The 72,089-nt window shown below is 42.0% G+C and overlaps 2 protein-coding genes across 2 annotated transcripts; one reads left to right on the forward strand and one right to left on the reverse strand.

The window, feature by feature from the left end:
- Nucleotides 1-24,092: 24,092 nt before the first annotated feature.
- Nucleotides 24,093-35,750, reverse strand: LOC134206255 (transcription factor grauzone-like). Its single transcript, XM_062681951.1, has 4 exons — nt 35,485-35,750; nt 34,244-35,424; nt 25,003-25,176; nt 24,093-24,916 (listed from the first exon to the last, which is right to left on the reverse strand). The coding sequence occupies exons 1-4, from the start codon at nt 35,620-35,622 to the stop codon at nt 24,520-24,522; spliced, it is 1,890 nt and encodes a 629-aa protein (XP_062537935.1). The 5' UTR covers nt 35,623-35,750; the 3' UTR covers nt 24,093-24,519.
- A 13,933-nt stretch (nt 35,751-49,683) lies between these two features.
- On the forward strand, nt 49,684-51,390 carry LOC134212275 (zinc finger protein 26-like). The gene is made up of 4 exons (XM_062689983.1): nt 49,684-49,789; nt 49,828-50,705; nt 50,782-50,980; nt 51,043-51,390. Exons 2-4 carry the CDS (start codon nt 49,829-49,831, stop codon nt 51,356-51,358), a joined length of 1,392 nt encoding a protein of 463 aa, XP_062545967.1. The 5' UTR covers nt 49,684-49,789; nt 49,828; the 3' UTR covers nt 51,359-51,390.
- Nucleotides 51,391-72,089: the final 20,699 nt, after the last annotated feature.

Raw genomic sequence — 72,089 nt, forward strand, 5'->3', positions numbered from 1 at the left:
TTGGTTCCATTTGCTTGATCTCGAGTTATGATGAAATTGGTATTTTATTTGTATAGGAGCCAGGTTTCAAAGAGGAGAGGGGGTCTCGAACCATCTTAAAAACCTTCCCCGGCCCCAAAAACCTCTGCATTCAAATTTTAACGCCGCTCGATTCAGTAGAAGAAGAAGAAGATTACCCCCTTCCCCTTGACTTTGCGGAGAGCATAATTTTTCATAAATATGTGTAACGGCCTTATTAGTTTTCAGTTTGCAAAAAAATGCTTAACATTTTTCCAAAGTCGTTTTTTTAATATAAACATGTTTGTGCAATTACATTGCGATGATTGCATTACTAGCAAGGGCATTGGCATTGATAACAATTGATCGTCTCATGCCTAGGCTGACCATACGTACCGTATTTAACGGGACAGTCCCGTTTTTTAGACCTTATTTTGCTGTCCCGTCGTAATCTAAAAAATCCTCAATTTGTCCCGTTTTTTCATTGATTCTTCCAAAGTGGTCCAAAATATTATTTAAACAAATTCATTATTTTAGGCAGGAATCTAAAATCAATTTAGGTACATAGAAAATGATTTTTTTGTGTCTTTTAGCGAGATTTGCAGCCCTCGGCTGGCTCATCCCTCAACAAAGAAAGTGGACGAAACCCATCAAAAAAGTGTGGGATGTCATGTTATTTAGTGTAGCTTTTAAAAGAATGCTATCTGTGCCGTTTTGCATTTTCCATTGATCGACTTCTCTTAAGGTTTTTAATGGTCAATGATTTTTTTCTGCTTATTTTGGAAGCATTTAAATATGGCCAATTTCATCAGTGGATTGAACGGAATGAATCGCCTGCTTTGAGCGTACTTACAGCGGCACACTAGGAGTTAACTTTCTGAAATCAGTATGGCGAAAGGCATCTAAGGTTCAATTTCTCAAAATTAAACACCTTCATCAAAAAAATATTTGGTAGGCGTAGTAGCGGACACCTTCCTACACAACTGGTACCAAATAGTTTTTCGTAAAAAGTTTCTGATTTTGAGAAAACCCGCGTTAGATGACTTTCGCCATACAAATTTCTGGCGGATAACTCTTGCTGGCTATTTTGCGCATATACTATAGCGCCTGGATGTGACAGCGGCGGGTAGAAAATCAACCTCTGCCAATAATTCATTAGTAACTTGGTAAGCAAGTATTTCCTGAAATTCAGATCACGCCTCAACATCAATAAAATGAAGCGCAGGGACAAACATTCTAATTTTTAGATTAAGTTCATTTTCAATTCTTTTAAAATTTCCTACTATTCATTTCTTTTTCAAATTTGCTTTACCACATATTTTTCAATCATTTGAATCTTTTCGAAAGATTATGAATCATTAAAAGTCTTTCTGAATAATTCTGAATATTTTGAAATCATCCACTGTAAAAAAACGACGGCATGAAAAAATAATTTAAAAATCAACTGAACAAAATCGAGTTTAAGGCAGATTCGAACCGAGAGAAAATTTGGTCTGATTAAAGGCTAGATTTAAGGTCCTCACGTACTTTAAGGCTACTTTACACATCAGGAGCTTGTCTGCAATTTTCGCTCACATGTCCGAGCTGTAAACCAGTCTATAAATTGGCCAGGGGTGAAACACATGGTAACAAAATCAATGGACAAGATTCCCAAGGTGTAAGGCTATTTTTAGCGTCATTTAAATCAATTTCGATCAAATAGGACTGTGAATTGATTAGATTTGACCTATTTCCGCATGCGCCAACCATATTCTTATGTCCTTTCCTTGTCTAGATTTTTATTATTCTTATCTGCAGATTTATTCATACTTATATTCATGAAAAAGCAATTTTCCAAAAACCTGCCTTAGGCAGGGTACTTTGACTATTGTTTGTTGTTTTTAAATGTTCAGAATTGGAAAAGTTTTTGATATTGGTCAATAGTAAAATTCTTAATGCATATTTAAGAATAAATTAAAATAAAATTTCAAAATTCTACTTTTTTTTAATATTGAGAGATTTGTTATTTTCTGTTCCGTTGTATTTTTTTCCGCATCCCTTTGAAGAGTGAAACATTTGTAGTTTAATATTTTTCCACAACTAACTTAATACAATAGAATGTTATGGTGGTGAATTATTCACTATGAAATATTTCCAACTTCTTATACGGAAACTAAAAATAAAGTCCATAAATTTTGAAATTTCCACTGCGCTTAAATTTTATCACAAGGGTTTTGACATGTCCCTGTGATAGTAGCAGATTGCATTAGAATAATAAACGAAAATACTGAATAAAAGCATGAATTCTAGAGTGCTTTGAGAATAGGTCGTATGTGCAAAAGAGAGCCTCTCTTCGGTTACATTCTCTTTCGATTATTACAAAGCTATACACAAATTTATGTTGGATTTTTTGGCAGATATCTAAAGACAATAACTTTGTCTAGCGTGCTAAAGTGAAAATGTAGCAGAAAATGCTAAACTTGCCGAACTATTAGCGAAAGAGAGCGTGAACAAAGAGAATCTCTCTTTTGCACATACGACCTATTCTCAAAGCAATCTAGAATTATTTGAATAAATTTTGAACTTTTAATCATAGCAATCGACTTTCAAATACTAGACTGTCACACAAAAAATCTCGATTGACAGAACGAAACGAAGCCAAGGAGACAACTAAACCGAATGTTTGGTGCATCGCCTATGTATCACTAGAGTTACTGGTTCTGTCGGGACATGCTTGTGAGTATACACCCCATCAGATTTTACATATTCGACTGATTTCCTAAGACATTCGCTCGGCCATGACAGTCCCGTTTTTCAAGCGCGTTTGTCCCGTTTTTTCACCGAATTGATCTGGTCAGCCTACTCATGCCTGCACAAACATGCCCCTATAGACTAACGCAAAATGAACTCCCCCAAGAAATTATGACGTTTGAGCGGGTCGCATAATGAACGCAAAATGAACTTTTGTTCGAGAAAACGACCCGCTCAAATGTCAAAATCCGTCGGGTGAGTGAATTCGATGAACTCCTGCATAAGTCTATCTGCATAACTTTTTATAGAGCATGCACTACCTACATTACGCATTTTTGTTACATTTGTTTCGACCGCGGTCACTGGTCCGGCTCCATTGTTCTACTTTTTGTGCGAAACACCGCACAAAAAGCAGAGTACAAAAGCCAACCGCACTGAACGGCGACGGCCGAAACGAGACTCTAGCGGACAAGAAAAGAGGGTGCTGCCAAATTGATCCGATACCCTATTTTAACGTTCATAACCGAAGTTTCAATACAATTGACAAATTGGTAGAGAATTTCCGAGTCGATTGATATATAAATCTCAAAAATCCATCGGAAGATAATGGCGCTATTAACGTTCAAAATCTTACATGATTTCGTGACGGTCTCGAATTTGGAAATTTTCATGTGTCACCCTGTATCCGAGTCTTCCCCTTAGACGTAGTTTACGTCAAAACAATCCCTCAAATCATTACTAAGGATATTCTGATTCTATAGTATAAAACATGAGAGCTGGCGTTTACGTCACTTATGAAATTGTTGAAATAAAAACTGTTATCATACCACATTATCATATCACATTTTTTTCGTAAAAAGATCCTGGTTCTTCGAGGCATATCGTAAAATCTGGCGTTTACGGCATTTATACCATTATCTGTTCAACATAGGTCAATTACGCAAAAAGTAGTTTTTATCATAAGTGACAATTTTTCTAAAATGATCTCGATTATACGAAGCGTATTATATGTTATGAAATTTGGCGTTTACGCCACTAATGCAATTATCAATTTAACATAGGTCAATAATGCAAATAGTAGGAAAACTAGTTTACAATCATTTTCCCAAAGACACCATTGAGTTAAAACGTGTAGAATGTAAGTTATGATTTTTGTCCCGTAGTTTCATACGTTCGAAGCACTGTGCGACGCTGGGACTGGGGAATTGTTGTTGAGCGGGATGAACCAGGTTAGCGGAACCCGTAACGACCCATCCAAACACGCTGTCCACCAAAATTGGTAGATTATTGGCTAATTGCAAGCGAGCGGTACTAGGGAAAAAGGAATGAAAATGCTTTGCGCCAAGAACCATGTCGACTTGCTGCTTTTTGTTGAATAAGGGATCCGCTAACGACAAGTCCTGGGGGATCTGCCAAGTTTGTACCGGTACATCCTGAGCTGGGAGGTCCGCTGTAACGGTATCCATCAACAGAAATTCTGCACCGCACTCGAAGTCTCCATTTCGTGATTTAAGACGAGCATATATGGACTCTCGAACCCTTTTAGACAAGTTACCAGCCCCTTGGATGGTAACATTCACTGCATCTCTCTTCAATTGTAGTCTACGTGCAAGGCGATCAGTTATGAGGTTTGGCTGGGAAGCGCTATCAAGCAAGGCACGATCTAAATGGTCCTGACCGTACGCGTCGACGACTTTCACCAAAACTGTTTAAAGGAACACATCTTCACGAGGCCCGGGGGTGGATGCGCTGGCAACGACTCGAGGAACACATTCAGTAGCTGCAACTGTCGATTGAGGAACTGATTCGATGGTAGAACGAGCATTAGATTGAGTTGTTTGTGTTGGCATGGAAATGCGAGCAGAAGAAGATTCGTTGGTTGGTCTCGATGTATCGCTGGAATGCAATATACTGTGGTGGCGCTTGTTGCAATGCTTGCAGTTGAAGTTCGTCGGACAATTTCGAGCAATGTGATCACCCTTCAGGCAATTGTGGCAAAGACGTTTGTTAGAAACAAGCTGTTGTCGTTCGGAAAAAGAAAGGCGATTGAATTTCGCACATTTCATCAGCGGATGTTCTTGGTTGCAGGATGGACATCTGTTACTGGAGCTCGTAGTGGAGGCGCACGATGAAAGACGAAAGTAAGATGGCCTTTTGGCAGCATGAACAGAACCAGTCGATGATGAGGAGTGTTGATGATGATTCACCAGAATGGATTCCAAAACTCGCATCCGACGTTGAAGGAAATCGATTAAGCACTCATAATTCGGATCATTATTGGTTGACGCATAGTCCTCCCATGCTTTGAGTGTTTCATCGGGAAGATTATTACACAGAAGATGTTCGAGAATACTGCTCCAGGAGCCCGTTGGTTCACCAAGTTGGCATAGAGTTTTAGTGTGTCGTTGAAACTCATCCACCAGGGTGTGAAGTTATGTAGCAGTTTCCTTTCTTGCCGATGGAATGTCGAAAAGTGCCTGGAGGTGCCGCTTTTTCAACAAGTAATCGTTGGCATAACGATCGACCAATGCTTGCCATGCTAGGTTGTAATTGGCTGAACTAATTCCGATGGACTCTATCAGCTGCGCAGCTTCGCCCTTTAAAGCTGCCCTCAGGTAGTGGAACTTTTGAATCGCCGGTACGTCGGCATTAGAGTGGATCAACGCCAAGAACGTATCATGAAAGCCCAGCCACTGCATATAGTCCCCGTCGAACTCAGGAAGCGATATCGTCGGCAATTTTAACCCAGACAGAGCGGAAACATTTGGACCAGAATCAGGGATACGAGCGTTTTGAATAAGAACAGGAAGTTTTGCGATAAGATCGGCTTTAATTTTGAAGAGTCGAGGCTCAAAGGAAGCACGGACGTCACGATGGGTTTGCCTACCTTCCTCAGCTTCTTCGGAATCCTCCAGCTGAACCTGCACCTCTTCCAGAGTGGCCCACATGCTATTTAGGTATTCCAGGCGAATGGGCACCTGCGCCTGGTCACGTTGCTCGTCGTAGGTTTGAATGAACGCCTCTGCCCGACCCAGTGCATCGAGCATGGTAGTCGTCCTCGAAATCAACGTTGCATGTTGCCGCGGAAGCGTCATCTTCGCGGGAACAATCGATGAGCACGACCCGTAGAACGTCGAAGAAGGATCTGTCGGACAAAAGCCCACGATAGACCCGACGAGAGTAGCGTTAAACACTTGGAACGGTACTCACCAATTCCAAGGCAATAGAATGTATTTTTTAAAAATCTGCTATCAGGAACCAGATGGCGCACGCTCTGTGCGAGCAGATGTCGATATTGATGACGTCGCAACAAAAAATCCACCAATTTCCGATTAAAATCCACTCATCATGCGTTGATCGGCGTATACAGATGCCTATGAGGAAAAACGGGCCGAAAAAGCGCGTCTTTGCGTCAATGCTTGCAGCTTTGGTGCGATAGGGTGGCTTCGTCCTTCTCTTCAATGGCGGAAGCGCGATGGCGTACTCCACTGGACCAGTACGTTGCGGCGTCGGCCTATTGATGTGTTCCAAACGGCTTGGCAGCAATCCTGGGAGCCAGATCGACGAAAAATGTGTACATGCAACAAATAAACGGAAATCTAAAGGATACCTGCGAAACCCAGTATAATTAATCGGACTGGTAATTACCTGCGATCCGATAAAATCGAGCCTTGTATTCAATGACAACGAATTGTCTCTCCTTCAGAACAATGGCGGGACCAAAATGGCGGCGCCCAGTGGTCGTTCCACGTGCAACGGACGGATGCGGGATCCGGGACGGTGTCGATGTATCCTGGTCACGGCACCAGTTTTATGTTGGCGCTTACCGTCAATTCCTACGTTATGTTTCCTTAGTCGTTTGTTCTCCAGCGAACTATACCGGAGGAGCAGCAGTACAGCGCAGGTAAGTGGATTCCGGTTTCTTTTGCAGGTTCTACCCAGAAGCGATGGCCGACTTCTCGAGGCAGAAGATGATCAACGAGATCCAGAAACAACTGATCTTAAGGCTTGACTAATATTTTATTTTTCTGAACTGTTTTACTGCACTGCTAATTATGGACTGACTTTATAAAATTTTCGTACTATAATTTGCTCTTCGTGCCTACATCTGGGTTGCCAGTATTACCCGGCGAAATACAAATTTTTCGCACTCAGCTCTTTTATTGAGGAAGTGAAACACGCATTGATGAAATTGCATGCAAGTTATCTCTAACGAATGAGTCAAATCGATGAATGTTCAAACAAACAGTGATAGCTGATAACTAAATAATAACTAAATTACCTAGTTATTTGAGTAAATAAAATATATACCAAAATGTGTTATAAATTTGATATCATTCTTCTTCTTCTTTTTGGCATTACATCCCCACACTGGGACAGAGCCGCCTCGCAGCTTAGTGTTCATTAAGCACTTCCACAGTTATTAACTGCGAGGTTTCTAAGCCAGGTTACCATTTTTGCATTCGTATATCATGAGGCTAGCACGATTATACTTTTATGCCCAGGGAAGTCGAAACAATTTCCAATCCGAAAATTGCCTAGACCGGCACCGGGAATCGAACCCAGCCACCCTCAGCATGGTCTTGCTTTCTAGCCGCGCGTCTTACCGCACGGCTAAGGAGGGCCGTGCTATCAGTGATAACCTAATTTGTTTTCATTGAGTTATTTCAAGATCAAATTTCTGGTATCATTTTTCTTATGTTGCTTGTTAACTAACCCCAACAGCTAATAAGTTCAATTATCAATATGTTCGATAACCGGATAATAGAATTTGTTATCAATTAGTTATTCATTTTTGCTCGGGCTAGCATCACTTTTATTTGTTACCACTTATATTGATTTGGGACTAATTAATATCTCTTAGATGTAGACAAAACACTCCCCAAAACAGTCAAGATCTGTCTAAAGAAGGGAAAAGTTGTTTTTTTGTTGGTTCTACGTCCCAACCGCATCCATTGAGTTAAACTTTTGTGGTAAAAAAAGATGGTTATTTGGATACCTAGTTACGAAAGATGCAGATAACTCAACAACCTCTCATTGGTGTCACGGGAGATATTGGAATTGTTAATGTAAAAGGAATAACAGTAGGAATCGTTTTGGGTCAAACAATGAAACCCAGCCTGGAATTGAACCCACGGACTCCGACTTATAAGACAGAAGCGATAGCCACTAGACCACCGAGCTCGTTTTGTCCATTGCAAATTATTTATAACCGTCTATAACCGCAAAATAACCGCAAATCTGTTAATGATTTCACCTGGCTGATCACCATTGCTGATTATATTAGGAATGATTAAATGCTACCGGTAGATGAGATTTCAATTTGATATGCCATACACTTTATCTTAGCTTTTCAATCAGCTGTGAACAACCCGTTTCCTAGCAATCTCTATCCCGTATTACGAATCGCCCCTTCAGATCATCATTTCTTCAACATTTCAAACTCTGTTAATGCCATAAAGAAATGCAATAATGTAAAACTAGGTAATAGCAACACATTGAGTCCAACTTCACGTAACGAACTGCTGATGCCCGACCGTTGCCGCCGGTTAGACAAAGCTTAATCTTTATGACCACAATCAACCCTATTCGCGCTTAAGTTAACCGCGCCGCGGTGACTTCAATTTTGCATGTGTGTTGTAATCGATTCTGTTTTGTCCACAGTTGAGCTGCCTCACGCGTATGAATGGAGATGATTGAGATTTTTCCAATAATTAACGTTCGTTGCTTGGGGCCGTTGAAGTCTTCTGTTGTAGGGAAAAAAGTGACTGTCATCCAAAGCCCAAATGCCCTTCTGTCAATGGGCAAGCATATTGGCATCGGCTTTTGCAGCTGAATGGGCTTCCTTTGATGGATGTAGGTTTGATGAATCGAATTCATTTGTCATGGTGAGATGCTACTTGAATTTGCTGTTTAATAAAATGTATTTATTTGGCGTTGCGTTCTTGCTGTCACAGGGATATTACTCAATTCCACTCGATTAATTGATATGTCTCTGAAAGTGATGTAAGCAAAGTGAGTTTATCGACGCGAACAAATGATTCCTTTTGGAATGAATAGTGAACAGGCTTTGTATAATTAAAACACATAATTAGAACCACAATCTCATTGTGTTATGCTATTTTACAGAATCCATTTAATGCGACCCTTAAGACTCTAAAACTTGAAAGGAAGCTAAGCTAAAATGAAGGTCAGTTTACAATAACCGTCCTAACGATCTTTCTTGGAAAATATATAATTATTTTCTCTCGGTAATTGTCAAAAACTTACCTGGGATACTTCAGTCACAATGTTGTCCGCAATTGGTGAAAATCTACTTTTAACCATAGGGAGTACAATGAATGTGTCTGTGTTCCCAATTCGTTGTTGAATCCCACGATAACTAATTAAATCAAAAACATTTAGTTTCGTTAAACACGGTGATTAATTGGCTATTTCCAATTCGCTGATCTAACCGCCGTCGACCGTATTGACACCTTCATTACGACGCTGCACCATCTCGACCAGTAAGCGCGCGGTCATCGACATGACTGTGATTCGCTCCACCACCAATCGAACGCCGTCAAAATACCGCACCAGTATCGATTTGTGTGTACTACACTACGCAAGTACTGTGGTTATTGAAAATCACTGCGATTAAGTCATACAATTTGCCCCATTTCGCCTAGCGAATTATAGCGTATCGTAACGATCTACATCTACGGGTTTCTACCCTCTTGGGTACGATGCATTCGATCGCGCACATGGCTTCCAATCAATCAGGCTTTAGGCTTCAATGGTAATTCATAAAGTGCCAATGCAAGTTGTGGCCGATGACTGGCTAAACACGGCGTATTAGGACCAATGGTGGACCATATCCTGATGACCACACGTTGGCGATAATGCCAACGGCTTATTAGGTTAATGTGTCAAATGTGCTGTTAATGATGATGTTGTACGTACCAGTCTTGTGCTTGTTGGTCATGCGGTATTAAGCACGGTTTGCCCTTAACATGCATCGGATAGGCTTCGATTTCAAACTTATTTACATTAGCTTAAGCATGATAAAAAATTAGACGAGTTCTATTGTATTGTTTGCTGGAAGCACATTAATTATATGATGTTATTTTGGAGAGTTTTTTTCTGGGAATTTGTTGCATCTAAAAATGGTACGATATGACTTTATCATCAGTTATTACAATGATCGCCAAAATGCGGCCATTAATGGCCTTCCCTGTGGCCCTCGAAGGATTTTAGAAAATAAATTACAGGTGGCCAATGCACCACGAAGTCTGTGGAGGGTCTGCAAATCGTCCTCCACTTGGTCGATCCACCTTGCTCTCTGTGCACCTCACCTTTATGTTCCCGTCGAATCGTTATCGAGAACCATTTTAACCGGATTACTATCCAATATTCTGGCTACGTGCCTGGCCCACCACAATCGTCCGATTTTCGCAGTGTGAACGATGGATGGCTCTCCCAACAGCTGATGCAACTCGTGTTTCATTCGTTCATTCCTCTACGTACCGTCCGTCATCTGCACCCTAGATGGCATGTAGCACTTTCCTTTCGAAAACTCCAAGCATCAAGTTCGCGCTCTCGCCATGAAACGCCTCGCTTCAGATGACATTCAAGCGATTCGACTGGTCGCTAAAGGAAGGGATATAAATACTTTGTCATCGTTCAAAGTCGGTATGAACCTGGACCTGAAGTCCAAGGCTCTATCGACTTCTACGTGGCCGTGAGGAGCAGTTTATCGGGAGTTCACTGACAACAGATCGGGAGCAAATTTTTGGCGACCAGGACCTGCTGCAGTATCCGACGATCCATTGAGCACATCAATGGACGAAGTTATATTGATGGAATAAGTGATATGATAGATGACGTCAGCTCTGCTCCGGGACGCACACTTGCCTCTACCCTTAAGGAAGTCCCTATCCCTCTCATCGTAGTCGCGCCTTTCCCGCCAGCGGCCAGCAGTCGTCCCGGCCCTACGCTTGAGATGGGAGACGGGATCTTCCGAACTCCTTCTACAGGCAAGCATAGTTCATCGCCGAGCATTTTGCACCCTGATTTTTCCAACGTCTCCAGTGTTTCTCCAGCTAAATTCCAGCCTTTGCATTCAGTCAACAAGATACTACAAAACGATCTACGCCATAAGCAACCGCCAGGACGCCATACAGCCGTCAGCCCTGAGGAAGACCTCTATCCGCTCGTTGCAGTCGCGCCATTGCTGCCAACGATCAACAGCCGTCCTGGTCCTGCGACTGAGTTTGGAGACGGGGTCTTCCGAGATTCAATAATCGGCAAGTATGATCAACGAACCAACATTGCTTCGCCTGAAAGTATTTCGGTTTTTAGCTCGACCACTTGTTCACAACTGCGACCAAACAATAACGCTTGTTCAACAATCCTGCCATATCATAATGTCTCCAGCCGTCTCCCGGGACGCAACACTTCCGCTTGCCTCAAGGAAGGCCCCGAACCACTCATCGCAGTCGAGCCCTTCCCGCCAGCGACCAGCAGTCTTCCGGTCCTGCGAATGAAGAGAAGAAGTCTTCCGAATTCCTGTTACCGGCAAGTACAACCAACGAAGGTCTATTTCATCGTCTAAAAGTGTCTCGGCTTTCAGCACATCGAACCTACAACTAACACCACTGCAAAGTATATATCCGTCGTGTCCTGTTTCTATCAATGAACTCCATTCAGAACCATGTCAAGCGCCTGTTGTTCATCGATTCAGCCATCCACTGGGACGCACAACTGCTGCCTGCAAGAACCTCCTTATCCACACAGCACAGTCGAGCTATTGCTACCAGCGACCAACAGCCGTCCCGGTCCTGTGTTTGAGACTGGAAACGGGAGCTTCCGATCTCCATCTGTCGGCAAGTATGGTTACCCAGTAAATCTTCCAGCATCTGATAGTGCTACGCTTTCCAGTGCATCTGTCGTCCTGCCAGCATCATCCGTCATCACAATCTACTATCAGAACGTTGGCGGAATGAACGGGCTTCTGGACGACTATCACTTAGCCGTTATCGATCTATGTTACGATATAATCGTTCTGACTGAGACCTGGCTGGATTCTAGAACCATCTCAAGTTATGTTTTTGGCCATGGTTACCAAATATTTCGCTGCGACCGCAATTTGAACAACAGTAGGAAATCCACAGGAGGAGGCGTTCTTATCGCTGTAAGCTCCAGACTAAAAGTGACTGCTATCGAGGACAATAGGGGAGACTGGGTAGACTTGATCCCCTTTTCTGATTTCTGATGTATCACAGCCAAAAATGAATAAACATTCGCAATTTCCACACAGCTCTCTAAGAAATATAGTATTTAACTTTACTGATGCATGACAGTCCTTAAATTATTGTTGTTATTGATACACAATCGATTTTTTGGAGTGCTGTCAAAAATCGACTTTTAAAATATTCGGGGGAAATTGATCCCTCTCCAAGAACTTGCTTTGATAAAATTAGAAAGGTGCCCTCAGATTTTTTAAATATTTTTCTTTCAAAATACGCGGAATTTTCGAATTGCTGTGCGTATACGTGAACGATTTTTGTTATTGAATTTGACAGCGCATGCAATTTTAAAATTTGGGGAGACTTGATCCCCTTTTTATGATATCTACGTAATAAATATTTTTTCCTACCAACCCTTCATCAAATCTGTCAAATTTACAAAAAAAAATAGAAGCCTGAGAATAGATTTATATTTTTTTGAATTTTTTCGCCAAATTTTTGTATGGGTGACTAATGGGGGATCAAGTGTCCCCATATTGAGGCAATAACTTCAAATCCAAATATCCTAAAACTTTGAAGGAATGTTAACATTTTCATCAGTACAGATCATTAAGCATATTTATGGCTTTGTGCTGTGAAAAAATGAAAGCATTTGGTCATTGTTAAGAAAAGTTGTTCAAATTTTGCTTGGCCAATAAAAAAATCTTTAGGAAGGTCAAAACATACAAACCGCTTTGCAGAATAAATAAGGTTGTCAATTCAAAAAATAACTCACCACATAAAGGTCATTTGTCTAGAGGATCAATACTAAAAAATACGCTAGAAGAAAACTACTTCAGTCTTCGATAAAACAGGGGGTAATCAAGTCTCCCCGGGGATCAAGTCTACCCACCTTCCCCTACCTGGAAGGCCGTGGAGCAAGTCTGGGTCGCTATTCAACTCGTCGATCGTCGATTGTTTATCTGCGCACTTTACATTCCTTCAGACCGGACGCGTGATTTGGAGTTTATCGACACACACTGTCAGTCTCTCTCATTTGTGTCGAACGATGCCGCTCCGTGCGACGAATTGATGATACTTGGTGACTTCAACTTCGCGGGAATCGCATGGAAACGAATTCACAGCGGTTTTTACGGCTTCGACCTTGAAAGATCATCTTTTCACGTTGGTGCCACGAAGCTTTTGGATAATTATAGTATGGCTACCTTATCTCAAATCAATGGAATTGTAAACGAGAACGGTCGTTCGCTTGATCTCTGTTTTACTAGCGCTCGTGAAACCGCTCCAGTTATCTCCAAGGCACCGGTCCCTTTGGTTAAATTTGTCGCTCATCACCCAGCTCTCGTAATTACCGTCGAGGAAACCGCTGGCCGTGATTTTTCTAGCACTGTGGCTGCAGTGACCTACGATTTTCGAAGGGCTGACTATCGCAGTGTTGTCGAAGTTCTTTCAGAGCTGGATTGGGATCGAATTTTGGATCCGATCGATGTCAACACAGCTGCACAAACTTTCTCTCATGTCTTGGCATACATCATCGATAGGCATGTCCCGAAAAGAATTGTCCAGTCTGACAGTCGCACTCCGTGGATGACTAACGAACTTCGCTCGTTAAGAAGGAATAAAAAGGCTGCTCTAAAAAGGTTTACTATATTCCGCTCACTTTCTTTGAAACGATACTATGTCAGCATAAATTATCATACAAGCGCTTAAGTCGGTTCCTTTTCCGACGCTATCAAAGAAGGATCCAACAACGCCTAAAAACTCACCCGAAATCTAATATCGAAATCGAAACATAAATGAACAGCACAAGGAAAGCGGATTGCCTTCATCCATGTTTCTCAATGATGAAACTGCTGACACGCAAAAGGACATTTGCAACCTTTTTTTTCGGAAAAATTTTCCAGTATGTTCGAAGAAGAGCTACTGTAGGCCGACTCCATCACCTCCGCAGCCGAGAACGTCCGCTTGGCTAATCAATAGCTTGTTAGCATTGACGTGAGTGCTGAACTTCACTAAAGCCGCATCTCGACTCAAGGGTTCATATAAGCCCGGTCCTGATGGGGTACCATCATCTTTTATTAAACGAAGTATCGAATGGCTCCAGCGGAGTATTCCCTTCCTGTTGGAAAATAGCCGAAATGTTTCCTGTATATAAAAAGGGTAACAAGCGCGATGTTAATAACTACAGGGGAATTACATCGTTATGCGCCGTATCGAAGCTATTTGAACTTGTTATCATTGATTACGTCAGTGCACACTGCAAGCAACACATCAACACAGACCAGCATGGCTTTGTAACTGGGCGCTCCACAACTACGAATTTACTGTGTCTAACCTCGTACTAGATCGCAAAACTGAACCGATTAGGTATCGGTGGGGATCTTTTGAAATGGTTTCGCTCGTATCTTACTGACCGCCAATTAACGGTCGCATTAGGCGACAACCGATCAACGTACTTTCGTGCAACGTCGGGTATACCACAAGGCACCCATTTAGGACCGCTGATTTTTATCATGTACTTCAATGATGTCCATCACGCTGTTAAGGGTCCACGATTATCATTTGCCGATGATCTCAAGATATTCCTACGTATCTGTTCGGTTACTGATTGCCATACTCTCCAAGGTCAAATCAATGCTTTCGCTGATTGGTGCACTACGAACCGGATGGTTGTTAATCCGACAAAATGTTCCGTTATCACATTTTCACGCAAAAAAGAGCCGATTATCTTCAATTACCATTTGCTGGGAATTACACTCGAACGGGTGAATCACGTGAAGGATTTGGGTGTGGTTTTAGACTCAAACTGACATTTTCACACCACCTTTCATACGTTGTCGACAAAGCGTCTAGAACCCTGAGCTTTGTCATGAAAACGGCGAAAAATTTTACGAACGTCTATTGTCTGAAATCGCTGTTCTGTTCTTTGGTGCGCTTTACACTAGAGTATTGTTCGTCAGTATGGAGCCCGTATTACAACAACGGCGTAGAACGTATTGAATCTATTCAACGGCGTTTCCTGCGGTTTTCGCATCAAAGACTAAACTGGAGAGACTCGCTGCATCTTCCTAGTTACGAAGAGTGCTGTCGCTTGATTGCCTTAGAGCCACTGCGTATCCGCCGGGATGTGGGCAGAGCCCTATGTGTAGCTGATGTACTTCAAGGAAGAATAGATTGCGAAAGAATTGTACAACAAGTCAACATGAACGTTCAACCAAGACCGCTACGGACCAATTCGATGCTGAGGCTCCCCTTTCGTCGCACTAACTACGGTGCAGAAACTGCAATCTACGGCCTCCAGAGAACGTTTAATAGAGTTTCTTCCATGTTCGACTTCAACTTGACGCGGAATGTTCTTCGTCGTAGATTTTCTGAATTTTTTCGTTGATTGTATGTGATAAGGCTGCATTTTATTTGTTTTAATTTTTTTATCTTGACAATGCTACTATGTTATATTTTTTTTGACTATGTGCGTTTTTTAGTATTAATTAGTATTTACATACATCATTAGGGCCAATTGTAGTCTGTTGATGAAATCACACAATAAACAATAAACTAAATCCGAGCATCGTCGCAGAGGACTATCGGTCTAATGAGCGTTTTGTAGATATGTAGTCAGTTTGGTAAGGCGGCGAACTCTATTCGATCGGAGTGTCTTACTGAGTCCAAAGCATGTACGGTTTCCAGCCACGATGTGTCTTCGAATTTCTCTGCTGGTATCATTTTCGGCAGTCACCAGTGAGCCCAAGTACACGAACTCTTCGACCACCTCGATTTCATCACCACCGATACGAACTCGCCGAACTATACGGACCATAATTCGAACACGATGCTACCCCACGCCATTTACGACGTTAAATACCCGGATGTGCAGCTGAAATAACCTAAACCTGCATCCCCGCCCCTTCCGTCCTGTTATTAGTAAAGCTATTTCTAATCTTGTGTCACAACGAGTAAGTTCCCAGCTCTAAATGTCAATGATAAGATGATATACATTGTATTTATATCATACTTGAGAATTGCGGCTCCGCACAGTGTCACACACGCACCAAATATTTGGAATTGTTGAAGAAAAAAAAAGATTTCAATCGGGGAACGCTCCATTGGAGTAGGGGAAGAAGGGGCAATATGCCCTAGCTAAGCAAAGACTGCTTTAATTTCTTAGTTGTTACGATTTTCATGGGTATTTTTAAACAACATAGCTAGCCATTTAAAATTTGTAGAAAATATTAATCATATTGATAATATTCACATTTCAATAAAGTGGTAATATTTCGCTGCCGGAAAACTCATGAAGCAAAATGCTTTCTAGCTGGCAGCTCTTTGGGAACAACGCACCACGCGTCGGCAAATCAGCATTCTAGTATGGCTAGTGCGTGGAGACGCGTAGTACATTGTAGGGCGTTTTGCCTCGCTAAAATATTAGATGTTTCATCAAAATGTGGAAAATTTCGGATTTTCCAAACTTCCTATCTTTTATTATGACACTTTTTGTCTGACCTACATAATTTTAGGTCTAGTTTCAATACGGCCATACCAAAAGGCGTTTTGCCCCAGGGGGCGTTTTGAGGCCTAGGGGAAGACAATTCGTGTTCAAGAAGTAAACAGTTTTCCTCGAAGAGAATGAGAGAAGCAAGTGACAAATGTTCAAAAGTTTTGGGAAATCATTGAGGTAGTGATGATTCACTAGTTAGGGTTCGTTCACAAATTACGTTACTCTAAATTTGGCGATTTTGGACCGTCACCCTTCCCTACGTAACACTTTTTGATTTTTTGTACACTCTATCTGGCCCCCTTCCTCTCCCTATAGCGTCACATAATTTGTGAACAGCTTCTTAGGACTTGTAATTAATGGGTAAGTACCCTTGAACACTATACTGAGACTCCCTGAATCAAACGGCCTCAAACGACACGCTCACCTCTAATAACTTGGAGACAGGTAATTCTCGCACTCGAAATAGAACAACCACAGTATTAAAACAGGACAGTTCACCTTATTCGGCCTATTTCTTCCCTCTCTCTTCCTCTTACTTTCACTTCCGTCCTTTCTCTTCCCACTTCCTTATCTACTAATCTGACCTTCTTTTCGGGGCCCCTTCTTCCTTCCACAGCTCCACCACACCTTCCCTTTTTTCCTGCTTCCTCTCCTTCAATGGCGTCTTGTTTCAGAACGCCGGCAATTAGCGATGGCGTCTCACTATCTTTCGGGGTGGCTTGGGTATCCTTCGTAGCTTCCGAGTCGAAAACGCGCACTCTCGACCTGCCAATATGGTGACGGATTGGGCTTCGGCGGGTACGATGCCGGTTTTAGTCGAGGATGGTGCACGACGGCTTACGTAGGGCCTCCAAATCCGGAACAGCTTGCTTCGGGATTCTAATTCCGAAAAAAACGGCGGGGTTCTGATGTCCACTACACCTTCTCTACGACCACTGTCCACTTTATCTTTCACTTATAATATCTTTACTAGCTGCTAGCTATGGATTTCCACCTTTCTCGATCAAATACTTTTTGTTTAGTCGAGAATTGTGGACAGGGAAATGTTTGTATAGCTTAATTAGGTTCAGGACTCGGTCAGTGACCTTCCATGTAACCCAATGGCTACATTACGCCACCCCTTAATGGCCGTCAAAAGGGCTTTTAATCGATCCTCTAGTGGTGGGACGTAGTTCAGTGGGAGGTTGGCTGCGTAGGGTGGTGGTGGAGCTCAATTTAAGACCTAGCCTACTACAGGGGGCTGACTGGGAAAAATCTACACTGAGAAACGAGCATTACCTGCATTTATTCCACAATTTATTCCACATTTATTACACTAAACACGGATTTCTCGGAAACACTTTGGACATAACATAACCAATACTTACAGACTAGCCGAGTCCACATGCTAGAAGACGTTAATATACTGGTTTGACGCTTCAGGACAAGTTATTTTTTGCGAAAGAAACAACCTAGGAAGTCGAAGCTCCAATCTGACATCTGGAAAAAGTTTAAAATATGAGTGGTGGTGATGGAAATTTAATACGGAATATAGGAAATAAAGTTTCAAATGCATTTTAAAAATTCAGAACAATATTTAGCATGCGGGTTTAGACTTTTAACAAGCTTTACAAAAAAAAATTAATTTATTTTTTTGTTGTAAATGTTTTTTTCAATACCAAATTTTTAAAACGTCTTATCTGCTTTTGTAAGCAAAGATTCAAACGTCGATTTGACGAATATGAGAGCACTCCCACTCAAATCAGCACCATCAATACGTACAAGAATGATGTTTTGGATTGTGCTTTCGCTAATTTCTATACAATTGGACGTGTGAGCATTTGTTTTGGTACTTCGACCAATTTACACGGTAGTCTATTCTTCGGTGAGAAAAGCAATAAACCACTACCTTTTATTTCACATTGAAACGTTTCATGTTTTCATATACATATTCGCGAAGTCGAAGCAAATTCTGCTCTTCCCTCCCATTGTTATCTGTTAGAGTTTGAGTGAAACATGGCCGCCATCTCCTCCTCTCTGTTGCTCTACTGTAAAAACCCATAAAGAACTGTAATTGTTTGTGTGAAGAATTTTGCTTCGACTTCGCGAATATAAACAATGCTGATCCCAGGAAGAATTAATCCGTGAAAAAATGTTAATATTCGGTGAATCCAGGGCCGAACTTTACCGGCCCGGGGCCGACAATTTTCAGGAGTCCCTAAATGTACGAAAAATGTTTATTTTGGTACGTAAGGTTATGTGGGGGACTAACGATCCCGCCGGGCCCCCCTCAAATCAGGCGCTGGATGAATTTCGAATTCGCACACATCCTTTCGTTAGTCAAATCGAGACAACAGAAACCTCAACTAATTTTCATTCATATACAGTCAAACCTATCAGCACCGACAAACCAACGTGCCGTCCCATATACAGTTCTTCAAATTTCTTGGCAATTACTCTCCTTTCATTCCCTAGCTCCAACTGTGCGATGGTTTACACAACAGCTCTCGCAAATGTGCGGGCAAACTTAGTCATGCACTCTTTAATTTATTTCATCAGCTTCCACATAATAATCAATATTCGATATTATAAATATCAAGAGATTTATGATATGATTCGTTAGCCAAATGAAAAACATTCGATTTTCAAAAATGTGAGTAATGATCGTAAAGACTTAAATATCGATTTAATGGTATCGTGCCAGCGCATTGCCGGCTTTCCAGGTGGCCTTACCACGCCCTATGTCCTCGGAAGGTGGGCAGGGTCGACTTCGCGCCTGCTTCCCTCTGCACGACTGGTATCAAGAATGATGATGCCGCGTGCACCCCAAATTGACCTTTCTGCGATAGGGCCTATTCGCCAGCACACAGAGGGACTTGCCGACGCGAGGCCTACGCCTGCCCCAGCCTTGACGAGGACCCTTTCCGTCCTCGGCTCGGAACCCGCCTGGTTGACCGACGCCGCGAAAGCGACGATACCATGTTGTTCTTCGCGCGGCCACTTGTTCGATAAAAGGATCGAGTTCGACCACAGAGCATGACCACCGGTATGACCCATGAAGCCGACTCCGATCCCTTGGACCACCTCTTATTTGCGCCTGAACTAGCCATCCTTGAGTCCACGCGCCACCTTCTGTGTAGCTCCGAGACGATTTGGGCGATAGCCGATAAAACGGCGTTCCAGCCAACTTCGTCTTTACACATCCTCCGAACTAGGTTGTCCGGAGTAGTGTCCAGACCACATGTGGCAAGCATGTGGTCACGCATTGCGCGAAAACGTGAGCACACGAACAACACGTGTTCCGCCGTTTCCTTTAAACCTGCGCACACCAAACACTCGGGCGAAACCGAGCAAGTCAGCTGCGTTACCTGCACTTTGATTTTGCAGCACGCTTAAACGACGGGCACATCGAACCCCCCATGGGGTGCTCGCTGTTCACAGCTTTGCTGGAACAAATCAAACTATTGGGAGGGTTCGTGCAGCATTGTGCCTTATGTCCCTCCAATCCGCAGCGTCGGCAGAGATTGCTTCTGTCAGGGCCTTTGCAGTCCCATTGCTTGTGCCCCGGTTCCAGGCACTTGAAGCAAACTTCAGGTTGCTCGTATATGCGCACAGGGCATACCGACCATCCCACCTTGACGCTCCCTAACTTGACTACCTTGGAGGCGTCCGCTGCAGATAGCCGAACCAATGCTACCTGCGTCCCTGCCGGACCTTTCCGTAGCCGAACGGCTGCGGTGGGCGTCTCCACTTCACACTGTCGCCGCAGTGCCGTGACGAGCTCTTCGACTTCAGTGATCTCGTCCATTTCTTTAACCCTTAGATTCACCTCCGTCATGAGTGCCCTCACCGTATCATCTCGCCCATCCGGGTACGTCTTATTCGACGTACGTCGGCGCCGAGTTCACCGAGCTTGACGTCACTCCCCATCGCCTTCAAAACATCCGAGTACTTAGCCTCGTCCGCCGTGATGACTAGGGCATCCAGGTCCTTCCTCCCCCGGTTTTGGAGGTACCTGACCGGGGTTCAGCTTCCCAGCCCCACTACCCTTGTTCGGGGTAGTAACCCTCCGCGTTTTGGAGCGGCCCCCAGGGAGCTCATCCCCTGGAGACTGTCTCCCCCGTTTTTGTGTCTGCTCCGTTGGAGTAGTCATCCCCGACGTACCCGCAAATACTTGAGCCTCAGTCTGGGTAGACTTTGGCACCACCGTCTTAGCTGGCACGCCTTCGGTCGACTCGACCTTGCCCGAGTCCGCGAATCCTTGGGCCTCAGTCTGGGTAGACCTCGACTCCACCGATTTCACGGGTTTACACTTGGCCGTCCCGACCGCCCTCTCCAGCTTGGCGTCCAGCATCGACTTTCGAAGTTTCTGCAAGCTCCTCTTGAGGTCCTTGCTGATATTATGCTTCGATGACGCAAAGTCGATGATGGCGTCCAGCTGTTCCGTCGCCACCTCGAAGGCCGAAAGCCCATCGCGTTTGCGGTTCATCGCCTTCACAAGCCATGGGCCGTCAATAACCCCTTCCGGCGTTTTTATAGCCGAGAGGAAGGTTGAGTGACCCACGCTGGCGCTGCGCACTGAGCTGCCGACTATTGCCTCTGGCCTCCTAGGCGGAGACCTGAACAACCCACCTCTTGCGAAGGGGTTGTCGCCTACACTACTACCACTAGTTGAAGAATTGCCTTGGTTTTCCATTTTGGTCCCACGAGTTGCTCGGGAAAAGAGGTCCACCACGCCAGAGCCCAGCATGACGCGGTAGGGGACAATTACTGTGGAGGGTGCCCAGGTACCCCACTGGCTCCGTTAAAGGCCTAGCTTATTATTTCACCCCCCTGGCCATGCATCCCCTCGGCACGGGTCGCTTGACGCCTTGGGATAAGGGGTTAGGGACGATGGTCCCGGTCTAACTCGCAGTGGCCATGGGGAGAGGTCGTCAAGCCCTTGGACAAAGTCTCTGCTGCCCCCAAACTGGCCGCTGTGTGGATTGTTTGAAACGTGCATATAATGTTTACGTCGACCAGCTGGTGGATTGCGCGCATTTTGTTTTTTCTTTTTCTTGACTTTTTCTATATCAAAAGAACGTTAATGTCAGTAGAGTAGAGTGGGGCAAGAGTACGCACTATAGACACTATAGGTTCCATAGACGAGCGCAGGAACGGTTGGGCAATTTTGATTAAGTGTGTTTTTCCTCTTTTTCACAGTGTACTACGTGAATTTGACGTCACACGCTCCGTTGCTTGGATTGCAATCGTGACGTCATGCTCGTTTGGCTACACTAACTGACAGTTCGTTTGGCTACACTCGCCTTCGCCTCAGCTCGTCTATGGAACCTATAGTGTCTATAGTACGCACTTAGTTTTCAATCGATCATGTGACCCTTATGAAGCAAGCTTCTGCATATCAAATCAGTGTCGGTGATTCATATACTCTTCCTTTATGTTACCCAGTAGAAAAAATATTGAAATTATTGAGATTCGTTTTAGTAGAACCCTTATTGCAAGACAAGTGAAAAACGCACTCTTACCCCACCGGTGGGGTAAAAGTGCGCATCGGGTGGGGTAAGAGTACGCATTTATCCAATCATGTGCTTTTAGTATATATTAACACAAATAAGAGTTAATAACATTTAATTGATGTTTAATGAGCATATATTAGGGAATGTTTAAAGATTACGTAACTCTTAAAGGGGGAGGGGGTCCTTTAAATGTGCACTTTCCTACGAAAAACCATTGTTTTTTATATATACAAAAAACTACAGAGGTAAAAATATATATCAGGTTTCGCGTGGCGTATACAAAGGCATTTTCCTTAAAGAAAGTCCACCAATCACGTAACGTAAAATTTGGCTATTTCATCCCCCCCCCCCCCCCCCCCCTATTTTACACTATTTGTATGAATCCTCTAAAAATTATATGGATCGTCACATATCTCGCAACCCCTCCCAGCTAAACGTTGCGTAATTTATTAATGTTTCTTTTGATTAAATGAAATTATCATTTAGATGAAATTGTGTTTTCGTACTATGTTTAGGTGTACAACAAGTCCTAATACAATTTCATTATTTCACTTCAGTGCTTTGTTCGCTAATTCCTTTCTAACACCGAATTACTTCAACTTATCCTAAAAACTTGTGATAAATTCGGATTCTGTCCCTTTTTTCTTAGTTGTGGATCTTTACGCTTTGGAAGAAGTCTTATTTCGGCCGGAGATACGGGTTTGACATCATAACTTGAAGATTCATATGCGTACTCTTGCCCCACCGGTTCCTGCGTACTTTTACCCCACAGTCCCAAAAATTATTCAAGTAATGGTTTTGACTTCTTGGAAAACTAACCGGATTGGTGTTCTGTACCATAAAGTACTCTATACAATAGGTTATTGAAATGGTATAATGTTCACCTGATTGAACGTATATATGGTAATGAAATACTAGTTGCGGAAATCAAATTATTTTTAGCAAAATGACCAAAAAGTTATCTAACTCCATATCTCCCTTGTTGTTTATTCAAATTGTTTAGAATTACACATGATAATAGTTGGCCAGAATACCTGTCAAACTAATGCAGTGCTGCTAGTTTATCTTTTTTTATTACTTCAAAAAATCGAAAACGTACTCTTACCCCACGCGCACTCTTGCCCCACTCTACTCTAATGACAGAACGAGTTTCTACACTCGAAGTAAAACGATTGTAATTTTTTTTGCCAATTTTTGAATTAGAGAGGCCCATCGGTTTGTCGGTGCTATCAGTTCAAACTTCATTCCTTCTGCAGATATGTTGCTATCGTTTCCAAATCGACCACGTTCTAATCGACGGTAAATTCTTCTCCGACATCACGAACGTACTCACTTACCGCAGTGCGAATATTGAATCCGACCACTACCCCGATGCAATATGTCTGCGCTCAAAAACTCTCGACGGTGTATAACACGCGTCGGAGTCGTCCGCCGCGGCTAAACATTGGGCGACTACAAGACTAGACTAGCCCAAGACTATGCGCAACAGCTGGAAGGGGCACTCCCAACGGAAGAGCAGCTAGGCGCAGCGTCTCTTGAAGATGACTGGAGAGATAATAAAACAAACACTAAGTATAAGAATTGAGAAATGTATTATTAAACTTGATTTCGGCTCCGTAACGCCTCACGGCAAATGAGCCTTCCTAATAAACGAAAGATTAAAAAAACTACATTATTGATAAAAATAATCGACGAAGAGAAACCGATCAATGCAGTTACGCCCCTATGATACTAAGCGTCAGAAGTGTCCTTATCATCAAGTCATGTCTGTAGATCAATATCGTCGATCGCAAAATTTCTCAAGTTTAAAGTGACTCAACGCTGACACAACACTTGACTGACCATTTGACATTTGGACTATCGCATCTTCATGCGAGGAAAGTGTGACATTGCATTTGCGGTTTCATGCGCCGCTTGTATGAATATGAAACTGGTTTCGATTGGATTGTCTTTAGTATAAGATGTGAAGCTGACCGGTGGAATGCGGTTTCGCAGCGCTGCCGTAAACCGTAAATTAGATTCGAGCAGCCTTGAGTGCCCTTTTCGCGAATCGATTCTTCATAACTTAGACGTGAATTATTGCTACCAAAGAGCTTCCAATTGCATTTATTTCATTCTTACCTTAACAAGATTCTATCGCGAAACACGTCGAGTTCAAACATCACAGCATGCGGATAAACGCTTCATAATAAAGAAGAAATTTTTCAAATTTTTTCAAACTTGTTTTAAATGTATATTTGAATTTTTTTTCTCTGGAGTTACAGGTTTTAAAGATAGTTTTGCCTATTAATTGATATTTTTTAAAGAAAATTTTCACTCTATTGTGAAGCGTCCACATTTTAGTCACACATCACTAAAACTCTCCAAATCTAAACAGACATCTCGTTTGTAACATTTCTTGAACACGAAAACATTCGCATCATCTTTTAATTCCACCGTCGTCGGTGGAAAACTGGACACCAGAGGGCTCTAGCGAGCAACTACAAAGATCGCCGCTTGATCCTCTAAACACTGCATATCTGCACTAGAGGATAAAAGCCCTCGTCTTACTCTGTTGTGTCTGTTTATCTGCGCCTTAAGTATTGGGCGATTCCTCGTCAGTTTCCACCTCTTTGGGCCCTTCTGGCCCGGCCGCCATCGCCTTGTTATTCTTCGCCTCCAGCCACTCGACAGGGTGCATCTTTTTCTGGTGCGAGTGCATGTTGGCATTCGAGTTAAAAGTCTTCGGACAAAAACTGCACGAATACAGCGTAGCTCCGGTGTGCTTGGAAGCCACGTGTTCCCTCAGGGTGATCGCCTTGTTGAAACTCTTGCCGCACCATTCGCACTTGTGGTTCCGCGCCCCGTGGGCATTCTTCTTGTGCGCCCGATAGGCCACCCGGTTCGGGGTGACTCGGCCGCAAATTTCGCATTTTACCTCACCGACCACGTGCAGCCGGATGTGCGCCCGCCAGTACTCGCGGTTCTTCAACCTGTATATGATAGTTTTCATTTTTAATTTTTAATTAAAGTGTCCAGGATATGCCGCAAATAAATATTAAAACAGGGCAGAACTCACCATTTCAGACAGTGCTGGCATTGCATTTTCAGCTTGTCTGGGTTTTCGTGCTGCATCTTATGTTTGTTGAACTCCGACCGCATGAAGAACGGCTTGGCGCAGATGTCGCATACGTATCGGGGCGCCTGATGTTTGTTGCGCACGTGCATGTACAAGATGTGGCGGCTTTTGTATCTGACCAAGACAAAATTGGTAAGCATTTATTTTCATTGGGTAATTATTTTTAAACAATTGAGGGGGTTAGAAGTAGAGGGGTGAATGTGACTTTTTGGTCAAAATTGAGTTGGCTTTGATTTTCGAGCTTCGCGGCAATATGTTGATATAGTTTGTACAAAAGATATTTTAGTTACTAGATAAAGATTGTCGCTGACGTCGCTGTCCGGAACATCTTTTGCTGGCGAGGATAGGGGAGCTAAATGTCAAAGAAGGAAAATCCATACGATTTGACAGGTTGGTACCCAACATGTTCCGGACAGCAGAGCAAAGGGAACCGAAGCGACAATCTTTATCTAGTAACTAAAATATCTTTTGTTTGTACGATAGGGGGATGTGGTGATCTATACTATATAGAAGATCATTGGGAGTGGGAGTTGTTGTAGTGTTAGTTGGCTCATTCGCGACCACTGGTCCTACACAGAGCAGAACGATCACTATGGTCATTCAAACATACGGACTCTAGTTGACCGGTCGGTATCACACGTACTTTTATGAATTTAGTTCAGTTTTTCACAACAAATGAACGTGTTAAATACATTCCAGCAACTTATGTAGATCATGTGAGATTTATTCTATGTAATTCAAACCTCATTATCAAAGTTAGAAGCAAAAAAACAGCTTTACAGAACAAATAAACCAAATTTGCATGAATATACGTACACTAGTTGTTCGATAACTGCAACATAAGGCTATCTGACGTTTTATCATCTTTCTCTTGCACGCGCACGGGAAAGATAGGATTTGTTTTCATACGGAAACGCTTCGGAAGCGTTTCCGTATGAAAACAAACCCTATCCCGTCCATGCGCGTGCAAGAGAAAGATGATAAACTTAGGGACGTTCCGATACTTCAAAATATCGATATTTGATTCGATACGATACGACTCCCTGGGCATAGTTTATCCATTGTACCTGCCACATAAGCTACATACTCATGTAATGGCTGGCATAGAAAAGCTTTCAATTAAATAACTCAGGAAATGCTAATAGAATACTAAGTTGAAAAGCCGGCCAAGTTCCAGTTGGAATGTAGAGCCATTGAAGAAGAAGAAGAAATTATCCAATTACTATCGTATTATCGTATTACCCCTTTAACATAATGATTGGAGATTACTTTTTTTCTAATTGAGTAATTCGCCAAATGTTGAACGGCCTTTAACCGGTAGCGGCAGCGTTTTCGGCATGATACTCGCTATTTTCCATTGGCTCAAAAAAATCAACTGAAGTTTCGACAAATTTGCTAAAATTCCTTGACAATTTTTATGTATTTCTCCTAGCGTTATTCTGATTCTTAACAACAGGAAATTCTTCCCTGAAATTCAAAACAATCTAGTGTTTTCATCTTTATTTATTCATAAATTACCGAAAAATACATCACCACACTACATCCAGATGGATGGTAAGGAACAGGGCGTAAATTGTACGGCCAAATCAATGGAGTAGAGCAATTATGTTTTGAATAAAGTTCTGTATCTTAGCCGAGATCTTTGCATCAAAAATCGGTCAAAAAATATGCAGCGGCGAGTGAGGGATTTGACGCACGTCTTTTCCTCTCATCAACTGATCCACAAAAGTGTCACGGCATTACGATTTACGGCATTACGCTGGCGTTGCAGTTCCAAGGCATGTTTGCCCCTCTTCTGTTTGGCTGCTCGTTCGTGCCTTTACGCCTATTCATTCCTCATTTTTTGATGAAGATGTGCAGAACTTCCTCCTCCTCCGGTAAAGAGTCCGTTGATCCAAAATTGATGACGCGCAAAAAATTCTTCTATTCCGGATGCCGTTGCTGCTACAAGGGAAAATAATATACATACATTGAACATCCACAAACATATTTTAAACTGAACTCAGTATCTTACAGTTTTTGTCTAGGAATTTCAGATGCTGTTCATTACAAAATATATTTAAACACTTATAGATGAAGAATAAAAGGAATGGCGATGACTCGATACGAATTAAATTAACTACGCGCGAGAAGAAAATAACTAATTCTGCTAGAGACAGATTTATACAAACCAAATATATATTCGCGTTATACCGGCTTAGTTTAAATTATAATGTAGATAGTATACATTTTTACACTAAGCCAGGTATAATATTCAGAAATAACAAAAACGTTTAATTTCAAATCTTTCCAGGCTTACTTCTATTTCTGAGTGTACTCATCAAGGCTAAGTACTCGGACGTCTTGAACGCGATGAGGAGTGACGTCAAGCTCGGTGAACTTGGCGCCGACGTACGTCGAATAAGACGTACCCGGATGGGCAAGATGATCCTCGAGCTGAAGTGTCTCGCAAAAGGACGCCGCCTACAAGAAGTAAGCGGAGGAAGCCCTAGGCGAGACGGTCAAGGTGAGGGCACTCACGACGGAGGTGAATCTAAGGGTTGAAGACCTGGACGAGATCACCGAAGTCGAAGAGCTCGTCACGGCACTGCGGCGACAGTGTGAAGTGGAGACGCCCACCGCAGCCGTTCGGCTACGGAAAGGTTAAGCAAGGACGCGGTTAGCATTGGTTTGGCTATCTGTAGCGGACGCCTCCAAGGTAGTCAAGTTAGGGAGCGTCAAGGTGGGATGGTCGGTGTGCCCTGTGGGCATATACGAGCAACTCGAAGTGCCTGGAACCGGGGCACCAGCAATGGGACTGCAAAGACCTTGACAGAAGCTTTACCGACGCTGCGGATTGGAGGGACATAAAGCACAATGCTGCACGAACTCTCCCAACTGTTTGAATTGTTCCAGCAAACCTGTGAACAGCAAGCACCCCATGTGAAGTTCGACGTGCCCAGCGTTTAAGCGTGCTGCAAAATCACAGTGCAGGTAACGCAGCTAAAACTGAACTATTGTGATGCAGCACAGCAACTACTGTGTCAGACAGTTGCTGAATGGGGGACGGATATCGTCATCATAGCGGATCCTTACCGAGTACCCGCCAGGAATGGTAATTGGGTCACCGATGGGTCTAAAATGGCGGCGATATGGACAACAAGGAAATACCCAGTCCAAGAGTTGGTGTCTTCGACACACGAGGGCTTCGTCATTGCCAAAGTTAACGGCGTCTTCTTCTGCAGCTACTATGCGCCTCCTCGATGCTCGATCGAGCAGTTCGGTCGTATGCTGGATTGCTGGACGTCTAACTTGTGTAACGGCCATTCGGTCCGTTACAGTTTTGTAAATATTTAGTATAATTTAATATGAACTTGATTTAAATATAGAAAGTAGTTTAATTAATAGTTTTGTAAATAGTGCCAAATTTGAAATTTCCCAGCATTCCGTTGTACCGCGTTTCCAGAAAATCAAAAAGCTCTTCTAGCTTCCAAATTCTCTCGCGCTCGCGAAGCGAAGAACGTTCTAGATCAACAGATCAACGTGCAAACCATGTGTTGGCAAAGGCGAGCGCATGTGATTACGTCACGGAGTCGGTTAGTGACCATCCACCTGGGGAAAATCCCAACAAAGCCTCTTTGATAATTTTCGGGAAAGATCGGCAGGCAAAGTAGGCTGCGATCCGAATGGATTAATTGCTTCCTGCACTTCGATCGTTAGGAGCGGGTAATGCGATCTAGGGACTTCGTGAGGTCAAAACCGAAGGCTAAGAATTAGGACAATCTTACATTTAATCTGAGGATTCTTGACTGTGACTCGTTCACTTTGATCTGGATTGTGGAAGAGGCAGGAGTTGTCCGATTTAGTTTCGCGTCGTGAGGTGATTTGGAAGGTAGAACAATAGTGACATGGAGGCCCCTTGAACTTACTAATTCAAGTTAAAACTTCTCTCTCATAGCTAAAAAGTAAGTCGATCGAACTATCGTGCGATCAATCAAACGTGCTAGCAGTAGGTAGTGTGCGAGTGTGGAGCGTAAAACAGGTAAATCACGTGCTATATAATGTGCTTCTTAGTGTGATGGTAATAGCGTGGGAAACACGTTTCTTTCCCAGAGTTGTGGCAAGTGTGCCGGAGACCCGTCACCTCACATGTTTTAGCCAGCGACTACTCCTGACCCCACTCTGCAGCGTCAAAGTTTCCCGGCGGTCCACTTTGCCGGAAGGGGCCGCGACCGTCAATTTCGCGCCCAGGCAGGGCGAAGGCAAAAGCAAGCAAGTCAGCAGCAACAGCAAACGTTTTCCCGCTGTCGGTGACGACCGAGAGCGCAGCACCAGCAAAGACCACATCTCGTTGGCGAGGCGCCGTCGGCGCATGAAGTAATTCCATAGCGTAGTAGAAGGAAGAGCGCGCACCGCGACCGCGGTGTAAGAGACCGGCATCGTTCAGATGAGCCGGGGGTAAGCGTCACCCTCTCCGTCAAGCAAGCACATGGCAAGCGTCGCCATCTCCGTCTAGCAAGCACATGGCAAGCGTCGCCATCTCCGTCTAGCAAGCACATGGCAAGCGTCGCCATCTCCGTCCGTAGAGGTAGAGCACGTACGTAGGCGTTGTCCGCACATCAAGCCGCCTGCGGCACCGCACCGTTCTTCGACCGGTCAACAGCATCGTCCAGCAAGCGACCGATAGCAGCGTCCCCGTCGTGGAGCACAACGCCGACAAAAGTGATGGTCCGTGAGTAGAACAAACGCATGCATGCAAATTAAACCGCCCAAGCAAGCTTGGTGAAGAATCGTTTGGTTTTGCCTGCTCCCAATTTTGGTTGGTGATGCGTGGCGTGAGAGGCTCTTTCTTTGTTAGCCGATCACATAATGTGAATGCCCACACCGCACAAAAGCACGTGATAGGAGGTTATTAGATTGCGATAGAACAGAAGCGAACAGAAGTGAAGAGAGAGAGAGAGAGAGAGAGAGAGAGAGAGAGAGAGAGAGAGAGAGTTTTTGAATGGATAGTATGTAGGCCTACGATAGAATAAAGAGCAATGAATTAAACTGCGAATAGGTATATTGTTTGATGAGCTGGAATAAAATGTTAAAAGGTACCACAGACAATCCGACTTGTTTAGTTCACAGAAACGAGAAGAGGTAATGTAGAGGAGGTTTTCATGTCACTCGGTATCGTTTTTCAGAAGTTTTTTCTTTGGGATTCTTTTACTGGGAGGCTGGCCCTGAATCCAACCAACGGACACTCTCCATTTTTTTCAGATCTGATCGGAGTGAGCTGTTTATAGCCAACCGATGATGATAACTAATGTGAGCGGATATTCATCCTTAAACTAGATTGTCTTTGCTCTTTTTAATGATCGAGCGTGTTTTGAAGGGGGAGTAATTTTTATTTGGAATACCTGTAGCCTGTCGATCTTCGCGCTTTCCTTCCATTATTGGAAAACAATAACCCTTTCCCCTGAAAGGTCTTAGGCCGGGCAACCCTAAAACAGGTGGATGGTCTCCATTAGGAGTGGCGCTTAAACCATCCGCTAATCCTTTCGGAAGGCGCGGCCGGGTCGTACGGTTATACTTGATGGGGTGTAGGCTGGGGTGATAGCAGGGGACTTCAACGCTTGGGCTGTGGAATGGGAAAGGGGTCAGATCCTACTGGAATCACTGGGCATGTTGGATGCGGATTTGGCCAATGTCGGCACAAAGGAACCTACAGCTAGAACGGAGCCGAGTCGATTATCGACGTTACGTTCTGGAGCCCTGGCCAAACGAGTAGTTCGAATTGGAGGGTAGATGATGGCTACACTCACAGTGACCACCTGGCGGTTCGCTACAGTATCGACTATATGACCAGCATTTAGCGGACGGATGAAGAGGCAAGGCCTAGCCCTCGTATGTGGAAGACATCGTACTTCGACGACGAGGTGTTTAAGGAAGCGCTCCGCCACGAGCACAATACTCTTGGTCTGAGCGGCGAGCAGCTGGTAACAGTAATCTCGCGTGCATGCGATGCCACCATGCCTAGGAAAGTCCACCCTAGGAATGACAGACTACTGGCTTACTGGTGGACTCAAGTAATTGCGAACCTACGCCGCGCCTGCATACGGGCACGGAGGCGAATGCAGCGGAACTTGCGGGGATTGCACAGTCCCTTAGTGTAGGTAAGGCGCCAGGACCGGATGGTATTCCGAAGCTGGCCATCAAAGCGGCCATTGCTGAGGCTCCCAAGATGTTCAGATCTGTCATGCAGAGATGCCTGGACGAGGGAGTCTTCCCTGTAGCATGGAAAAGGCAGAGCTTGGCGACAATGGAAACTGTTTAGCGGGTTGGGGATGTAGTCCTGCCTCCCTCGTTTGCTAAAGGAGGTGGTCCCTAACCCCGCACTTCCTGGTCGTCCAACCCAGGATGTCTGTTGAGCAGATTCCCCCTCCATTGCTTAGGAAGAAAAAAACGACAAGTCGCCATTACCGAGTGTGGAAAGCTGGATACAGGACAGTGCATTATATACCGTTTACCCCCGATAATTTGAACGGTACCTCATTCATATTAACGGGGTTCATTTTTTAATTTGAACTTCTGGTTACTCTATGAGAATCAGAAAACCAGTTTCTGGTTGCTCTCTTTGCTGTTTTGTTGTGGTTCTGTGTTCCGTGTTCCGTTTCACGATGTTCCATTATTCTTTCGTCGATCCCGCGTGCTAAATGACGTTTGAACACTTTTTAATTTGAATTTGAACGATGTTCAAACCAACGGGGTTCAAAATCAAAAAGTGTTCAAGTTAAAAACGGTCATCTTACCGGAGGTCCACTGTATCTGTTTGTTAGTGGGTTTTTCGTTCGTAAAATCCGGGAATCCCCCCTCCTCCATAAAATATCGAGAAAAATACAAGAAAACAAAAACCATGCACAAGATTTCCGCTAAAAAAACTACATAGAAGAATGATGCTGACTTCACTGTCTGCTCAGGTTTATTTGAAAATTATTGAACTGTCTTTTTTAAGTTGTGAAGCTTGCAAGCGGGAGTATTCCATAGAAAAACTGTCAAAACGTATTGCGCATAAATCCCAAAATTGTATTCCCACCATTGGGTTGAGCACTCAGCGCCAACAAGAAGGCAACAAGAAGAAAGTTATCGAGTTGGTAATCCTGATCTTTGACAATTAATGTCGATTGGTTGTGTGAGTGCATCAACGTCAAAAAAAACAGAGCTTTTGGCTGAAATTTTTATTGTCAAATCCCAGTTTTGTCGGTATTATTTATGTATAAGTGAATAACATGTACAAATGGTCTATCAGGGAAGCAGTCGCAGAAGACAAGTGTCAATGTTTTCAACGACGAAACAAAAAGTTTCAATGCAAAAAGCTATAGACGAATCCAAGTAAAAATAAGAAGAAGACAAACGACGGTGTTAACTTTGACAGATCCTACAGCACAGCATAGGAAGATCATTTTAAAATGCTTATAATAAATTCTAGACAAAATGTAATTAAAATCTGATTGATGTATGATACGGAAAAAGTTCCGAACTGTATGATAGATACATTTTTGGAAAATATTCAATAAATTGAGCTAAGCTTCCAGATATGTAATTTAGAACTTTTTCCGTACCGTACATCAATCAGATTTTAATTACATTTTGTCTATAATTTATTATAAGCAGTTTAAAATGATCTCCCTAAGCTGTGCTGTAGGATCTGTCAAAGTTATTGTCTGATTTTCTCAAAAATGTACACGGCGAACCCTTCATGAAAGGTACAGCCGTGCTTTATGAACCACGTTTACTTGATTCCTATGGGTGAATAGCATTGCGGTGTACCGCTTGGCGCGGCCGTACCTTTCAACAGTCATTCGCCCCGTGAAGTTTTGTGCAAGCACCCATTTGGGAACATTACAAACGCCGCGCAGTGTATCATATCTAGAAAATCTGACAATAACACCGTCGTGTGTCTTCTTCTTATTTTCACTTGGATTCGTCTATACGCAAACAAATTCGTTGTGCGAAGTTCTTTAATGCGCTACTTGTGTCGAGCGAATGCGCTACTTATCACTTTTTGTGACCCCCCGGTTGTTCCTGACCCGGCTCGTTTGACAGTTTTGATTCTGTTTACATCCCGCAGTTTGGCAAAATTTTTCGCACGAATGTATTTTGTTTTTGTTTCCTACTCAAATCGTATTTTTACTTGTAGGTCAGTAACTCAGAACGAAATGAGGTTTTACTTGGTAAATGCGACGGTTCTTTGAAGCTGCGTGAAAACGGAACAAAACAGTCAACATCCCCATGCGATGGGATAGCGGATGGTGCAGCACGGACTGATAAATATTGTTATGATTAAAGAAGGACCGGAATTTCAGATTGGTTAATTTGTGCATGCCTTTGACGCGTATTTCAACTGGAGAAACTTCGGCTTTTACTAGACATTCGTTAATAGAAATATTTTCTATAACTAGATATGAGATACTGGATATGAGCAAGTAGAATGATTATTTATCATTTAGTGGAGCTGGAAAGGTTCATCCATTCTTATAACAAGGTCCCTAGTGGAAAGAATGTTAGCGAGCTTGTGAAAAAACACAATTCATTATTAGAACATTCCGTTTTCCATTGCCTATTACTAAAAGTATTATTTAAAAAAATAAGTTCATGAAATGTGAAAGTTGAATACGATATCAGTGACAGCACAAATAGAAAGATAAACAAGAGCAGCACGGACCAAAAACAAAGTTTTGCAAACAGAAATGGTGCAGAAATCTTCCCTCACTGATGACAATTTTCGATCAAGTGATAGTTTAATGTTTCTAATCGGGGGTCTGCAAACACAATGTAACATCGATGTTGAGTAATCAGATGTAATAACGGGTTATTTCATATTTACTAATTTCAAAAATATTTCGTCTCACTTTATTTTGCTCACAAAAAATAAAGATCTGGAAATATGAATATCCTTCCTTACTAGGAAATCTTTACGACATCGTGTAAGACTGTCCCGATGCAGGGAAGGATTAACAATTTTTAGAGAAGGACATTCAATTGGAAGTATTAGAAGTGCAAAACATCCACTTCCATAATATTTGAAACTGTGGCGGTGTTGCAGTGAAAGATGGCGAAACTGCAGCACAATAACAGGCATGTGATCTTTTATGAAGATAAACAAAATCAAAATACCACTTTCGAATGTGTAACAAGAGATAAAAACAAATATACTCACAGTTTTCCGCAGTACTCGCACTTGATCTGATCCTTGTCGCAGTCCTCGTGATCCTGCATATGCTGCCGGAATTTGATCTCCCGGATGAACACCTTCGGGCAGCGTTCGCACTGATACTTGATCGCGTCGTCCGTCGGGTGCATCTCCGCCACGTGTTTGTTCCTGGCGTAGTCGCTCTTGAAGCATCGGAAGCACAGCTCGCACCGGAACGCCACCGGATTCACCACCGACTGAATATGCTGCAACAATCGTGGCCGGTTGTGGTAACGATTGCCACAGCACACCACCACCGGTTTCTGCTTGTGTTCAATCCGGCTGTGCCGGAACAGCTCACCGTACGTCTCGAACGTCGTTCCGCACGGAATACACCCAAACTGGACATGATCTCGCATCATTTTATCTTCGGCGGCCTTGCTCGTACGCCGCTTCTCCAGCTCTTCGATCCTCTTCAGTTGCTCCTCAGACTTTTCGGCTGGTGTTTTAGTTTTGTTGAGGCGATTCGTCAGGTTATAAGAACGTGTTGTCACTTGGAGCTTGTGTTTCACCTTCAAATGTCGCTTCAACGCCGGACCGTTGATGAAATAATGTGGCTTCTCGCAGTGTTCGCATTTGAAAGACGTTGGATCTTGTACGTATTGTACATGTTCCAGCAAGCGAACCCGCGTATGGTAGCGACCACCACAGCATGTCACGTAACATTTAATCACATTGTGAGATTTCTGCAAATGCGTCATCAAGCCTTTGAATGAAAAGTCTGATGCTTCGCACTGGTCGCAATCCAATACTACGTGCTGCTTTATAACTTGATCCGGATCATCACCTTCGTCCTCTCTATCACCATCATCCTCCGCATCGTCATCCTCATCATCGCTATAATGCTCGGATTCCTCCTTCATCTGCTGATCAACCAACACGTCATTCGCTTCCTGACTCTGTTCATGTACTAAAGCATCACTATCCTCGATTTCATCGCATTCCTGCTTGATCTCCATTTCGTCCGCTTGTCCCATTTCCACCAAGAAAACCTCCGTCCGTTCCTCCTTAATGCACTTCTGCTCCAAACCGAAAGGCATTTCTTTCCTTTCGTAGAGCTGTTGAGCGCCCATATAAAACTGATGGAACCCATCGATGCTTTCCCAGCAACCGGCGCAAATCGAGGCGGTCTGTGTCAAATCCGTTTCCTGCAAATAACGATCGTTCATCTAACACCGAATACATATTTTGATTGACCCAATACAAACCGTAAACCACAGGTGCTGCCTGACGATTTGAAACACTTCCAAGTCCTCGGTGGTGCGAGCGTCGGCCTCCACACGGTCGAAACAAGTGAGGCACCGGTTGTGCTGAACCATCTGCCGCAACAGCTGCAGTTGATCCATTCTGGATGGTTTATTGTCGAGCAAATCACGAGGAATAATTTGTACACTAATTTATTTAACTATGTGCAGCACTGAGTTGAATACTTTTCAATTGACTTTCTCTCCCATCAGGCGTTAATTAAAAAACTAAACAAAAGCGCAAAAACGAGGGGTCCATCGAAGGTTGAGAGTGAACAGTAGTACAAAACAGGTGGAACCTGCATACAGTCGGACCCCTCGCATTCATCCACCGATGATTCCAGAATTCATGGAAAATGCTGGGCTTATACTAAAGACACACTGGTGGTACAAGGACCGTGGTATACCACGGTTATGTACCCTAGTACATATTGTACCATGGTTTTCCACGTTGTACTAGCATGGTACAAGGTGACACACCTGTTGGTACAACTTGTACCATGGTACGAACGCCACCAGTGTGTCATTAGTATTAGACATTTGGACAAAATAAGGCTTAAAATTTTATTTCAATTCGAACAAACAATTCGCTTTCAAGCTAATATAAATGCAAATATAAATTGATTACTGTCTAATATGAACAATATGCTCTAGTTTAAAGACTCAACACGAATCAAAAATGTATACAGGCCTATATAGGCCTCCTTTTAACTTAATTTGATTAAAATAAAGTGAAACACGTTAAACTTGTATCAAATCGATCGATTGAAATTACTAATACTGAAACTGAAATAACTTCGCTTTCTAATCGGAAAAACAAAAATAATCATGGACAAATCTGTTGAGAAGCTTTTGAATTTTCCAAATTTTTCAGGATGTATTCTTCCGCATACATGACAAATTCATCTAAAAATTTTGGACGAACTCTCAAAACTTTCGAAAGCATAAGAAACGAATCCTACAAAGCATTTAGAACGATTCCCCCAAAGCGTTTATAACTAATCCTACAAAGCATTTCAGTTGAACTTTTCACAGAATATTACAAATTTCTGATACGCAAATACTTTCGGGACAAATGATCCACGGAACAATCGTAGAATTCAGAACCATTCAAAACCTCACCGCAATCATCGTAAATCCGCGCCGAGAGCCATCACGCTAGGGGGTATTTCCAACAAATAATTCGAGTCGAAAAAGCTTTACCCGTCCCAGATGTTTACTGGGCTGCTAGATGTAGAGAACATCAGAAAAATCCAACAATCCAAAAATTCAATTCAAACAAAATCCAAATTCAATTCCGATACAAAACAATTCCTAACCCAATTCAAATTCAGCCCAAATTCAAACCAAAACCAATATAAAATACAAATCCAAACCAAATAAAATACAAATCCAATCCAAATCATATCTAAATTCAAACGATATCAAATTCAAACTTCCAAACTCAATCCAATCCAAATCAAGACCAAAACCACTCCACAATAAATTCAAACTCAATCCAAATCCAATACGAATCCGCCCGAAATCAAATCCAAACAAATACAAAATCAATACGAAGGTGATCGAGATCCAATATGCAAATACAAATCAAAACCAAATCTAAATCCAATCCAAATCAAATCCAATCCAAATCAAACCCAAATCTAATCCAAATCAATATCAATATCCAATCCAAATTTAATTCAAATCCATTCCAAACTCAATCCATATTCAAACCAAATACAATCCAAATCCAAACCAAATCTAGAACAAAACCTAGAAATCAATCTAAATACATTCAAATTCTATCCCAACCCAATCCAAATCCAATCCGAATCCATTCAAAATCCAATCACAATCGTAATCCAATCCAATTAAAATCCAATCCTAATTTAATCAACATAAATCCAATTCCAATTTAAATTCAATAACATCCATTCTGGAACCAATTCAAATCCAAAGAAAAAATCAATACAAATAAAATTTGAATCCAAATCAAAATCCAATCTTAATTAAATCCAAATCCAAGTCCAATCAAAACTCAATCAAATCCAATTAAAATTCAAACCAAATCCAATAAAAATCCAATCCAATCCCAAATCCAATGTAACCAAATCCAATCCTAAACCAATTTAAGTACAATCCAAATTCAATCCAAATCTAATCAAATCTAACCTAAATCGAATTCAAATATAGTCCAATTCCAACCCAAATCTAATCCAAATCAAAATCAACATCCAATCCTAATACAATACAAGTTCAATCTAAATCCATTCCGATCTCAATCCAAATAAATCCAAATTAAATCCAAATCTAATCTGAATTCCAATACGAATTCAATCAAAACAAATCTTAACCCATTCTACATCCACTACAAATCCAAACCAAATCTAATCAGAATCTAAATCAAATTGAAAATCAATCAAAATCAAAAAATAATCAATAAAACACGATGAAGAACTAATCCAAACCAAATCCAGTTAGAATCAATCCAGATCCAATTCAAATACATTCCAAATTTAATCCAAATTCAATCTGAATTCAATTCAAATCCAATCCAAACCCATTCCAATCCAAATAAATTTCAAATCAAATCCAAATCCAATTTAAATCCACTTCAAATCCAATCCAAATCCAATGTATATCCAATCCAAATGGAATCCACATCCAATCCAAGTTCAATCCAAATTCAATCCAAATCCAATCAAATCCAAATCAAAATTCAATCCAAATCCAAATCCAATCTAAATTAAATCCAAATCCAATCCAAATTTATTCCAAATTCAATCAAAATCCAATCCAAATCCAATCTAAATCCAATCCAAATCCAATCCAAATCCAAATCAAACCAAACCAATCCAAACCAACCAAACCAATCTAAATCCAATCAAAACCAATCCAAACCAAATCAAACCAAACCAACCCAAATTCAAATCAAATTTAAATCTAATCCAATCATAATCCAATCCAAATTCAATCCAAATCCAATCCAAATCATATCCAAATCCAAATCCAATCCAAACCCAAATCCAAATCCAATCCAAATCCAATCCAAATCCAATCCAAATCCAATCCAAATCCAATCCAAATCCAATCCAAATTAATCCAAATCCAATCCAAATATAATCCAAACCAATCCAAATCCAACCCAAACGAAACCAATCCAAATCCAATCCAAACCAATCGAAACCAATCCAAACCAATCCCAAACCAATCCAAACCAATCCAAACCAATCCAAACCAATCCAAACCAATCCAAATCCAATCCAAACCAATCCAAACCAATCCCAAACCAATCCAAACCAACCAAACCAATCCAAACCAATCCAAACCAATCCAAACCAATCCAAACCAATCCAAACCAATCCAAACCAATCCAACCAATCCAAACCAATCCAAACCAATCCAAACCAATCCAAACCAATCCAAACCAATCCAAATCCAATCCAAATCCAATCCAAACCAATCCAAACCAATCCAAACCAATCCAAACCAATCCAAACCAATCCAACCAATCCAAACCAATCCAAACCAATCCAAACCAATCCAAACCAATCCAAACCAATCCAAACCAATCCAAACCAATCCAAACCAACCAAACCAATCCAAACCAATCCAAACCAATCCAAACCCAATCCAAACCAATCCAAACCAATCCAAACCAATCCAACCAATCCAAACCAATCCAAACCAATCCAAACCAATCCAAACCAATCCAAACCAATCCAAACCAATCCAAACCAACACAAACCAATCCAAACCAATCCAAACCAATCCAAACCAATCCAAACCAACTCGAAACCAATCGAAACCAATCCAAATCAATCCAAACCAATCCTAATCCAATCCAAATCCAATCCAAATCCAATCGAAATCCAATCCAAATCCAATCCAAATCCAATCCAAATCCAATCCAAATCCAATCCAAATCCAATCCAAATCCAATCGAAATCCAATCCAAATCCAATCCAAATCCAATCCAAATCCAATCCAAATACATTCCAAATTTATTCCAAATTCAATCTGAATTCAATTCAAATCCAATCCAAACCCATTCCAATCCAAATAAATTTCAAATCAAATCCCAATCCAATTTAAATCCACTTCAAATCCAATCCAAATCCAATGTATATCCAATCCAAGTTCAATCCAAATTCAATCCAATTCCAATCAAATCCAAATCAAAATTAAATCCAAATCCAATCCAAATTTATTCCAAATTCAATCAAAATCCAATCCAAATCCAATTGAAATCCAATCCAAATCCAATCCAAATCCAATCCAATCCAAATCCAATCCAAATCCAATCGAAATCCAATCCAAATCCAATCCAAATCCAATCCAAATCCAATCCAAATCCTATCCAAATCCAATCCAAATTCAATCCAAATCCAATCCAAATCCAATCGAAATCCAATCCAAATCCAATCCAAATCCAATCCAAATCCAATCGAAATCCAATCCAAATCCAATCCAAATCCAATCCAAATACATTCCAAATTTAATCCAAATTCAATCTGAATTCAATTCAAATCCAATCCAAACCCATTCCAATCCAAATAAATTTCAAATCAAATCCCAATCCAATTTAAATCCACTTCAAATCCAATCCAAATCCAATGTATATCCAATCCAAATGGAATCCACATTCAATCCAAGTTCAATCCAAATTCAATCCAAATCCAATCAAATCAAAATTCAATCCAAATCCAAATCCACTCTAAATTAAATCCAAATCCAATCCAAATTTATTCCAAATTCAATCAAAATCCAATCCAAATCCAATCTAAATCCAATCCAAATCCAATCCAAATCCAAATCAAATTTAAATCCAATCCAAATCCAATCAAAATCCAAACCAAATCCAATCATAATCCAATCCAAATTCAATCCAAATCCAATCCAAATCTAATCCAAATCCAAATCCAATCCAATCCAAACCCAAATCCAATCCAAATCCAAATCCAATCCAAATCCAATCCAAATCCAATCCAAATCCAATCCAAATCCAATCCAAATCCAATCCAAATCCAATCCAAATCCAATCCAAATCCAATCCAAACACAATCCAAATCCAATACAAATCCAATCCAAATCCAATCCAAACCAATCGAACCAATCCAAACACAAACCGAAACCAATCCAAACCAATCCAAACCCAATCCAAACCAATACAAACCAATCCAAACCAGTCCAAACCAATCGAAATCAAATCGAACCAACCAAACGCAATCGAAACCAATCCAAACCAATCCAAACCCAATCTAAATTCAATCCAAACCAATCCAAACCAATCCAAACCAATCCAAACCAATCCAAATTCAATCCAACCAATCCAAACCAAACGTAATCCAATCCAAACCAATCCAAATCTAATCCAAACCAATCCAAACCAATCCAAACCCAATCCAAACCAATCCAAACCAAAACAAACCAATCCAAATCCAATCCAAACCAATTGAAATCCAATCGAAACCAACCGAACACAATCCAAACCAATCCAAACCCAATCCAAACCAATCCAAACCAAAACAAACCAATCCGAACGCAATCCAAACCAATCTGAAACCAACCAAATCCAACACAAACCAATCCAAACCAATCCAACCAATCCAAACCAATCGAAACCAACCAAACCAATCCAAACCAATCCAAACCAATCCAAACCAATCCAAACCAATCCAAACCAATCCAAACCAATCCAAACCAATCCAAACCAATCCAAACCAATCCAACCAATCCAAACCAATCCAAATCAATCCAAACCAACTGAACCAACTGAACCAACTGAACCAATCCAAATCCAATCCAAATCCAATCCAAATCCAATTCAAATCCAATCCAAATTCAATCCAAATCCAATCCAAATCCAATACAAATCCAATCCAAATTCAATCCAAATCCAATCCAAATCCAATCCAAATCCAATCCAAACCCAATCCAAACCCAATCCAAACCCAATTCAAATCCAATTCAAATGCAATACAAATCCAATCCAAATATAATCCAAAAGAATTCAACACAAAGTCAATCCAAATTCAATCCAAATCCAATCTAAATCCAATCCAAATCCAATCCCAATCCAATTCGAATCAAATCCAAATCATATCCAAATCAAAATTCAATCCTAATCCAATCTAAATCCAATCCAAATCCAATCCAAATCAAATCCAAATCAAATCAAAATCCAATCCAAATCCAATCCAAATCCAATCCGAATCCAACTGAAACCAACTGAAACCAATCCAAACCAATCCAAACCAATCAAACCAATCCAAACCAATCCAAATCTAATCCAAACCAATCCAAACCAATCCAAACCAATCCAAACCAATCCAAATCAAACCAAACCAATCCAAACCAACACAAACCAATCCAAACCAATCCAAGTCCAATCCAAACCAATCCAAACCAATCCAAACCAATCCAAACCCAATCCAAACCAATCCAAATCAAACCAAACCAATCCAAATCACATCCAAATCAAAATCCAACCTAATCAAACCAAACCAATCCAAACCCATCCAAATCAAACCAAACCAATCCAAACCAATCAAAACCAACCAAACCAATCCAACCAATCCAAACCAATCCAAACCAATCCAAACCAATCCAAACCAATACAACCAATCCAAACCAACACAAACCAACACAACCAATCCAAATACAATCCAAGTCCAATCCAAATCCAAACCAAATCCAATTCAAACCCAATCCAAACCCAATCCAAATCCAATCCAAATCCAGTCCAAACCCAATCCAAATCCAATCACAACCCCAAATCATTCCAATGCTAAATCAGAATGGAATTCTAATCCAATCAGAATTCAACACAAAGTCAATCAAAATCCAATCCAAATCCAATCCAAATCCAATCCAAATCCAATCCAAATCCAATCCAAATCCAATCCAAATCCAATCCAAATCCAATCCAAATCCAAATCCAATCAAAATCCAATCCAAATCCAATCCAAATCCAATCCAAATCCAATCCAAATCCAATCCAAATCCAATCCAAATCCAATCCAAATCCAATCCAAATCCAATCCAAATCCAATCCAATCCAAATCCAATCAAAATCCAATCCAAATCCAATCTGTTACCCGTGGTTAGCTACTGCGAGGCTAGGGAGGGAAGACAACAACAGGGTCGTTAACTTTGATCCACACACACACTAGCCCTTCACCCTTCACCAACAGTAGGAGCATACACACGTGTGTAGCGCGACACGTGCTCTCTGCTGTGACAGAGCGGAAAGGTTGCCAAAAGATATCGTGACAAAATTTAATGCTCAAAAGCTTACCGAAATAAGACACTCAGTACCTGACCTCTGCGGGCGAGGCTTGACGACTCCTTTGTGAGTCCGGAGGACGACAATAAAGCAAAAGAAGAAGAAACCCCAGGGAGTGCTTGCTATAGAAAGAATATGCTACCTACGCAACTTGTTTCATTTTACATGCTTATTTATTGGCCTACGTTGGCCTTTCTATAGTGACGTCATATAAATGTAGGGGTATTTATCACTCGTTGGCCTCTTAGGGCATAAGGATGTCGCTGGTAGCGGCATCCGAGGACCGGAATTGGCGAATGGTTGCCGGTAGCAGCTGCTTCTGGGGACCGATCACTTGATCGGTGAATAGGTCCACGGATAGACTCCAACTTCACCGTCGTGGCGACGATCGGACGTTGATTCAGCGTAGGCAGCGATGCGATGGTGACACGTGGACCTTCTGGTTCGCTCCACCGGCTTGACAGAGAACAATGCTGATTGCAGGAGGTTTGCTCAGCGAACTGGTGGCTTATAGCGATGGCGGCTCGGCAGGCTGACGAGAGGGTTGCTTGGCTGGGCGGACGTGTGACTGATGCGACGACGGAATTGCTGACCGGCTTTTGGCTACCGGGCGACACGATGGTTGATTGAAACGGGCACACAGCTGGCTAATAGCGATGACGGATTCGTCGGCCGGTTTCTGGCTACCGGGGCGACAAGGTGGTTCACGTGTGGCTAATAGCGATGGCTGATTCGCCGGCCGGCTGTTGGCTACCGGGGCGACAAGGTGGTTCACGTGTGGCTAATAGCGATGGCTGCTTCGTCGGCCGGCTGTTGGCTACCGGGTTGACGAGATGGTCGTTTGCTTGGGCGATGGAATGCCCACTGTCGGTCCACAGACCTCGTTTAGGCGTGAGGGATGCCCGTGCGCGTCGGAAAGCCACCGAACCCACTTCCAGCGATTACCGTCCTGCCAAGCAACACACAAAAAGAAGAAAAGGCCACTAAACGGACCTGCGGATATAATTAGTACCCCTTTATGACGTCACTTTGCAATTACTCCTACATATTTTTACGAGCGAATTACCTTTTTTCTTGTAGATAATGATGATTTTACAATTTGGTTGATTACGATTTGCCACGTGTGGTGGTTTAGATCTTTAAGCTATAATAACATGCGAACAACATATAAATTAGCAATGGCTGCCACTAACAATGCCTTATATAACTGACCGTACTATCACAATTATTCCTGTACTATTGTTTTCCGTACTACTTTGTCTAGACCACACACTAACTTCGAGATTAGCACTTAGAAATCTTCTTCAGTTTAACTTGGTTTAACTGGTTACCACTTCAATTTAATTTTAATTTTTCCGGCGCGCACTACGATTCCCGTAGGAGGTCACGGACAGACTATCCTCGTTCGGAATCAAGCTGAGCTATTTTATTTAATAATTAATTACGATCGAACAACGAACCAAGCCGATGTTGTTCTTTCAATTTGGCAACCATTCTCTCCTGAGACAACGGAGAGCAAATGAACGAAGTGGTGAGCGTTCTATTTTTTATGCTCACGCTCAAACCGCTGTAAATGAATGACTGAGTGACGCGTATATGCAATTGGTCTTTACCATTTTATCTTAGTGAGAAGGATCTCATCTTCTCACTAACATGAGATGGGATTATTACTCGGTGAAGAACAGGAAACCATCGCTTGCGGAGGAGCCGCGAGTAACATTGGTAGCCGCAGGTTACAAATCCAAATCCAATCCAAATCCAAATCCAATCCAAATCCAATCCAAATCCAATCCAAATCCAATCCAAACCAACCAAACCAATCCAAACCAAACCAATCCAAACCAACCAAACCAACCGAAACCAATCGAACCAATCCAAACCAATCCAAACCAATCCAAATCAAACCAAACCAATCCAAATCAAATCCAAACCAATCCAAATCCCATCCAAATCAAACCAAACCAATCCAAACCAATCAAAACCAACCAAACCAATCCAAATCCAACCAAGTCCAATCCAAACCAAACCAAACCAATCCAAACCCAATCCAAACCCAATCCAAACCAATCCAACCAATCCAAACCAGTCCAAACCCAATCCAAACCAATCACAACCCCAAATCATTCCAATGTTAATCAGAACGGAATTCTAATCCAATCAGAATTCAAACACAAAGTCAATCAAAACACAATCCGAATCCAATCCAAATCCAATCCAAACCAATCCAAACCAATCCGTATCAAACCAAACCAATCCAAATCCAAACCAATCAAACCAATCCAAACCAATCCAACCAATCGAAACCAATCCAACCAATCCAACCAATCCAAACCAATCCAAACCAATCCAACCAAATCCAATCAAACCAATCCAAATTCAATCCAAACCAATCCAAACCAATCCAAACCAACCAATCCAAACCAATCCAAACCAATCCAAACCAATCCAAACCAAACCAATCCAAACCAATTCAAACCAATCGAAACCAATCCAAACCAATCCAAACCAATCCAAATCTAATCCAACCAATCCAAACCAATCCAAATCTAATCCAAATCCAACCAATCCAATTCAAACCAATCCAAATTCAATCCAACCAACCAAACCAATCCAAATCCAATCCAAATCCAATTCAAACCCAATCCAAACTCAATCCAAATCCAATTCAGTCCAATTCAAATGCAATCCAAATATAATCGAAATCCAAACCCAACAAAATCAGAATTCAACACAAAGTCAATCCAAATTCAATTCAAATCCAATCCAAATCCAATACAAGACAAATCCAATACAAGTCAAATCCAAATCCAATCCAAATCAAATCCAAATCCAATCCAAATCCAATCCGAATTAAATCCAAATTCAATCCTAATCTAATCCAAATCCAATCCAAACCAATCCAAACCAATCCAAACCAATCCAAACCAATCCAAACCAATCCAAACCAATCCAAACCAACTCGAACCAACCAAACCAAACCATTCCAAGTCAAACCAATCCAAACCAATCCAATCCAAACCAATCCAAACCAATCCCAATCCAATCCAAACCAATCCGAATCAAACCAAACCAATCCAAATCATATCCAAACCAAATCCAACCCCTATCCAATCCAAACCAACCAAACCAAACCAAATCCAATCCAAATCCAATCCAAATCCAATCCAATCCAAAACCAATCCAAATCTAATCCAAATCCAATCCGAATCTGATCCAAATCCAATCTGAATCTAATCCAAATCCAATCCGAATCAAATCCAAATCCAATCCAAATCATATCCAAACCAAACCAACCCCAATCCAATCCAAACCAATCCAAACCAATCCAATCCAACCAATCCAAACCAATCCAAACCAATCCAAACCAACCAAACCAATTCCAATCCAAACCAATCCAAACCAAACCAATCCAATTCAATCCAAACCAATCCAAACCAATCCAAATCCAATCCAAATCCAATTCAAATCCAATCCAAATCCAATCCAAATCCAATCCAAATCCAATCCAAATCCAATCCAAATCCAATCCAAACCCAATCCAAATCCAATCCAAATCCAATCCAAATCCGATTCAAATCCAATTCAAATGCAATACAAATCCAATCCAAATATAATCCAAATCCAAATCCAATCAAAATCCCAAATCATTCCAATGCTTAATAAAAATCGATTTCTAATCCAATCAGAATCCAATCCAAATCCAATACAAGACAACCAACACAAGACAAATCCAATACAAGTCAAATCCAATACGAGTCCAAAACCAAGTCAAACCAATCCAAACCAAACCAAATCCAATCCAAACCAATCCAAACCAATCCAAACCAATCCAACCAACCAATCCAAACCAATCCAAACCAATCCAAACCAATCCAAATCCAATCCAACCAAACCAATCCAAACCAAATCCAAATCCAACCAAACCAACCAAATCCAATCCAAACCAACCAAATCCAACCAATCCAACCAATCCAAACCAATCCAAATCCAACCAACCAATCCAAACCAATCCAAACCAATCCAAACCAATCCAAACCAATCCAAACCAATCCAAACCAACCAAACCAATCCAAACCAATCCAAACCAATCCAAACCAATCCAAACCAACCAAACCAATCCAAACCAATCCAAACCAATCCAAATCCAATCCAAACCAATCCAAACCAATCCAAACCAATCCAAACCAATCCAAACCAACCAAACCAATCCAAACCAACCAAACCAATCAAACCAATCCAAACCAATCCAAATCCAATCCAACCAATCCAAACCAATCCAAATCCAATCCAACCAATCCAAACCAAATCCAAACCAAACCAATCCAAACCAACCAAACCAATCCAAACCAAATCCAACCAATCCAAACCAATCCAAACCAAACCAACCAAATCCAATCCAAACCAATCCAAACCAATCCAAACCAACCAAACCAATCCAAACCAATCCAAACCAATCCAAACCAACCAAACCAATCCAAACCAATCCAACCAAACCAACCAAACCAAACCAACCAAATCCAAACCAAACCAATCCAAACCAATCCAAACCAATCCAACCAGTCCAAACCAATCCAAACCAATCCAACCAACCAAACCAATCCAAACCAATCCAACCAATCCAAACCAATCCAACCAATCCAAACCAATCCAACCAATCCAAACCAATCCAAACCAATCCAAACCAATCCAAACCAACCAAACCAATCAAATCCAAATCCAATCCAAATCCAAACCAAACCAACCAAACCAACCAACCAATCCAAATCAACCAAATCTAATCCAACCAATCCAACCAATCCAAATCAACCAATCCAACCAAACCAATCCAAACCAACCAAATCAAATCCAAACCAATCCAAACCAATCCAAACCAATCCAAACCAATCCAACCAATCCAAATTCCATCCAAATTCCAACCAAATTCAATCCAAATTCAATCCAACCAATCCAAACCAATCCAACCAATCCAAATCCATCCAACCAATCCAACCAATCCAAATCCAAACCAATCCAAACCAATCCAACCAATCCAAATCTAATCGAAATTCAACCAAATCTAATCCATATCCAATCCAAACCAATTAAACCAATCCAATCCTAATCCAATCCAAACCATTTCAAATTGAATCCAACCAAACCAATCCAAACCAACCAATCCAATCCAAACCAATTCATCCAAACCAATCCAACCAAACCAAATCCAATCCAAATCCAATTCCAAATCCAATCCAAAGCCAATTCATCCAAATCCAATCCAAATCCAATTCAAATGCAATCCAAATCCAATCCAAAACCAGTAAAAATCCAATCCAAATCCAAGTGAAATCCAAAATTCAAACCAAATTCAATCCATATCCAATTCAATTATATTCCAAACCCCTTCAAAATCCAATCGAACTTTTATCCAAATTCGTATCCAACGCAAATTCGAACCAAATCCAAACCAAATCCTATCCTTAACTAATCCAAATCCATTCCAAACCAAATCCAATCGAAATCTAATTGAAATTTTATCCAAATCCATTCCGAATTAACGAAAATGGTGAGTTGACATTCGGGAAGGGGTCCCACATTATTATTTAATTGTCCTGCCGTACTAAAAAAAAGGCGACCGGCACCGGGAATCGAACACAGCCACCCTCAGCATGGTCTTGCTTTGTAGCCGCGCATCTTACCGCACGGCTAAGGATGGCCCCCCACGCTGCCTCTCGGAGGTAATAAATCAAAAGTGAAATCATCAGCAGTTGTACTTCATTCGTCTGGATCCTGGAGAAACTTACCACAACGTAGGGTCGTCTCACCCTGGACGAAACATTGGTGCCGTGACCAGGATCAGCCAAACTCATCTATTTCGTGTGCACAAATTGATTGCATCATCAGCAGCTACAGAAGCAATAGCACCCCAAGCCGATCACAAAGAGGAATTAGAAAACATTCGTTTTGGGGGGATGTCCTATGTTCGATCAGAAACCTTTATGAACGATTTAGCTATCCGACCTACTACAGACTGTTCATAAAAACGATGGTCCATTGTCGCCCCCGTTGACAATATCAAAGTATCATCACGACTCCTCGAAGAATAACCTCCAAGATCATGAGATAAATCCCAAGCAAGGATGTTATCGATCATTTAGTAATCTGCGTTCGATCATTTAGTAGTTTGTCAATAACTCATTCCACAGGCCTAATTTCAAAATGTGTTGCATGGTGGACTTTTAGTGCGAAGGTTTCTACAACTCTCTTTAACAGATCGATGTTCGAATTCCACTATTAAGGGAGTTACGGTGCTAGTTTCTATACTTACACTAAGTGATAACAAAATATGCAATCATTTAGTCTAAGTTACTGCTACTAGCGCTATAGCTCCGTTATATTTAAGTGAAATTCAAACAACGAACTGTTAGGCAGAGTTGTAGATAAACCTTTGCACTAGATGTCCACCATACAACACATTTTGAAATTTAGCCTCTGGAATGAGTTATTGACAAACTACTAAATGATCGAAGGCAGATTACTAAATGATCGATAACATCCTTGATCCCAAGAATTCGAAACAAATCCACCAAGGATTCAGAACGAAACATTAACTCTGAGGATTGTATACCTTATCTAAGAGGTTTACCAGCCATGGGCAGGTTAGACTCTTTATAAAATCGAAACGAGTCCAAAAAATGTAGGAAAATAATCTTCAGTCGGGAACGTCGGGGATACACCGTATACAAATGTAAATATAAGTACTCACTACATGGACATGTCTGCAGACATATTTGAATAATATTGCCAGTGGTGGAAAAATTCATTCGTTCAGTTGACGATCAAATGAATAAAGTTGTACAACGTGTACAACTCGTTCATTATCTGATTTTATGCCGAATTCGGCTACAAACGTAAATAAACAAATCACTATCAGAAGCGATTTTGCAAATAAGGTTATTTGTAGTGGACTGAAATTTTCAATAATTTGAATAAGTTTCTAAAATTCTTAACTGCATCGGCGATGTAATTGAGTATTCCGTATCACACCGCCGCCTCGATAGAATGACATCGGAAAGTGAACCAAAGTACCTTGCCATCAAGTGTTTTACCTGTTTTCGCGTTTCAAAGCGTCGAATACCGATCTTTGTGGTAACGCGCCAACCGGGCCAGGACCCGAAGGCCGTTGTCCTTGAGCTTTTGGAAGAGCACTTCTGGTTCGCGCGTAGCGACTTTCGAGTGGACCACATACTATGTGAAGATTGCTGGAAACAATTGAGCGAGTTCAATCGATTCTATTTGAATGTGAAACGGAACCATGCTACCCGCGGTGAGTTCTCACCATGGATAGACGACGATGGAGTTTGTTTTACCTGCCTGGTTTCAACGGACGATCAAACGTCGATCTTAATGGCTGCGACAGCAAACGAGTTGTCCTTGGAGACTGTCGTATCTGAACTTTTGGTTCAACATTTTGGTTTCAAGCTGAGCGATTTCAGTCCCAAACATGCGATATGTAGAGCTTGTTTGAACCACCTGGTCGAATTTCATTCTTTCTATTTGGATGTGAAGCAAAATCATGCTTCCCTGGAGGAGCCACCAATTTTGGTCGAAGACGATTCTCAGACGAGCGAAGAAGAAAAGGATGAAGAAGAACAATCCGAGGAGACGGAAGACCAGGAAAAAAACACCGAACAAGGGTCGACTACCGATGAATCTAGTGACTACGATTCTGACGTAATAGAACAAACCGATCCGTTGGAGGAGTCGGATACTTCGGCGGACGAACCGGAATCGATTGCGCCAGTGTCATCGATGGGGAAAAAAGAGGGAGATGCTATTATCCAGGCTCACATGCATTTCTCGTGCACGATTTGCAACGACAAATGTGATTCGTTTGTGGCTTTGAAAAGCCACATGGTCGACAAACACGACGCGAAAGGTATGTTTTAATCTTGGATTGGAAGGGCAATTTGCATTAGATCTATACCGAAAAAGCTGTTCAACTTTTTTTACAGCTTGTGTACCCTGCTGTGGTAAAAATTACCACCACAAAAGAGATCTGTTGCTCCACGCGATTGATATGAGAGACAGGCAAACGTTTCGCTGTGGCCGTTGTTATCGGAAGTTTGAGACAAAAGAACGAAAAGAAAGACACATGAAAGGACACGAGAACAAGGACAACAGGGCATATAAATGCAAGAAATGCGGAAAAACGTGAGATTAGAAGATGACCTATTACTGGAAGGCTATCTAATGATTCGTTGTTCTTCTTCCAGGTTCGCATTCCGGGGTCCTTATAAAGATCATTTGAATGAGACGCATGGCAAGGCAGATATTTTTGTCTGTAAAATCTGCGACCAAACATTCACCTCCAATAGACGATTGCAACGGCACACGAAAACGCACAAGGGGAAAACCAAAGAATGGTACTGCAAACTCTGCGAAAAGACGTTCACAGATTTGAGCAGCTATTCGGCACATATGGGAAGCCATACCGGTCCAACGGTATGCGAAGTGTGTGGCGAAACGTGCGCCAATGCCACTGCCCTCAGCCGTCACCAGTATAATAAACATTCGCAAAGAGAAGTTTGACTTGAAGGAAAATAAACATCTCTCGAATGAAATCAACTGCGTTCATATTACCTCTTGAATGAAACGATATTAGCACTATTTATGAAAGCTTAAAGGGTTCAGAACTACTTTACATGCCTTTACTCACAGTCTTTAACTAATACGATTAGGCGGGGTTAATGCATTTTTTTTTTTGTTTCTTGCAGATTGTAGGTAGGGCAAACCTGGTAAGGTTTCTGGTTCTGGTTTGTTTTTTGAGGAATATTAACCCATAAAGTCATTCGTCCCTAACGGTTGATACCTGGAAGGTAGCTTAGAGAAGTTTCTATACAGTTACCGCTACTGTGGGTTTGAGTCAAATGCCTTTAGCGTGTTTTATGTCGGGCAGCAGGGACTATGTCCAAGGGCTTGACGATCCCTCCCCAGGCCATCTGCGAGTTGTGGCGCCTGCCTAGGATGTGGTGGGGTTTGACAGTAGGCCCTGTTAAACCTCTTTAAAAAAACTGCATGTATCCGCAAGTAGGCTCCGCCAAAGCGACCGTTTTCCGCTCAAAGCGCACAAGCCCAAGTCCTGGTGTTAGGTGGGACGCTAAACAGCCCTGACACGGCGGCCCTCCGACGAGACAGGAGGTTTGAGCAAGCCCAATAAGCCGCCTTTAAAAATAACCATTACGAACGACATAGAAGATAATACGACTCGATACAATCGGCAACGACCTAGGCGACGAATAGAGGGTCACGATTGGAAGCTTGGAATATGGAACTGCAAGTCGCTAGGCTTCGCAGGTTGCGGCAGGATAATCTACGATGAATTACATCCCCGCAACTTCGACGTCGTAGCGCTGCAGGAAATCTGCTGGACAGGACAGAAAGTGTGGAAAAGCGGGCATCGAGCGGCTACCTTCTAGCAAAGCTGAGGCACCACCAACGAGCTGGGAACCGGCTTCATAGTGCTGGGTAAGATGCGCTGAGGATAAAAGGCCTATTCTTCAACTATAGCATCATCAACGTGCACAGCCCACATGGAGGGAGACCCGAAGACGCGAAAGAAGCGTTCTATGCACAGCTGGAGCAGACATACGATGGATGCCCACTGCGGGACGTAAAAATCGTCATCGGTGACATGAACGCTCAGGTAGGAAAAGAGGAAATGTATAGACCGATCATCGGACCGGATAGTTTGCATACCGTATCGAACGACAACGGCCAACGATGCATAAACTTTGCAGCCTCCCGCGGAATGGTAGTCCGAAGCACTTTCTTCCCCCGCAAGAATATCCACAAGGCCACAAAGGTCACCTAATCAAGTAACGGAAAACCAAATCGACCACGTTCTAATCGACGGTAAATTCTTCTCCGACATCACGAACGTACGCACTTACCGCAGTGCGAATATTGAATCCGACCACTACCTCGTTGCAGTATGTCTGCGCTCAAAACTCTCGACGGTGTACAACACGCGTCGGAGTCGTCCACCGAAACTAAACATTGGGCGGCTACAAGACGGTAGACTAGCACAAGACTACGCGCAGCAGCTGGAAGTGGCACTCCCAACGGAAAAGCAGCTAGGCGCAGCATCTCTTGAAGATGGCTGGAGAGATATTCGATTCGATTGGAAGCACCGCAACCGCTGCACTAAGCACCGTGGCTCCGGATCAGAGAAATTACTGGTATGACGGCGAATGTGAGCAGTTAGTATTGGACTTGTGGTTACAGCGGAACGAAATGCAGAGTTTAATTATTTAATATAAAACAGAACTTTACTAAACAACGATGTTCACTCCTCGAATTCACTTTTACTTATGACAAAATGGCACTTCATGTGCAAAGATGCTGCTACAAAAAAGAGCCTCGAGAGAACAGCAAGCTTCGAGAGAGCAGCAACTTAAAGAGACTGTAGAAAGAGAATGCAGGGTTGCTTGCTCGTTGTATATATTAACAGTTAGTTGAGGAGAAGAATACAGCATGGGCGAGATTGCTGTAACACCGCACGAGGCACGATACAAACGGGCGCGGAACAGACAAAACTCGATTTTTCGAAGGAAAAAGCGCCAGCAGGAAGATCGAGACCGTGTAGAGACGGAGGAACTGTACCGCGCTAATAACGCACGGAAGTTCTACGAGCAGTTAAGGCCCGATGCCCACGTAGCGTCTTTTCAACTCTGCGTGCACACGGCGTTAAAAGGACGCATGTGTGTATCGGGAAAAAGCGGTAACGCAGCGTCGCCGCACCGATACACACCTGCGTTTTTTCAACGCCACGTGCACGCTGAGTTGAAAAACGCTACGTGGGAATTGGCCCTAAACCGTTCACGTAAGGGCCACGTGCCACAGCCCGATATATGTAAGGACATAAACGGGAACCTTATTACAAACCAGCGCACAATGGGATCATCCTGAAAATAGACGATCGAAAATGTTTTGACCCCCAAAAGGCATGTTTTCGCCACGGTGTCTTCCTAGGGTAGTCTCATACTTTTCCCCTGCATCAGCAGGAATATAAATTTCAAGGGTAAATTTACTTGAATACCCGAGCAAAAAATAAATTTTATGAGAAAATTTTTTAGAGGGTTGATGTCTTCAGCAAAGTTTTAGAGTATGTTATTTTGAACTTCTTTGCTGAATAAACCTTATACTTTGGACTAACATTTGTAAGAGAAATCGCTTCAATTTGGTAAACTAACCTCAAAATCGGGTTTTCAGGTTTTCCATGTTTTAGTTTCAATTAATCAACTCAGTATGTTCTGTGAACTTGTATATATAAGTAAAATATAGCAATTTAAGGAGACTCCAGCAATATACAATGAGGATATGTGAAGATATAATGATTATTAGGACAAATAGGTACTATTTTATTCAATGTTTATTTTTTGAATTGGCACTTCTTGGCACCTAAATTTTTAAAAGTTTGTTAGCCCATTATGTCTAGAATGAGGTAGGGGATAAATAATTATCGGGTCTCATAAGGCACATTTCATCCAATAGGTATTTTTGAATGTCTCCAAAATTATGGAGAACAAACTGTTTCGTGAACTATCCAAGCAAGATCAAGGAAATCGTAAGATGTCATATTTTTTCTTGAAAGAAGCACTCTTAAGCTTTCTTTTCATAATAATAGATTGAAAATCGGTCCAGTAGTTTAAATGTTATGGATTTTTGACAAAAGTAAATTTTTGATAATGGTAATACTTTTTCAAAATTATTCACCCTAATGGCCAAACAATAAAACAACGGATCTATTAATTTTCGTAGAAGAATAATTCAACAATTCAACTAAATTTCGCAAAACTCTGGAAGGTCGTAAATCGGTTGCACCTGATATTGCTGTACGTATACCTGCATTACGATATACCATCTCTATAAAAACGATATTTTCGAATATTTACTTTTGTAAAGAATCCATAACGTTTGAACTACTGAACCGATTTCAATCTATTATTAAGAAATGAAAGCTTAAGAATTCTACTTTGAAGAAAAAATACGAGATCTTACAATTTATTCGATTTTGCTTGACTACTTCACGAAACAGTTTGATTTCTTTGATTTTTGAGACATTTAAAAATACCAATTGGATGAAATGTGCCTTATGAGACCCGATAATTATTTATCCCCTACCTCATTCTAGACATGATGGGCTAACAAATTATTAAAAATTTAGATGCCAAGAAGTGCCAATTGAAAAAATAAACACTTAATAAAATGGCACCTATTTGACCTAATAATCATTATATCATCACATATTCTCATTGTATATTGCTGGAGTCTCCTTAAATTGCTATATTTTACTTATATATACAAATTCACAGAACACACTGAGTTGATTAATTGAAACTAAAACATGGAAAACCTAAAAACAAGATTTTGAGGTTAGTTTACCAAATTGAACCGATTTCTCCTTCAAATGTTAGTCCAAAGTATAAGGTTTATTCAGCAAAGAAGTTCAAAATAACATACTCTACAACTTTGCTGAAGACATCAACCCTCTAAAAAATTTTCTCATAAAATTTATTTTTTGCTCGGGTATTCAAGTAAATTTACCCTTGAAATTTATATTCCTGCTGATGCAGGGAAAAAATATGAGACTACCTTAGGAAGACACCGTGGAGAAAAAATGGCTTTTAGGGGGTCAAAACATTTTCGATCGTCTATTTTCAGGATGATCCCATTGTGCAGCGTGAGGTGATCCTAAGGTGGCGGCAGCACTACGAAGAGCACGTGAATGGCGATATGGCAGACAACGGTGGCGATATGGTAATTAATCGATAGGAGCACGCGCGCAGGACATGCGACTTCCGGCTCCGAATCTCCAGGAAATCCTGGAGGAGATCGGCCGGCTGAAAAACAACAAAGCCCCTGGAGTTGACCAACTACCAGGAGAGCTGTTTAAACACGGTGGTGAGGCACTGGCTAGAGCGCTGCACTGGGTGATTACCAAGGTTTGGGAGGATGAGGTTCTGTCGAAATGGATGGAAGGTGTCGTGTGTCCAATATACAAATATGGCGATAAGCTGGATTGTAGCAACTACCGCGCAATCACATTGCTGAACGCCGCCTACAAGGTACTCTCCCAAATTTCTGCGGCCGACTAACATCAATTGCAAGAGAGTTCGTGGGGCAGTACCAGGCGGGATTTATGGGTGAACGCTCTACCACAGACCAGGTGTTCGCCGTTCGTCAGGTATTGCAGAAATGCCACGAATACAACGTGCCACACATCATCTATTTATCGACATCAAAGATCGAATAGAGTTCGCCGCCGTACCAAACTGACTATCTATAAAACGCTTATTAGACCGGTAGTTCTCTACGGACACGAGACCTGGACGATGCTCGTGGAGGACTAACGCGCACTGGGAGTTTTCGAAAGGAAAGTGCTGCGTACCATCTATGATGGGGTGCAGATGGCGGAGGAGGCGAATGGAGGCGAATGAACCACGTGTTGAATCAGCTGTTGGGAGAACCATCCATCGTTCACACCGCGAAAATCGGAAGATAGCGGTGGGCCGGGCACGTAGCCAGAATGTCGAACAGTAATCCGGTGAAAATGGTTCTCGACAACGATCCGACGGGAACAAGAAGGCGAGGTGCACAGCGGGCAAGGTGGATCGATCAGGTGGAGGACGATTTGCGGACCCTCCGCAGACTGCGTGGTTGGCGAAGTGCAGCCATGGACCGAGCTAAATGAAGAAGACTTTTATGTATTGCACAGGCCACTCCGGCCTTAGTCTGGTAATAAATAATAAAGTGTGTTTATAAATTGACACATCACAGTGTGTCAATCGGCGAGCTGCATGCCGTGACTTTGCCTCTTCTGGTCAGATCTCCGCGCAGCGTGCACACGCATCCACGGAGAGTCGCTGTCACAATTTCGTTCCGCACACATTTTGGCGATCCTGCCAGTCTACTTTTTGGATCCTATCGCTGATTTCATGAGGTGAGTTGAATTTAAGTGGTTAAATTATGAAGAGTGATATATTTTAGTTTGCAGAATCGCAAGGCGCGTCTCAAAGACCGTCGGAAAATGGTTTGTGGTTTGCTAAACCACAAGACGCGTCTCAAAGACCGTCGGAAAATAATTTGTGGTGGCGCGTCTGAAAGACCGCTGGAAAAATGGTTTGTGGTTTGAAGAACCACAAGGCTCGTCTGGAAGACCGTAGGAAATTGGTTTGTGGTTTGCAAAATCACAATGCGTGTCTCGAAGACCGTCGGAAAATGGTTTGTGGGGGCGTGTTTGAAAGACCGCTGGAAAAATGGTTTGTGGTTTGAAAAACCACAAGGCTCGTCTGGAAGACCGTGGAAATAGGTTTGTGGTTTGCAAGACCAAAATGCGCATTTGTTAGACCGTCGGAAAATGGTTTGTGGTTTAGAAAACTATAAGGCATGTCTGAAAGGTGATCGAAAAATGTATTGCAGTTTGTGAAACTACAAGATGCGTATACTATACGCGAAATTAAAAATTGGATTAAATGTATGGATTTAGATTGGATTTGGATTAGATTTTGATTGGATGTGGATGGGATTTAGATTGGATTTGGTTTGGATTTAGATTGGATTTGGTTTGGATTTGGATTTAATTTGGATTGGATTTATATTTGAATTTGGATTGGATTTGAATTGGATTTTGATTGGATTTGGATTGGAAAGGCCCAGAGTGTAGATCTGGTCGAACCGGGATTTGCAGCTTTGAAGCCGAGTCGCAAGTTGGCTGAATATCGGAACCAGCTGCTCCGAGGTGTAGAGTGGAGTGAAACCTTCTGGAGGAAGAAGATGCTCATCTTGCTGCCAGCGGAATCCTATGCGAGGGAGCGGCGGCCGTTCGAGTCTTCTTTGTGGTTGCAGCGGCGGAAGGACCGGGATCGGCCGCCGAGGAGGCGGGATTGTCGGGAAGTTTCGCTCGTCGAGCAATTGGGGCGAGCTTCAGGCTGGACAACTTCTTGTGGAAGCTTTCTTGCGAATTTCACAGAACTCCACGTAAGTCCGGAAAGTGTCATGCCGGCGGATTTTGTGTATGCTGGTCGGCTTCAAATCACTTTCCTCCAGAGCTTCCTTCAGCTTCTTTTCGTCCACGTCGTAGAGGCCACGCAGCACGACTTTGAGGGGCTTGCTTCCGGGGGACATCGTGGGTGTAAAACTGGAACCGTTTCGTATGCAGGTACTCCAGCACCTTGTCGAAGTGAGACCTTTCCTCGGTCATTAGTTTCACACCTTCGACACATCAGTCGAAAGTTGCACTTTAGGCCCCGGGCGATCAGTTTCCGGAAGTCGGGACCAATATGAATACACCTCGGAAGTTGGCTAGTGGTGTATTCATCTTGGTCGGGGTTCCCTTTCACGAAAATCGGTGGGCACTTCTTCTTACATTCTGGTGATTTATCGTGGAACAGAACTCCGCAAAGAATCAGAAGTTTTCTCTTTTCTCGCTTTTCACGCTTCAATTTTCATAATGGTAAATTAATTATAGCAAATTAAAATATTTTTCAGCTCATCAAATTGTTTCTAAAATGTAATTAGGTACTTTTTTTTGTTGGACGTAACACAAGACGAGAACCTCCCCCCTCTCCTCCTGTCACAAACTGTCGCAAATTCTAGACCCCCCACCAAAAGATATTTTAGTTACTACACGGAGAAACACGTTTACTCATTAATGGGTACTTTTTCTTTGCTATCTCTTTCCCTCTGCTGAAAAATTTACCCATTTTGAGAGAATAAGTGGATCTACTCATTTAAATGAGTAAATCCACTTATTCTTTCAAAATGGGTAAATTTTTCAGCAGAGAGAAAGAGATAGCAGACAAAAAGTACCCATTAATGAGTAAACGATTTTTACCGGGTATAAAATATCTTTTCCCCCACCCCCTTAAACCGTGGACGTAGATTTTGAACGACCCCTTTAATGAACATTTTTCGAGTGAATACCAGAGATGCCAGATTTGAAGACATGTCTTCAATTTGAAGACATGTCTTCAATTTGAAGACATTTGAATCTCTTATTTCGTGAAGACATTTTGAAGACTTTTCAAAATATTTGAAGACATATTAACTTATTTGAAGATACCTGAAGACAATCAATAAGCCAACGAGTGCGACTTCTGCGACTTCTATATGTAAATTATACAACAAAAATCACAAAAGTTATAAAAGTCTTTGTCTCGGGCCTAGAATCTCAAACATAAAAATACCTTCACACTATAGATAGTGGAATATATAGATGAGCGAAGATAAATCCTCTGTCTCCAAACGAGCTGTCAAACGTGTCTCCAAACGAGCATGACGTCACGATTTCAATGGAAACGTTAAGGGCTGTGACGTCATTTGCGCGTGCGCACGGGCAAAAAAATCGACTCAGCCATGCTTTCGCTCATCTATAGATTCTACTATCTATACTTCACACTAGCGTGCTGATAACTGCAACGCATTTCAGACCTCATACGCACTTAACTTTGAGTTGTGCGTTGGTTGAAAAATTCCCGATGGCAGAATTTGTTTGAATTTTTCTTGGCGGCGGCGGCGTGTTTGACGTGTATGTAAGAAGGTATTGGTGATCTAGATATCATTACATCGGAACGCCAAAATCGATTGAATACTTTATCTTAATTTCTTTTTGAATTCATTTGATCTTTTCGGCATTTCTATGTGACTTTCCTCTAAATATCCGTCGGAAAAATCTTTGAATTTTCCGTGAACTTTTAAAAGAATTTTCTGCGAAAATTTCAAAGAATTTTTCGTGTTAAATAAGGAGTTTTTCCGATGAAAATTATGAGGAATTTCTTGTCTAAACTCAAGAGAATTGCAATTGGGAATTCAGTTCAAAATTTATATCTAATTATTTCCGTAAAAAGGTATAAAGATAATCCTCCAAAATTTAAATTGAAAATTCTCCTTAATTTCCACAAGTTTTTCTGAACTCCCACAATAAATCTCTTTTAATTTCCACAAGGAAATTGTCTCAATTAATTTTAATAGAAAATGTTTACGAATGTCGACAAGAAATTGAATTAGTTCTGGTGTTAAATGATTATTTCTCATTATTTCTACGGTAAATTTCTACGTGAAAATCTTCCTTAAATAATTCGGAGGAATTCCACAAAAGAATTGAGGGATTTTTAATTATAATAATAGCAAATTACTTGTTAATTACAATAAATAGCAAAATCAGAGGAAACACACTTTCGTTAAATTCTTCCTTGAATTCCTTTGGCAATTCTTCTAGATATATCTCTATCTACCATTCTTCCAGTATTTTCTCTGAGAATTCCTTCAAGAATTTCTTCAAACATGCGTTCTGGTATTCTTTCCGAAATTCATCCAGGAAATTGTCCGGAAGTTTCAGGGATTTTTTCCAAAAATTCTCTGTGGAGTGCTTGATATTTAATGAGTAAAATATCGTTAGAGTGTACCGTTGGTCGTTGACAGATAAATGAACACATTCATTCTGCAGTCATCGAAACCGACATGATTGTGTCAACCAGTGCCTACTTGGACACGACTCCTCCTCTTTCATCGGCTGCTCCTTCCATCAGACGGACGTGACAAACGGGCTCCGCGTGTGGTGAAAAACCTACAACTAAGCTTCAGCCGAAACCAGCCATTTGAGTTCACACATTGGCGATCCTGCCAGGTTTTATTGCAATGTGTTGCAATAAAATAAAGGAATAAGAACCCGTCGGAAAATTATTCGGCACGTTGACCTGGTGAGTAAAAATTTCAAAAATTAAATAAAATTGTAACTGCGGTTGTGTAGTCGGAGGTAAAAATGAGTAACTTACCGAAATTAATGAAAGTGGAATGAAAGTTTCCAAGAGAGTCTCGGTGCGGGACGCACTTGTTCAAATAAAGAATAGTCAACAACACGGGACGGTTGGTTGAAATTCTTTAAGCCTACGGTGCGGGACGCACTAGATTAGAAGAAGAATTGTCAACAATACGGGACGGTTGGTTGAAATTCTGCCAGTACTCATTGCGGGACGCACTTTATTAGATAAAGAATTGTCAACGACACGGGACGGTTGGTTGGAATTCTGTATGTTCACGGTGCGGGACGCACTTCATTGTATGGCTAGTTGAAAATTTGTAAGCTCATGGTGCAATATGCACGTGACGTGAAGTGGCTGATGATGGCCAAGATCTCGGGATGTTGAAATTCATTACAAAATCGGAAAATGTCACGAACAGGATTGAGAATATTGACAATGACATGGAATGTATGATTGAATTTCGGAAAAAAAACACAGACGCACATTATTTGATACAGAATTGAGCATGAGGTTGAACGTCCGCGGAGTATCTCCGTTATTTCCAAATAAGTTATAGTTACACAGAGAACCAACAGAAGATGCTTGAGACTAACATCATCCCTAAATGTAAAAAAAAACTGGTGACTAAAAATATGCAGGTCAATAAGGAATTGCATAGATACGTGTTGAAGTGATTCTCGCTTTGATAGAAGCCGAATAATTATCTGAAATACCTCGAGAAATTGTTGGATATATGAGAAACGAAGTGCGGTTCGTTTTTGGTAAACAGTATGCCGAATGTAGCTTGTTTCTTGAGGCTAAACAAAAAAGCCATTCGAGGAATTTGTCTAACGACCGCACAAAGTAGTACAAAATATACCGAATTCCGCGAAGTTTCTGCGTGCTGTACAAAACATTATCAATCGTTCGGAGTACATTAAATGACGATGCAAAAAAATCGATTTTGAGACGAACAAGATATGATCTAGAACTGATAACGCATGGCGATAGGTAGAAAGTTCAATATTTTATAATTGGATTACAGGTGATATGGACTTTGTCAATCACAGAATATTTGGTTTGAATCTCGGTTTGAATATTTAAACCAAATCTATAAAATCATTATGAAGTGCATAAAAAACTTGTTGGTTGCTTTTTGTAGCTCTTTGGAGAAAATTGATTTGTTAACAAATTTGTGAAATCAGGGACTTGACTCACACACTCGCTAGCACATGTGGACTCTATGAGTTGGGAGACTTGGGTTAGTTTTGGCCAGCACAGCAAAGAATGAGAAGCATTATTACGGCATTATGAATGCGTTATGGATATATGTAAATTCATAAGTCACCACGGGTCACTGATATAAATTCTATTTAAAGCAGCGAATAAACGGCGAGTTCAATCTTGTTAAGAAAATCTCAAACTGGAAAATGTCTAACTCACGCAAGTTTTGCGTATAGTTACTGCTGATCTCGACTACGCCATCGCTGAAACTGAAGCTAGTAGTCGGTGGGCACACCACCGAAGTATAGCTTCTTTTGCTCCAAAGACCACCACCGTTGTCGGTTGCTTCTAGCAATGATTCCACAATGAGCGGTCGTTATAGAGGAGAACAAAATAGTGTCCTCTTCTTTCATGCTCATTTGCTCGGGACATCCTGGCTATGAATTGCCGATGGACTAAACAAAAGGATATCAGTAGCCCGGGGTATGATGCGTCACCCATATTTATTGATTTCTGTGAATACAATACTTTGCTTTTAAAACAATGTTTGCTCTATTTAGACAAGTTTTTGGGGTCCTATCCTGGAAATAAAGCGTATATTTATAAGCTTTAGTATGACGGCGAATGTGAGCGGATTATGATTATGTTGGGAAACCAATCACCACCACTGACATTGAGTAGCTTTTTTTTAACTTTTTTTATGGGAGAAAAAGTGGGATGTGGAGTGCTTGATATTTAATGAGTAAAATATCGTTAGAGTGTACCGTTGGTCGTTGACAGATAAATGAACACATTCATTCTGCAGTCATCGAAACCGACATGATTGTGTCAACCAGTGCCTACTTGGACACGACTCCTCCTCTTTCATCGGCTGCTCCTTCCATCAGACGGACGTGACAAACGGGCTCCGCGTGTGGTGAAAAACCTACAACTAAGCTTCAGCCGAAACCAGCCATTTGAGTTCACACAATCTCCAGGAATTCATTTGGAAAATCCTCCAGAATTTCCTCAAGAACTCCTTCGGTAGTTCCTTCACGAATTTCTCCAATAGTTCTTCCAGGAATTCTTTTAAAAGTTTTCCCCGGGATTATGCGGGATTCTCCAGGAATTCATTTGGAAGATCCTCCAGAAGTTCCTCCAGAACTCCTTCGGTAGTTCCTTCACGAATTTCTCCAATAGTTCTTCCAGGAATTCTTTTAAAAGTTTTCCCCGGGATTTCTGCGGAAGCTATTCCAGGGATCCCTCCGGAAGATCCTTCAAGGTTGCCGAATTACACTCCAAGAATGCCTCCGGAAGTATACTTCTATTTCCTCCAAGATTTCTTTCGGAATTTTCTGCAGCAATGCCTCAAGAAGCTTCTCCAACTACCTCCAAGAATTTATCCAGAAGTTTCTTTTGGAATTCCACCGGAAATTGCTTCAATAGTTCCTCAGGAATATCCTTCAGAAATTCATCAGGAAACTCATTCAGGTACTCCTCCAGAAAATCCCTCCGGAATTCATCCTGAAGATTCTACAGGAATTCCTTCTTCTTCTTCTTCTTCTTCTTATTGGAATTGCATCCCCCCACTGGGACAGAGCCGCCTCACAGCTTAGTGTTCATTAAGCACTTCCACAGTTATTAACTGCGAGGTTTCGGAGCCAAGTTACCATTTTTGCATTCGTATATCATGAGGCTAGCACGATGATACTTTTATGCCCAGGGAAGTCGAGACAATTTCCAATCCGAAAATTGTCTAGACCGGCACCGGGAATCGAACCCAGCCTCCTCAGCATGGTCTTGCTTTGTAGCCGCGCGTCTTACCGCACGGCTAAGGAGGGCCCTTCTTAAGTTCTTACAAGTATTTCTGCGGAAGTTCCTTCAGAACTTTCTCCAGAAGTTCCTTCAGTAAATCCTTTGGAAGTTCCAACAGGAATTCCTCAGGAAATTTTTTCAGGAGACTCCAGCTCCATCGGGAATTTATCCGGAAGTTGATCTAGATATTTATCCGGACGTTCCTTTAGAAAATTCTATGGATGTTTTTCAAGTATTTCACAGTAAAGTTTGAATCCCAACAGGGTATTCTCTAAAAAGAAATTTGGAAGAGTTCCACGTGAAAATTGAGTTAATAATTCAGACTCAGTACAAAATCCTAGACTAGTCATCAACACGTCGAAGACGAAGTACATGATAGAAAGAGGTTCAAGAGAAGACAATGTGAGCCACCCACCGCGAGTTGGCATCGGTGGTGATGAAATCGAGGTGGTAGAAGAATTTGTGTACTTGGGCTCACTGGTGACTGCCGAAAATGATACCAGCAGAGAAATTCGGAGGCGTATAGTGACTGGAAATCGTGCATACTTTGGACTCCGCAAGACGCTTCGCTCGAATAGCGTTCGCCGCCGTACCAAACTGACCATTTACAAAACGCTCATTAGACCGGTAGTCCTCTACGGACACGAGACCTGGACGATGCTCGTGGAGGACCAACGCGCACTCGGAGTTTTCGAAAGGAAAGTGCTGCGTACCATCTATGGTGGGGTGCAGATGGCGGACGGTACATGGAGGAGGCGAATGAACCACGAGTTGCATCAGCTGTTGGGAGAACCATCCATCGTTCACACCGCGAAAATCGGACGACTGCGGTGGGCCGGGTACGTAGCCAGAATGTCGGACAATAACCCGGTGAAAATGGTTCTCGACAACGATCCGACGGGCACAAGAAGGCGAGGTGCGCAGCGGGCAAGGTGGATCGATCAGGTGGAAGATGACTTGCGGACCCTCCGTAGACTGCGTGGCTGGCGACGTGTTGCCATGGACCGAGCCGAATGGAGAAGACTCTTACATACCGCACAGGCCACTTCGGCCTTAGTCTGAATAAATAAAATAATCAGTACAAAATCCAGGTGAAACTCGTTTTAAAAAAATATTCTCTTGAATTCTAACAATTTGAATGTAAAAAAAAATATTATTCAACACCAGTAATACAAGGAGATTATTGAATTTACACACCTATTGGGGTCTCCAGTAGCCTTGCGAGTAAAGGCGTAGGATTGCCAATTCGGAGATGGTGAGTTCGATTCTCAGTCCGGTCTAGGATGTTATTGGGTTGGAAACATTCTCGACACCCTGGGCATAATGTATCCATTGTACTTGCTACACAAGATACATACTCATGCAATGGCGGGCATATAGAAAAGCTTTCAATTAATAACTGAGGAAATATCATGCTTCGTTCCAGTTACGTATTGCTAAAACGTGACTTTGTTGCCGAATCTTGGCTGTTTTCACGAAAAATACACCGTAGACTTGTCGGTTCACGAATTCATGAACCTTTTTTTGCGTGTTCGTGCGCTGTTAGGCGGCGGCATTAAATTTGTAGGCGGCATTCAGCAATATGATTACGCGGTAGTTGCACAATCCGCTTATCGCTCTTTTTTAGATGGTACGACACTTCCATCCACTCCTGCGGCGAGCCTCACCCTCCAAACCTTGATAATCCCAGTGCAGCGCTCTAGCTGTGCCTCACCACCGTGTTTAAACAGCTCTCCTGGTAGTTGGTCAACTCCAGGGGCTGTGTTGTTTTCACGGCCGATCTCCTCCTAGGTTCATTACCATAGCGCCACCGTTGTCTGCCATATCGCTACTCAGGTGCTCTTTGTAGTGCTGCCACTATCTTTGGATTACCTCACGTTCTTTCGTAAGAAGGTTTCCGTTTATGTCGCCACATATCAGGCTGTGGCACGTGGCCCTTACGTGAACGGTTTAACTTCTCATAGAACTTTCTGTTTATTAGCGCGGTACAGTTGCTCCGTCTCTTACGGTCTCGATCTTCATGCTGGCGCTTTTTCCTCCGAGGTTTGTCTGTTCCGCGCCCGTTTATTCGTGCCTCGTTCGCCCTCGTGCGGTGTTGCAATCTCGCCCATGCTGCATTCTTCTCCTCAACTAACTGCTCACATTCGCCGTCATACCAGTCGTTTCGCTGATCCGGAGCCACCGTGCCTAGTGCAGCGGTTGCGGTGCTTCAATGGCGGATCGAATATCTCTTCAGCCATCTTCAAGAGATGCTACGCCTACTGCTCTTCCGTTGGAGTGCCACTTCCAGCTGCTGCGCGTGTCTTGTGCAGTCTCCGTCTTGTAGCCGCCCAATGTTGAGCCGGGGACGCCTCCGACGCGTGTTGATCGTCGAGAGTTTTGAGCGCAGACATATTGCAACGAGGTAGTGGTCGGATTCAATATTCGCACTGCGGTAAGTGCGTACGTTCGTGATGTCGGAGAAGAATTTACCGTCGATTAGAATGGTCGATTTGGTTTTCCGTTCTTGGGTGATTTCATGGCCTTGTGGATATTCTTGCGGACTACCACCTTCGCGAGGCTGCAAAGTTTATGCATCGTAAGCCGTTGTCGTTCGATACGGTATGCAGACTATCGGTCCGATGACCGGTCTATACATTCCTCCTTCCTCCTGAGCGTTCATGTCACCGATGACGATTTTGACGTCCGCAGTGGGCATCCATCGTTATGTCTGCTCCAGCTGCGCATTTTTTTTTGTTCGGGATGAACCACTGCGTCCATTTCATTGAACTTTTGTAGTATACCCGTGTCATTTGTTTAGTGCATGTCTTTCTGCTCCTTTTCTATTGAGAAGAAATGAAGTAGTCGTTTTTATTCAGATATTTCTCAACTTAATGAGGCCTCTTTAGATTAAGGTACCGCTATTTATATTTTTCTCAAAGGGGCGCCCTCAATCAGTTTCGGCTCAACAATAAGTATTATACTGATTTTGACCATGCATCGGTACTGCAGTTCAAACATATTTTTGCGTCTTCTTATGAGTTCCGGATTCGTTTTGTACAGAGATCTGATTTCATTGCGTTTGGCATTTCTGAATCTCACCTTTACAGAGCTCTAATCAGTCAGAGGGTTCAGCAGATCCACCAAATTCTATCCGTTCTTTCCTAATTAATCAGTGCTCTGGAGCTTTGAGATTCATGTCATCGGCTTAAACCAGCCTAAGATTGAGTTACGTTTTATAATTTACTCTGACTCCATCCAAAGTGGCAAAAGGTGGGTCATCTAAAGCAGATTATAGTCGTTCCATACTCTTCCGACCATCACTCATGTATTAACAAGAATAGTAAGAATTAGAGTACAGTGTGGCAGATCTTTCTCCGTAATGCACCACGAAAAAGGTGTCTATCCAGCATTACAGGCTCCGTTAACTGCCTGGCTAATTGTTTCCCCCACATTCATCCTCGGGGTCGCCTGACATCTTGAGATTCAGGGTTAGAGACGTCATATTGTCAGTTTCAGTGTTTAACCGAGCCTGGCGATATGACCGGATTTACCGTTACGCACTCTTCAGAGTATCCATATCCCAGCGTAACGGTTCTGCTGCGCATAGAACGCTTCTTTCTCTCGTCGGATCTCCCTTTGTGTGGGCAGTGCACGTTGATGATGCTATAGTTGAAGAAACGGCCTTTTATCCTCGCTTGCATCCTTGCGTTGATTGGCTGCCCAATCACGTGTTGGCGCATCTTTCCCAGCACTATGAAGCCGGTTCCCAGCTCGTTGGTGATGCCACAGCTTTGGAAGAAGGTAGCCTCGATTTCTTTCCACTTTCTGTCCTGTCCAGCAGATTTCCTGCAGCGCTACGACATCGAAGTTGCGGGGATGTAATTCATCGTATATTATCCTGTCGCAACCTGGGAAGCCTACGACTTGCAGTTCCATGTTCCAGGCTTCCATGGACCTTTATTCGTCGCCTAGGTCGTTGCCAATTGTATCGAGTCGTATTATCTTCTATGTAATTCTACATAACTCATTATTGAATCAGCATCTTGGCACTGATCATATCGTGAACTGAAGTCATCCTCGATCCAGCTTTCTCATACCGACTTCACTGAAAGCATTATCCAACGCCAACAGGCAGCTGGGTTTTATTTTCAAACTGACTAGCGAGAATGTCGTGATCCTCTATGTCTCCGGTCATTATACTGTGCACTAGTGCACTCTATATTAATTATTTATATGAACATATCAGGCAAATTTGAGGCTATTCAAGACATCAGACAACAGAGTCTCCGCAGCAAACGCAGATGAAGTTATTAAAATGAAAATGTGAGTTTTCGCCGCGGACTGGAAGCCGAAGCTACCGTATCGAGAACCGACAGAATTGTTGTTCGATACAGACCCTTTCAGCCTAATGACACTTTCGGCCAAACGACCCTTTCGGCCAAACGACCCTTTCTGCCAATGACCCTTTCAGCTAAATGACCCTTTCGGTCAAATGACCCTTTCGGCCATCCCATACGGCCAAATAACTTTCGGCCTAATGGTCTGTTAGGCCAAACGTATATTCAGCAAACGACTTTCGCCTAGTGGCATTCGGCCAAATGGCTTTCGTCCGAAAGGTTTCGCCTGACCCTTCCCTGATTCCTGATAGAACTAGTCAAGTTTTGCACATTGGCGAACAACAGGGGGTAGGGGTGCTATAGCCCACCTAGAACTAAATTAGCCCCCTGGAATTTTTGCCACTTTGCATGAATATTGTACTTATCTAGCTCTCTGATCATATATAGGCGTAACTGCCAGGAATGAGTTCTCATAATTCATCTCTCTCGAAACATTAAATCTATTTTAACATTTTCAGACGTCGAACAATTGTTGTATCTTACGATAGAATGTTAAACACGAAAATAGTACGCTCCTTGATTCTACAGTGCATATATATCATTCTAGGAAATTGGAGTAGGAACAGTGGTTCCATGCTGATGCAATGCTGATTGAATAAAAAATGGAAGCAACAGTCTAAGAAAACAAATGGTAAGAACCATTTGGGCCACCTATTCCTCAGCAACGTTCATTACTCGAGCGCATTACAATCGAATTGCTTGTTTTTATACATGTTAGTCTCTCGATATCTAGTGATGCAAAAAAATCAAACCATTTGTTGGAACGCGGTCGAGTTATTAACGTTGCGGACGGAATAGGGTGCTGCCAAATCGCTCCTACAATTTCTAAAATTTGGTTGGATAAAGAGTTTTGCGAGTATATTTAATTAAACCTAGTGTTTCATAGTTCTTAAACATGCATGGCCTTTCTGAACGAATTGTCATGAGAATTCTTCCGAAAAATGAGAGCCAGATACTACGTATCATATGTCTGTATCGATCCAGATATTTTGAAAGCATTTCTTTTAGCTTTGAATGGTAATTTGGGGATTTTTCTGCTATTTCAGAAAAGCCAAATTTTGAGTTTTCAAGAAGAGGTAACAAAATTTAAATGAGACAGAAATTGGAATTCTTTCGGATGGATAAAATTCCACAGGCGTCTTACTACAACACACAATTTAAGTTGAATAAGCTAGTATTTTAGCTGAACAAGCCAAATTATGGCGAAATAAGCTCTTTATCAGCCTCCAAAAGTTTTTCTGGAATCTGACGACAGAAAATTCATCACTCACCTCAACCTCCTGTGAAATGATGGTTCTGAAACGAACCACAATGCGCTTTCCAATCAGGAAAACCAGAATTTTGAAATAAAATTTCTTTTGTCTACTCTGACATCAACTTCAGATGATTTGCCATCCAGGAAAAACTTCTGCAGCGTCGCCAGGGACTATGATTTGCACTTTGAAGTATGTTCGTCTCGGCTCAACCTCTACTAATGTATCTGAGAAAAACCGATTTGTTTACAATAATGTTCCTTTCCAACTACAAACAGAAATAAAATCTGAATTTTGAAAGAAAAAATCGACGAGCTACTGACGCCAACGGTCTGGGCAATTTTCGGGTTGAAGTCTCGACTTCCTGGCATAAAAGTATCATCGTGTTAGCCTCATGATATACGAATGCAAAATGGTAACTTGGCTTAGAAACCTCGCAGATATAACTGTGGAAGTGCTTAATGAACACTAAGCTGCGAGGCGGCTCTGTCCCAGTGCGGGATGTAATGCCAATAGAAGAAGAAGAAGACTGATACTTACGGCGACGGCTAGCGCATTCTAATTCTTTTTTTTAATGTTGGGGAAAATCAATACCAAAATCTCAAAATCCTTACTTTTCGTGAAGGTCTCAAATTTTATTATGCAGAATTACCTCATATCTGCAAAGGACGTAATTCTACGTCAAAAAAGAAAAACAATGGTTTGGTTTGCTAGAACATGAGAAATATATGAAAATGCAAAGTAGAAGAAATGGAACGAACCTGAGATTGAACCCACTCTCCTGCGTATGAGGCAGAAGTGGCAGCCATATGACCGCCCGTTCCGCAAGGTAGCCATTCTGATGATACCGTGAGAGGCCTCAAATCAGTTTATGAAATCATTCTTCCCGTGTCCTCTATTTGATATTTGAGCCTCAAGAAAGTGCTTGTCTATAGCGCTAAAAGTCGTGCAGCTTCTTCTGAGGCCGCCTCAGAAACCCACCGACTGCAATGTTCAGTCATTACCCTGATTGATTCACACCACCCCTGGCGTCCTATACTATCACAAGGGGTTTGACAATAACCATGTCCACGGACGGTAGCTCATTACCGTCCGTTGTTATTATCGAAAATAAACATCATGTGTTTTGTTTACTATTTGTTTTGGATAAATCTAAAATTGTTTTCAAAATAATTTGCAAGATTACTCTTTGACCATGGGAATTATGTTTTGATGATAAAATATAATGAATTTACGAATTGGAGGAATCTACAGGTGAAATCATGCGCTACACTAAATCATTTTCGTAACTTTCTCCTCCAAATCAAACAAAAGATATTATTATTGTTTATACTGTTGAGCATCACAGTTGAAATGGTCCGGGATGCAAATCGAACAACATTCATTAGTGAAATGAAATGAAATAAATGGTTGCTGAAAGATGTTTTGGATTATATTTCATCATAATAGCTGGTATTATTTTTAACAAATTGAAAAAGTGTAGCAAACAATATTTTGGATAAAATCCAGTTGCTTATAAAGGAACGATTCGGGAAATGTCACTAAATGTATGCGACATATTCAGAAGATGTTCGCTACGCTGAGAAGCTCTTAACGGGCTGATTCACACTGAGACTCGCTGGAGAAGAACGTCCTACATCCAACGCCATATGACGCTGGTCTCCATTTTGCAAAAGACTGCGCGCCAGAATAGACAAAAAAAATCATAATTCCGCTCGGCGGATCACGTCAGACCTCACCCCTATTTTGGACCCTTTCATACTGACAAAGAATTAATGATGGGATCGTTATCCCTTCCGTCCAAAACGCCGAAAATGATCGTCCGAATAGCGTTATTAGTTATTGTGTGGCGTTGGACAGGCCTATAAACATGAACAAGTCTAATATCTGTTCTTCAGTCACATGACAGATCGTAGCAACCATCGCATGCAAGAGACACATTCGCGGTCAGTCGATTCTTCCTTCATCAAGAGGTCAGTCGCGAGTGCAAGCAAGTAAACATGATGGGTGATTCGTATGTGCGATGTTAGTTGCACATTTGGCGATCCTGCCAGAGTGTGTCTGGCGTTGCTTGTGGAATCACCCATCATATGTTGTGTAAGATATGATACTTTCAGCAGTTTGAACGAACTTCAGAAAATTAGATCAAGAATAATTCTTTATTTTTCTTCAGATCCGCCTAGGAATGTAATTGAATAATCTAATGACAAACAGGAAGACTGACATTTCAACAGAAACAAAGAATGCTTGTAAACAATGACAATGATGACCTCAATAATTGTGAGTTTATTTTCACGGGTAGGAAATCAATTTTTCTTGGATGCGCTTACAGAACAAGCGACAAAGAGAATCGACGACAAAGCTTTGTTTTTGTCGGAGATAATAATAACAAAGATCCTTTTTTTGTCAGAAACAAAAAAGACAATTTTGTTGCTAACTTTTCATCCTGTTATTTTTCATTATCTTTACAGCAAATTTCGGTTTATGCTATCGTAGTTTCTGCTTTTATGGAAATATTTGAGAACCTAACTCTGATTACGAAATTGCATCGTATTTTCGGAAGTATCAGAACATGAAATGATTCTTGTCGTATTGTTTTCGGGTTCTGACAAAGGCTTGTTGCGAAGTGCGTTTGTCAGTAACAAACTCTTTGATGACAAAGATATATTGCTAGGCGTTTCGAATATTGATTCCTTGCACGTGTACTCTCTCAACTGCGCTCAGAATGCACACATCTAGCGAAGAATACTTTTTACAGCTTATTATGGAGATTTTCTGACAATGATTTTTGATGTTTGATTTTATCCAACGACCCTGCCTTTGGGTGCTGTTCTTGGACATTAAAAAAAACATCGGACGTTTGGGACGT

This window comes from Armigeres subalbatus, chromosome 1 (assembly GCF_024139115.2).
Source record: "Armigeres subalbatus isolate Guangzhou_Male chromosome 1, GZ_Asu_2, whole genome shotgun sequence".
NCBI classification, from domain to species: Eukaryota; Metazoa; Arthropoda; class Insecta; order Diptera; family Culicidae; genus Armigeres; species Armigeres subalbatus.

What these genes read in the sequence shown, in the direction of transcription:
- LOC134206255 (XM_062681951.1), bottom strand. Translation starts at nt 35,622, where the DNA reads ATGGATCAACTGCAGCTGTTGCGGCAGATGGTTCAGCACAACCGGTGC. An exon ending in TGCGAGTACTGCGGAAAACT is followed by an intron (nt 25,177 to 34,243) that starts GTGAGTATATTT and finishes TGTCTTGGTCAG; the next exon opens with ATACAAAAGCCGCCACATCT. An exon ending in TGCCAGCACTGTCTGAAATG is followed by an intron (nt 24,917 to 25,002) that starts GTGAGTTCTGCC and finishes TATCATATACAG; the next exon opens with GTTGAAGAACCGCGAGTACT.
- LOC134212275 (XM_062689983.1), top strand. Translation starts at nt 49,829, where the DNA reads ATGACATCGGAAAGTGAACCAAAGTACCTTGCCATCAAGTGTTTTACC. An exon ending in CGACAAACACGACGCGAAAG is followed by an intron (nt 50,706 to 50,781) that starts GTATGTTTTAAT and finishes CTTTTTTTACAG; the next exon opens with CTTGTGTACCCTGCTGTGGT. An exon ending in TGCAAGAAATGCGGAAAAAC is followed by an intron (nt 50,981 to 51,042) that starts GTGAGATTAGAA and finishes TTCTTCTTCCAG; the next exon opens with GTTCGCATTCCGGGGTCCTT.